The 72,089-nt window shown below is 43.8% G+C and overlaps 1 protein-coding gene across 1 annotated transcript; it reads right to left on the bottom strand.

Annotated features, from left to right (window-relative positions):
* Window positions 1-19,457: 19,457 nt before the first annotated feature.
* Window positions 19,458-55,217, bottom strand: C4H16orf78 (chromosome 4 C16orf78 homolog). Its single transcript, XM_033942893.1, has 5 exons — window positions 55,140-55,217; window positions 42,976-43,116; window positions 28,122-28,272; window positions 24,437-24,836; window positions 19,458-19,718 (listed from the first exon to the last, which is right to left on the bottom strand). The coding sequence occupies exons 1-5, from the start codon at window positions 55,215-55,217 to the stop codon at window positions 19,565-19,567; spliced, it is 924 nt and encodes a 307-aa protein (XP_033798784.1). The 3' UTR covers window positions 19,458-19,564.
* Window positions 55,218-72,089: the final 16,872 nt, after the last annotated feature.

Below are 72,089 nucleotides of genomic sequence, written 5' to 3'. Positions count from 1 at the left end.
GGCGGTCTGATGCCCCAGCAAATCTGTCTGGAAGCATAGGGCCTGCAAGCTATAATGATTTTTGAGATTCTGCCAATCAGGGAACCCACTCTGAATGGCCTGCTTCAACAGCAACCACCTATAATTTTGAGATTTTGAAATACCGAACGATTGTTGCCGTCATGAAAAATCAAGCAGTTTCCCATTAGATATGATATCATCTAATGTACAAATGCCTGCCTGCATCCAATGCTTCCAAAAGATCCCTATTTGAATCTTGGAGTATAGCCATAGGGATTGATAAGTAGATTTCTCTATTGGAACATCTGTTAATTTATTAATAAATTTCAAACTTTTCCAAGTAGTAAAATAGTAGAAATGCTTGTTTAATTTGTTTTTGTTTGGCCATTTTTGTATCATAAGAGCAAAGTCATTGAGTGCACACTCTTTTGAAAGAGTTAGGCACCAACCAGTGTCTAAGTCCAAAACAGGCGCCTACATGAAAGCCACACCCATGATCCACCCCTACCACAGAGTGATAGGTACCTACCACAAGTTATGTGCCTACCATTCCATTAAGTGCAATTTATGTCATTTACAAGATGCTAATTGTTAATTATCAGCACCAATTAAACCTTTTAATTATCAGCTAGGCTCCTAACTGAGCCATAATTGTTCTGCATAATATTCTCTAAAGTAGTAGGTAAATTCCTTGGCATGTAACTTCCTGATTGGCCCAGTAGATACCAGCATGGCAAACCAAGCTATGGTAAAGCGCCACATTTTACTGCAGCTTAGTAACTCTCCCCAAACAAAGTCACATACTAAAAACTAAGTAAGGCCACTACAGTATAATTTCAGTTAAAGGCAAGCTGAATAAATTAAGCCTTTGTCTTCTTTCCAAATGATAAAAGATCATTCTGTAATCTGAGGCTCGCCAGGAATTCCAGTGAACTGGACCTGCCATAGCAATAAAATGTCAGCATTATATTACTGTAAGCTGACTACGTCCAGAGTGCAAGCAAAGGATTCTGGGATATTTTATTAAATAAATCTGACCCTGGGAATGTCTGCAGATAGACTGAATGACCCCTGCCATTCAGACATTAGAATGACACTAAATGACTCCTAAAAGACCAGTACTTGAGATTAACAAAGAATCCTTTGTATAGTACTGAGGAGTATCCTGCACAACCCAGAACTTTCAAACAGATGTGATAAAGGCAGGCGTTTAGCTACCTGTTCTTAAAGACTGGTACTTCTTGTCAATTGAGAGCCATTGTTTCAAAGAAATACCAAATTATGACAGAAGAAGATACTGGAAGTTACTATTTCTAGAACAAACTCAAACCTGTAAAAACAGGCTAAAACCTTCCTCCTGCCTCTCAACCTTCTCTTTTCTCTGTCTTCCCCCTTCAGCATCACCACACCTCTCCTATTCATACAGACACACAGGACTTCCGTTCATACAAACTGTCTTTTCTCTCTCATTCACCAAAAGCAAAGAAGCAGTTCTGTAGCACATCTCTCTAAGCATTGTATCTTTGTAATATTAAACTTATTTCTATACAAAATACATGTTTTATGCATCACCTGGCTCTTGTCCAATTCCACTTTCCACTGCCTCTCTGTGGACTGAACCCAGGTCCTATAATTGCCTAGAACAGTGTTTTTCAACCTTTTTACACCTATGGACCAGCAGAAATAAAATAATTATTCTGTGGACTGGCATCGGTCTGTGGCCCGGCGGTTGAAGAACACTGGGCTAAGTTGTGGGCCAGACCCCGCCCAACTCTACCCAACCTCCACCCCAGACCCCGCCCCCATAATAGTACTAATTGTACCTTGCACGTCCCGTGCCTCATCTGGAAGCCTTCCCTCTGACGTTGCAACGTCAGAGAGATGGCTTCCGGTTCAGGCGCAGGATGCCCGTAGGAGCCACTGCCCGTGGCTTTGTGCACTGAAATCAGTTAGGAAGAGGGAGCTGGCTCGAAGATAACGCCGCATCGATCGCACCGTGGACCGGCGGTTGAAGAACACTGTTTTGGGCCTGATGCACGTGCTGGCCCTGTGGACTGGCAGGAAATTTCTGTGGACCGGCACTGGTCCACGGACTGGTGGTTGAAGAACACTGGCTTAGAACAGTGGTTCCCAACCCTGTCCTGGAGGACCACCAGGCCAATCGGGTTTCCAGGATAGCCCTAATGAATATACATGGCGTAGATTTGCATGCCTGATACTTCCATTGTACGCAAATCTCTCTCTTGCATATTCATTAGGGCTAGCCTGAAAACCTGATTGGCCTGGTGGTCCTCCAGGACAGGGTTGGGAATCATTGGCCTAGAAAATACAGAAATACAAAAGATTACACAGATCAGTTACATAGAGACAGTAAGTATCACAACCAACCCATTTCCAAATGATCCCAGGGGGTGCGAAGGCACAGATGGAAATAGAATAGATTTAATGGAGTTTGTGATAACAGAATGTAATGCTTTAAAAACCAGTACAGCTATTTTAAATATAAGCTACCAGTAAACTGGTAGCCAACGCAAGTCATGCAAACATTGTTATGTGACAAAATTCTAGCACCCAATATGCATCTGGGGCGAGGGATGGATTCTGTATTTACCTTTATCCTTTTAGAAATCTGTGGCAAAACTTAGCTATCAGTGAAATAAAACATTTTTAGAGATCTTTTTGTTTAGAAACTCAAGTCATTGTTACAAAGAAAAGGCAATATACAGTACATCAAACATAAGAAGCAAAATATACAGTATGTAAAACAAATAGATTTGATTTATGACATAAGTATTGAGCAGTAAACAATACTAGTCACAACTGGTACAACAATAAAGTGAACAATCAATAATAGTTATAACTAAAATTATTAAATTTTACTCGTATAACTAAGGGCTCCTTTTACTAAGGTGCTCTAGCGTTTCTAGCGCGTGCTACCTTGCCGAACGCTCTAACCCCGCGCTACGTGCCTAAAACTAACGGGAGGCGTTAGCGTCTACCATGCGCTAAGCGCACGCCAAAACCGCTAGCGCAGCTTATTAAAAGGAGCCCTAAAACTACTAACGCCCCCTTTTACAAAACTGTAGTGCAGTCTTTTAATGCCGGCTGTGGCGGAAACAGCTCCGACACTCATAGGAATTCTATGAGCATTGTAGCTGTTAACGCCATGGCTGGCGCTAAAAACCATGCTATGGTTTTGTAAAGGGGGGCCGGGGGTAAATTTCTCACTCTTAACAATGCAGATAGTGGATGCTGCAGATGGGCAGACTAGATGGACCATTTTTCCTATATCTGCCATCATGTTTCTATGTTTAAACATAAAGGCCTATCCTGTATAATAAAACCCTAGCCGCGCATGCGCACTCCTACTTGCTTGTTCCATTTTCCCTGATCTGTGAGATGTAGGTCCGTAGCCGCAGGAGTGCGCATGCGCGAGTCCCCAGCCTTACTGCTTCCCAGCACCTACCTACACTCGCCGGCAGGACTGGCCGCCAGCGCTGGACTCCCTGCTCTCCACAAGATCGCGGTGTCGGCTCCTCTCATGAGCCGCACTAGCGTCGGAGAAGGCTTCCGACGTTGGCGGGGATCGAGAGGAGCCGACGCGACACTTGCCTGGAGCAGGCCAGACCGCGGGGCAGGCAGGGAAGCGCCAACAAAAAAGACTCCTGCCACGAGCCGCTCAATGGGACCAGGCAGGCAACCACGTGAGGGAGGGCAACAGAATGAAAAAAAAGTAATGTGCAGGGAGAAGCTGGGCCTGCCTGCGGGGAACACAATAAGGGAAGGGGGGGGGCCCTTGGAGCAGGCTAGACTGCGGGAAGGGAAGGGTGAGGGGCCAAAAGGAGCTGGCCACATCGTGGTAAGAGTAGGGAAGGGGGGTGGGGGAAAATGCTGATACTGCTGCACAGGGACCTGGCGGGGGAGGGAACTGCTGTTGCAGCTGCACAGGGAAATGCAGGGAAAGAATGACAGACAGACAGCAGGAGGGAGGGAGACACAGGGGCAGGGAGAGGGACAGAAAGACAGAGAAAGGGGGCCAGGGAGAGAGAGAGACAGTGGGAGGGAGAGAGACAGAAAGACAGACAGACATATATTCTAGCACCCGTTAATGTAATGGGCTTAATGACTAGTATATATATAAACTCCCATGATCTCCTGAACCCCCTCCCCCCCAAATCCTCTCCCTCCCCCACTGGATTATGCAATAAAATAAATGTCCATTCCATATGCTCTTCCATTTTGCCAGGGTCTTATTATGCTGTGCCCAATTACCAAATACTATATATACTCATATGTGAAGAAAAGTCAGAATGTGGGAAAAGCCTCTTTTGAATTAGACTTATAGAAATATTGGCAATTAAAGATGAAAAAGGTGAAAAGCTCAAAACTGCTGAAGATTAAACTAGTCTGAGTTCAATACAAAATTATTCATAAACCACCATGAAATGATTGAAGTCTACAAAATCCTGAGTGGAGTAGAATAGGTACAAGTGGATTGATTTTTTGCTCCGTCAAAAATTACAAAGACTAGGGGATATTTGATGAAGTTACAGGGAAATACTTTTAAAATCAATAGGAGGAAATTTTTTTTCACTCAGAGAATAGTTAAGCTGTGGAACGCATTGCCAGAGGATGTGGTTTTAAGAAAGCTTTGGACAAGTTCCTGGAGGAAAAGTCCATAATCTGTTATTGAGAAAGACATGGGGGAAGCCACTGATTGCCCTAGATCAGTAGCATGGAATGTTGCTATTCCTTGAGTTTTGGCCAGGTACTAGTGACCTGGATTGGTCACCGTGAGAACAGGCTACTGGGCTTGATAGACCATTGGTCTGACCCAGTATGGCTATTCTTATGTTCTAATTTACTTAATGTTAATAATTGTCCCTTTGGGGAATTTCATGCAGATCTTCCAATATACTTGGCGGTTTATGGCAAATAGAGATGAGCAGGTCCATGTTCTTCTCCTATTATCTCTTACCTACAATAATCAGATGTTGGTCACAGTTTTGATATATTGATTTTGCTCATTCTTTCCTTCTGCATTGGCTATGCTTATTTACTAAATTCTAGACTCATGTTCTGACCTATGTTTCTAGAAAAGTTTAAGGCTTTCATTGTGTATTCATAGGTCTTTCCAGCATTTCTCATCTACCAGTGTTGGGTTTATTACAACTGTCTTATTTTTACATTAGCACACTTTGGAAAGAAGATCATTTTAGGCTGAGGCAGAGAGCAGTGCTTGTATCCCAAGGCTGCTATTCACATGCACACTGGTTGAAGATTTTGAACATGTCAACATTTGTTAAATCATAAATATTTTCTGATTTTATACCTAAATTAACCTTTGCTGTTTTTAAGCAGATAACTGTGCCTGAAAATTTGTGGCATGTACATGATGAATATTGTTAAGCAATATATTTGGCATCGTTTATAAAATAGACTTCATTTAAATGAGCAAGAAAAAATAAATATGACAGCTTTGAGAAATAATGTAGCTAATGGAAAATTTGATTTTTAAATCACAATCTTGAACTATAAAATGATTGTTTAAAATTTTCTCTTCAAAGTTGCCAAAAACCTGTAAATGTAATTTGATCCCATGTTAATAGATTTTTTTTGGTATTGTCTACAAAAGATCACTATACAGTATATTAGCTATATTAGAGTACCATCTGGTGGTAATATAGAGGAACTGCAGTAGTAGAAAAGTGAATACATTTACATCAGAACCTGAAGTGATGCCAATCTTTTTCTGGACATATTTCATATTAAAATGGTTGTGCCTGCTCGGTACATCATGTAATCCCATCCATTTTATACATAGGTTAGCTATTTAGCTGGAAGTGGTGAGCATATTTTTAGCTGTTGGCATTAGAATTGCCATAGTGGGACAAATCAAAGGTCCATCAAGCCAAGTATCTTGTTCCCAACATTGGCCAACCCAGGTCACATGTATCTGACAAGATTCAAAGGAGTAAAACAGATTTTATGCTGGGTATCCTAGGAATAAGTAGTGGATTCCCCAAGCCATTTCAATAATGTCATATGGACTTTTGTTTTAGGAAATTATTGAAACCTTTTTTAAACCCTGAATTCTCTGGCAATGAATTCAAGAGCTTAATTATATGTTGAGTGAAGAAATATTTTTCTGGTTTGTTATAAATCTACTACTTAGTAGCTTTATTACATGCCTCCTAGTCCTAGTATTTTGGGAAAGTGTAAACAAGTGATTCACATCTACCTTTTCCACTCAGTATTTTATATACCGAGCCGTCTCTTCTCCAAGCTGAAGAGCCATATCTGCTTTAGGCTTTCCTCATAGAGAAGTCATATCATTTTTGTTCCATCATTTTTATCGTTATCCCTGGATGTTCAATGCCAGACCATATTAAGTACTTAATCACCTGCATAAATATTGGACTCTGTTTACTGTGGTCCGACTTGGCTGCTTAACTTAGGTGGTTAAAGTGTTAACTATCGACGCTTAAAGAGAATGACACGGGGAAAGAATTTGTCCCCATCCCCGTGGTTAACCATTGGAAACCATCCCCGTGTCATTCTTTAAGGAGAGAGGGAAGAATCAGAGTCTGAATGGGCACAGCCACTGACCCGCAAGCCTTGCACAGTGTTACAGAGTAGTGCATAGGCAAATCTGTATGTGGGACTTAATTAGTATCGATTCATGTCAATAAATGATCCTTAATAACTTATTAACTAGTAAGTTTGCATGCAGACATGGGATCTGCACCCAAATTTGGGTGACCTTTATAGAATCCAGGGGTACATGTCTAGCTCAGATATATCATTTTATGCCAGATATAGAAACATAGAAACATGATGGCAGATAAAGGCCAAGTGGCCCATCCAGTCTGCCCATCTCCTCCTCTCCCTAAGAGATCCCTCATGCCTGTCCCATGGTATCTTGAATTCAGATTCAACCTTCATTTCCACCACTTCCATTGAGAGACTATTCCATGCATCTACCACCTTTCTGTAAAGAAGTATTTTCTTGCATTACTCTTGAACCTATGACCTTAACTTCCTCTTATGCCCTCTCCTTCTGGAGTGAAGAATGCTGATGTAGAAGGACTGAGGTTGAGACAGACATTAATGAATGACATGGGGATGGTTTCCCACGGTTCTCCGGGGGACAGGAACAAATTCTGTCCCCGTGTCATATACCACTTAAGTGCTGACTCTGCCCCCAGGTTGCCCATAAAATAACCGGCCTTCAGTTTTGTGGTCAGTGCTCGTATCCAGCATCATGAACTAGTCAAGTGCCACTGAATGTCATCAGATAGCCCTACTCAGGCGATTTATGAGTCCGGGATCCTCTCCTGGCTGATTAAATTGCTTTGAATATTGACCCCACAGTTTAGAAAAGACTCTGGGTCCAATATACAGTCAGTGGCGGGCAGCAGTCTTGCTGTCCACCACTGGAGTTAAGCCTGGATATTGAATGCTGGGCCATTTCTGGTGGCCGGCATTGAATATTCGTTTTTGTTTTTTTAAAAAATTTAAACCGCTAGAAGCTTAATTAGTTATGCCAATATTCAGCATTAAAAGTAGGCACCTGTTATTTAACAAGCACCATTCAAAACGGCAAGAAAATGCAATGTTAGCGCCTACCGGTACCTAAATAAAAGGTACCAGAAATGCACCTATGTAGGTGCTTTACGGTGACTAATGCCGCAATGAGCATGGCTAATGCCAGAAGTGTTGTTAGGCACAGTAAAGCGCCTACGTAGGTGCGATTCACTACAAGAGAGGTGCCAGAAATGTAGGCCTGGAAACCCCTGGCCTACATTTCTAGTGCCTGTCTTTTCTCAGAGGCATAATTCTCTATAGGGTGCTGTCATGTGATTGACAAGAAGTCAGCAACTGCATTGTAGGTGGCCGCCAATGTCGGCGCCCTATAGAGAATCTGGGCATAATGGGTTAACTTTTTAGTGGCTAAAGATTGGACAGCTACTTATGCAGTCGTATTTGACTCCTAAACTTATCCAGTTAGGCACTGAATATCAGCACCTAATCAAATAAGCCATGCAATATAGTTGGTTATGCACTAGGCAATATTCAGCAGAGATAATTAGTCATCTTCCACTGAATATTAGCAGTTAGACACCAATATGCTATTTAACCAATCAGCGGCTGTATCTGAGTGGTTAAAAAGCTTTGGAAATTAGGTGGTGGGGGTGGGGATGCTAAATACTTGATAAAGAGTGAATATCCTTATGCAAAACTGGGCCTTTTGTTTACCTAACAATGGGTGCTGAAAAGTTCTCAGTCCAACCAACTTCCTAAATTCTGAGCGTTAATTTACCGCTGTACTTGAAAAGAGTATTATTTTATTTTGTAAAGTGCCAGTTTGCACAATCATAGTGCTATGTTTTGACATTGCTTCAGATCATTAACTGAACCATGAAAAGTGTGGAATTTTCAAGTTCCTATTCCTACAGAAGAAAACTCCAAAGGAAATCCATGAATGTATGGATGGAAACATTGAGGCCTGGATTCTCTAAACGGTGCTGATATCAGCAGCCGCCAATCACGTGTCAATCATACGACAGTGCAGTTTGGAGAATCGCGCCTCCGGAAAAGATAGGCGCTGAAAATGTAGGCCAGAGTTTTCAAGGCCTACATGTACGGCGCCTATCTTTGCCATGAATCATGCCTACATAGGCGCTTTTTGATGCCTAACGCCACTTCTGTAATGGCATTAGGCGCTGGTAGGCACGATTCCGGCACCTTTTGTTTAGGCACCTGTAGGCGCTTTAAATTTAACATTGCTTGCCACTTCAATTGCGGTTTCCCAATTAACTAAATGTAGGTGCTGTTTATAGAATTCCCCTCTGAGGAACAAATGCCTATCATACTCCACAGTGAAGAAGTGTTGTGCATAATTTTCAGCATGGAGATTTCGAGACCGAAGATGCAGCAAGGTCTGGGAGGCCTCCTGAAATTGTTCACCTTATCTATGACCTGATTATAGCAGATCAGCGAAAACAATTGCTGAGACACTACAGATATCCAGGGAATGTGTTGGGTGCATAATCCACGAGCAGCTGGGCATGCAGAAGCTATCAGCCAAGTGGGCGCCCAAATGTTTGAATGCTGACAAGAAACAACATTGAGTGGTCAACATTTTCAGTGAGCTGGTGCTAACTTTTTGGAACGACTAGTTACTGTTGATGAAACATGGTCACATCACTATGATACTGAGAGAAAACAACAGTCCATGCAATGGTGACACTCAGGTTCTCCAAGGCCAAAGAAATTAAAGACCCAAAAGTCAGCAGGAAACGTCATGGCCACAGTGTTCCAAGGGGCCAAATAGTTAATTCAGAATACAACTGTAACTTGCTGTGCCAATTAAAGGAGGCATTGAAAGAAAAAAGAAACTGCGGAAAGTTCTCATTTTGCAAGACAAAGGACCTGCTCACAAGGCTGGCAAAATGTTGAATGTTTTGATGTAGTTGAGGTTTCTGTGCGTAGACCATCCACCCTACTCACCAGATTTTGCTCCATTGGACAATTTTCTGTTTCCAAAACTTAAAAAGAATTTGAAAGGGCAACAATTTTCGAGTGATTTGGAGGTGATTGCAGAAGTGGAGTAGTATTTCAGTGACCAGACATCCTGGAAAGGGATTGGTACTTGTATACTACAATTTTATAGTTTTACCACCACACTCAAAGCGTTTTCTCTGTGTATCCCAGTGAGCTCACAGTCTATCTAGTGGAGGATTAAGTGACTTGCCCAGGGTCATAAGGAGCAGCATCGAGTTTGAACCCTTAGTCTCAGGGTGCTGAAGCTGTAGCTCTAATCACTCGTCTTCAGCCATGATGTGCCAAGTTTATTGAACTTAGAGGTGATATGTAGAATAACTTCTAAGTTTCATGGCTCTACGTCATTCCCTTCATGGTTGGGCTGAGAACTTTTCAGTACCCCCTCGTAATGAGACTGATGATGGTCAGTGGTGGTGCTTTGAAGTAGTGTTTGGGTTTCTGGGGTATCTGTAATGAATATGTGTGTGGGAACATTCACTTACATTGATTTGAAGAGGAAGACCTACATACCATATTTTTCACACCATAAGATGTACCCTAGATTTAGACCATAAGATGCATCCTAAATTTAGAGGAGGAAAACAAGAAAAAAAACATTCTGAACCAAATTGTGTACTAATGTATTCCAGGCTCTGCACCCAGCCCCCCCCCCCTTACTCCTTGCCAGGCTCTGCACCCAACCCCACACTCCTTGCCAGGCTCTTCACCGTGTCCCCCCCCTCCCAGCTAGGCTCTGCACTATTCCCCCCTCACTACCAGGCTCTGCACCCAGCCTCCTTCCCTGCCAGGCTATGCAGCCAACCCCTCTCACTGCCAGGCTCTGCATCCTGTCTCACCTCCCTGCCCTGTACCCCCTGTGGTGGTCTAGTGGTAGGCCAGGACAGGGTACAGGGCAGGTCTAAGTGGTAGGCCAGGGGTCTCCAATATTCAGCCCTCCTTGAGGGCTGAATCCAGTTGAGTTTTTAGGATTTCCCTAATGAATATGCATGAGATCTACGTGCATGCACTGCTTTCAATGCATATTCATTGGGGAAATCCTGAAAACCCGACTGGATTCGGTCCTCAAGGAGGGACTTTGGAGACCCCTGTGGTAGGCAGTCCCAGCTCCCCACCCCCGGCAGTCCCAGCCTTCCCCCCAGCACCTTTAAATTCTGGTGGTTTAGCGGTGTATCGGCAGGAGTGAGCTTTCCATGCTCCTGCCCCTCCCTTGCTGGATGGCTGCCTCTTCATTATCTCGGGCCAGCAGCGCACAAGGCAGGAGCAAGCTTTTCGCCCTCCAGCCTGGGCCTGCACTGCTCCCTGAATGGCTGCCGTCAGTTCTCGTGGGACTCGCCATTCAGGAAGTGGTGTGGGGCCAGGCTGGAGCATGATAAGCTCGCTCCTACCTTGTGCACCACTGGCCCCGAGATAATGAGGAGCAAGAGCGCGGAAAGCTCACTCCTGCCGATACACCGCTAGACCACCAGAATTTAAAGGTGGGGGGGAGTAAAAAAAAAAATGTTATTTGCTCCATAAGACGCACAGATATTTCCACCCACTTTTTTTGGGGAAAAAGTGCATCTTATGGAGCGAAAAATATGGTATGTAAATCTGTCTCACTGCTTATCTTTTTGTTCTTGATCATTTGAGTTTCTCTCAGCTATAAGTAAGCAGTAAATATTGACTAGTAAGGAAACACTGCTACTTCCAAAGACTTCTGCTGAAGAGAGATACCATCATAGGAATCACGGTTACATAGCGCTCTTCATCTTAACTGGATTGAATGTAAACGTGGTGCGTTGTATATCAAAAGAGAATTTTGTTGACTCGATTGCTGCTGTCTTTGATAAAGTACATGATCACAGATTGATTAGACAGCTGTTCTCCTTATGGTGTAATTTTGTTTTATTGTGCTTTTTTTTTTTTTTTATAAACACAAGAATAAAAGAATTTGCAGCTGCTGTCCATTAGTGGAGCAGCATTTTCATCTGCTAACTTTAGTAGATGAGGAATTTCCACAATTATAGTCTAATTCTATGTACGGTGCTAAAAATTGTATGCAGAAATTTGGGGTGCGCCCAGTTTCTGTTTGCAGTTGAATTGGGGTTAATAATCAATTATCAGCACTAATTGACGTCAGTTAAAATTTATATGGACATTTTTAGGGGCAGGAACCCGTGCATACATTTTACAAGTACATCCGAAAGGGGTGTGTGGACATAGGGGCATGGTTAGATCAGGGGCCTTCCTGGAACAGAAATGTGGGATCTCTTAGGGAGAGGAGGAAATAGCGGATGTTGTGGATGGGCAGATTGGATGGGCCACTTGGCCTTTATCTGCCATCATGTTTCTAGGTCTGGTATAAAATTATATGTCTGAGCTAGACATGTACCCCTGGATTCTATAAAAGTCACCCAAATTTGGGTGCAGATCCCATGTCCGCATACAAACTAACTAGTTAATAAGTCATTAAGACTCATTTATTGACATTAATTGACACTAATTAAGTCCTACATGCAGATTTGCCTGTGCACTACTCTATAACACTCTGTGTCAAAATTGTCTTGCACTCAACTCAAAGTGGGCATGGCAAGGGGAGGAGCATGGGCAGGCCAAAGGCATTCCCAAAACTTAGGGCCAGTGTTACAGAATAGGGTAATTTATGTGTCCAACTGCCTTTAGTTGTGTGTAGGTTTACCAGCTTTTACTTATGTAAAATCTGGACCCATAGACCCCCCCCCCCATGCCCACCCAGTTGTACCCATACCTGCCCTGTTATGCCCATGTCACGCCCTAGCCTCGCCCCTAGCCCCATCCCCTCCACATGCTCATTGGTCAGGAGGGCATCCACGTATGTGCGGATGTGACGCAATGATGTAATTTGTGCACGCTCATGTATGTGACATCACCGCATGTATGTGACATGCACATGTATGTGACATCACTGCATTGTATCTTATTGCACTTGTTCGAAAGAGAAGAGGCCCAGTTTCTCTAATCTTTCGCTGTACGGCAGCTCCTCCAACCCCTTAACTATCTTAGTTGCTCTTCCCTGGACCCTTTCGAGGACACGGTACTACTCGAAAGGGTCCAGAGAAGAGCGACTAAGATGGTTAAGGGGCTGGAAGAGCTGCCGTACAGTGAAAAATTAGAAAAACTGGGCCTTTTCTCTCTCGAACAGAGGAGATTGAGAGGGGACATGATAGAAACATTCAAGGTACTGAAGGGGATAGACTTAGTAGATAAGGACAGGTTGTTCACCCTCTCCAAGGTAGGGAGAACGAGAGGACATTCTCTAAAGCTGAAAGAGGATAGATTCCGTACAAACGTAAGGAAGTTCTTCACCCAGAGAGTGGTAGAAAGCTGGAACGCTCTTCCAGAGGCTGTTATAGGGGAAAACACCCTCCAAGGATTCAAGACAAAGTTAGACAAGTTCCTGCTGAACAAGAACGTGCGCTGGTAGGGCTAATCTCAGTTAGGGTGCTGGTCTTAGACCAGAGGGCCGCCGCGTGAGCAGACTGCTGGGCATGATGGACCACCGGTCTGACTCAGCAGTGGCAATTCTTATGTTCTTAAGGAATTAACAAACGGATGGACAAAGGAGACCCCCATAGACATCATATATCTAGATTTCCCAAAAATCCTTTGACAAGGTGCCCCATGAACGCCTACTCCGGAAACTGAAGAACCATGGGGTGGAAGGAGACGTACATAGATGGATCAGAAACTAGTTGGCGGGTAGGAAACAGAGGGTAGGAGTGAAGAGCCACTACTCGGACTGGAGGAGGGTCACGAGTGGGGTCCCGCAGGGCTCGGTGCTTGGGCCGCTGCTATTTAATATATTCATAAATGATTTAGAAACAGAGACGAAGTGTGAGATAATAAAATTTGCGGACGACACCAAACTATTTAGTGGAGCTTGGACTAAAGAGGACTGCAAAGAATTGCAAAGGGACTTGAACAAACTAGGGGAATGGGTGACGAGATGGCAGATGAAGTTCAACGTTGAGAAATGTAAAGTATTACATGTGGGAAACAGAAACCCGAGGTACAACTACATGATGGGAGGGATGTTATTGAAGGAGAGTACCCAAGAAAGGGACTTGGGGGTAATGGTGGACACGACAATGAAGCTGACGGCACAGTGCGCAGCGGCCGCTAAGAGAGCGAATAGAATGCTAGGTATAATCAAGAAGGGTATTACAACCAGAATGAAAGAAGTTATCCTGCCGTTATATTGGGCGATGGTGTGTCCGCATCTGGAGTACTGCGTCCAATATTGTGACTCTTTTCCCTGGAGAAGAGGAGACTTAGAGGGGATATGATAGAGACTTACAAGATCATGAAGGGCATAGAGAGAGTAGAGAGGGACAGATTCTTCAAACTTTCGAAAAATAAAAGAACAAGAGGTCATTCGGAAAAGTTGAAAAGGGACAGATTCAAAACGAATGCTAGGAAGTTTTTCTTTACCCAACGTGTGGTGGACACCTGGAATGCCCTTCCAGAGGGCGTAATAGGGCAGAGTACGGCACTGGGGTTTAAGAAAGGATTGGACAATTTCCTGCTGGAAAAGGGGATAGAGGGGTATAGATAGAGGATTACTGCACAGGTCCTGGACCTGTTGGGCCGCCGCGTGAGCGGACTGCTGGGCACGATGGACCTCAGGTCTGACCCAGCAGAGGCATTGCTTATGTTCTTATGTATCTGCGCATGCGAGGATGCCCCTCCCGATGCAACCTGCTTTTCAAAACCCGGACAAATGGAAGATTAGATTAGATTAAATTGTGCACACAACTTGGGCATATGCCCAAATTTGCACTTACAATTTTCAGTGCTATATATAGAATTAGGGGGAATTTGTACTGCATCACTATACCAGTGACTTGAAACATTTCGATGAGAGATTTCCTGCTCAATGCTGGACTCTTTGTATTCATTATAATGAAGCTACACGTTTCCAGAAACCTAATTTAGAATCCCTGTAATGGAGAGTAATGTGTTCACTATCGTTCCCCCTTCTGTGTGTTTTGCCCATTTATCACCTGATTTTTCTCAGTGCTCAAAACATGACTCTGATGGCCTGCTAATAATGAACAGCTGCATGATTTCTGGCAATGAAGATCGCTCCACTTACATGTCCTGAGGTAGTCTGGCATTTTTGGTTAGAATTAACACTTTAAAAAGAGCTTGGTCATATTTGCATACTAGACTACTAGCTGTCACTTAGTGAACCTTTCTCCATTTGCCCTATGGCCTATTGACTTCCAGCCAGGTGAAGCTTCCTCTTAACCCTTGCTGTGCTGGAATCAGCAGAGTCTTCTCTTAATTATGTGCTCAGTAGGGCAGTAGGGATATTATATATATATATATATATTTATTTATTTAAAAAATATATATCTTTATTGACTTCTATTCTGCATTAACCCTTCAGTTCTAGGTGGATTACAATAAGAAATATCTGGCCATTTCCAGAGAATTACATTTTAATTCTACCGGTCATTGGATTAACATAGCTTGACATATTTCCTAAAAAGCTGTTAAAAAATAATAAATCTAATATATACATTTGTTAGTGGACATGCGCATGAGATCTTACAAAATGCCTCTTGTGCTCCTGATTAGAGAATGACACAGAGACAAATTTTTCCTCATCTGTGCAGGAACTCATCTTCCCGTCCAGGTGAGCTACCTCTCTGACCCTGCCCCATCCCTGCAGGAACTCATCTTCCCGTCCAGGTGAGCTACCTCCCTGTCACCGCCCAATCCCTGCAGGAACTCATCTTCCCATCCAGGTGAGCTACCTCCCTGCCCCTGCCCCATCCCTGCAGGAACTCATCTTCACGTCCAGGTGAGCTACCTCCCTGTCACCGCCCCATCCCTGCAGGAACTCATCTTCCCATCCAGGTGAGCTTCCTCCCTGTCCCTGCCCCATCCCTGCAGGAACTCATCTTCCCATCTAGGTGAGCTACCTCCCTGCCCCTGCCCCATCCCTGCAGGAACTCATCTTCCCGTCTAGGTGAACTACCTCTCTGTCCCTGCCCCATCCCTGCAGGAACTCATCTTCACGTCCAGGTGCCGGTTAGAGAATCTTGCCTAATCCCTTGCCATCAGCTGATCGCAGCAAGGAAATCCTCCTGTTGCGATCAGCTGAGCGGCTGCAGCAAGGAACCCCTCCCTGCGAAGTCCCCTGACATGAGGGATGCCTACTCCCTCCTGTCGGAACCGCTGACGCCCCCCGGCAATGTCCCCTGGCATGAGGGATGCCCACTCCCTCCTGTCGGAACCACTGACACTCCCCCCCCATGAAGTCCCCCGGCAGGAGGGATGCCTGCTCCCTCCAGTGTAGGCATCTTGCTTCAGGGTTGCTTGTGCGTCCCGATTGGTTGCTAGATGCTTATCGCTGCCTATCAGGGCCTGATTCTATAATTGTCACCTAAGTGGCCAGTGCCTAGAAAAATGGCGCCAGCTGCATGCCAATCACACTTAGGCGCAATTTACAGAATTGCTGCTAGCAGCACCTAAATAAAAACTTAGGTGCCTGAAAATATAGACCAGAGTTTTAAAAGCCTACGTTTCAGGCACCTAAGTTTTTGGAGAATCAAACTTAGCAGCACCTAAGTCACACTCTGCCCATAGAAATACCCACTTAGGCATTAGGCACTGGTAAACCCCATGAAACAGGCACCTATCTTTTATACAGTCAGATAGGCGCCGATCGCCCAATTAAATATTTTTTAAACCAATTATTGAGGTTATTAAGGGTATAATGCCAATTAAGAGGTCCTTTTATTATGATGCGCCAACTGCTAAGGCATCCATTATATTCTATGGGCGACAGCATTTAGCACGTACTAATCTTTAGCGCACGCTACATTGGTTAGCGCACCTTAATAAAAGGACCCCTAAGTTAGGTGTCTAAGAGGCGCCTAACTTTAGGCACCCTGTATAGAATCAGCCCCTTAGGGGGTCAATATTCTACAGGTGAAATTGTCCATTCGCTCCAGCCCAGGCAGACTCCATGATAAAAAAAATGGCTGCTGTGACCTGTAGTGGCATTTGGAGGACTACTACTTTACTGTAAGTCAGTTGCTAGGCCCAGGGAGTCCTGCTATGTGTGTGGAGCTGCTGGAGGAGACTTGTTCATGGGGGGGGGAGGGGAGAGAGAAGAAGGGAGGCACTGTTCCTTGGAAGGGGGGAAGGGAGGGGAGAGGCCAGGCAGCTTTGGGCTGGTACCTGAAAGTTATACATGTGCAGTGCTATATAGTAACTAAGGGCCTCTTTTACAAAGCCACAGTAGCGATGCTGCCGCAGTAAATCTAATCTAATCTAATCTTTGGTGTATATACAGGGTCATCTCCCAGTGGAGCTCAACTCGGTTCACATGAAATTAAGACTAGAGTACATAGCAGAAAACATAGGAGAAGGAAGAACTAATTAAAAACTAAAGTATATAATAAAAGCATAAGAAAAATAACTATAATATTATCATTTCGTTGAGGCTGTAGTTAAACCATTTAAAAATTGCGAGAACAACAAAGTTTTCAGGAATTTACGAAATAATTGCAGCTGGCCTAAAAGCCTAATGGAGTCAGGAAGTTCATTCCAGATCTCTACAAACTTGAAAACAAAAGATCGACTGAGCTTTCCAGTCGATTTAATTCCCTTAAAGGAAGGGAAAGCTCATTTGTATCTTTGTGTGTTTCTCAAATGGCAAAGTCTAAGGGTATTCCAACATAAGTGGACAAAAGGATCAAATATTCCATAGAGAAGCTTGAAGATTATGCATGCGCATTTAAACTGGATCCTAAAGCGAACTGGGAGCCAGTGAAGCTTTATCAACAAAGGGGAAACATGATCATGCTTTCGTTTCCCAAAAATGAGCTTAGCTGCAGTATAGGAATTAAACAGCCTTTGGGCATTTAGCGCGGCAGCATCGCTGTTGTAAAAGAAGCCCTAATTAAAAGTTTAAAGAAGTATAGGATAACATTTGTTACTATTACTGAATGAATAATTTCACCAATTTTCTATACTTTTACCTAGTTGCATCTGATGCTTTCAGTTAAAAGTATAAGCAGAAGGGAGATGTAAACGACAATTCCTCAGTAAACCGAATGTAACAGCAAAACTGGGAACGGGATTCGCTATTACAAAAACAGTGGATCGTCTCATCTTTAAATTTTGCGATTCGGTGGAATTGCTTGTGTTTGAACTGGTTACTTAGGGCTCCTTTTAGTAAGGTGCGCTAGCGTTTTTAGCGCACGCTGCCCCCCGCGCTATGTGTGAAAACTAACGCCGGCTCAATGGTTAGCATCTAGCGTGTGCGGCAATGCAGCGCACGCTAAAACCGCTAGCGCAGCTTAGTAAAAGGAGCCCTTGGTCTCCAGACAAACAGAACAGTGATGAGTTAGGCAAAAAAAAAATCCACATAGAACTTACACACTAAATGGTGAAACCTTGTCCAGGACCACGGTGGAACGTGATTTAGGAGTGATCATTAGCACTGATATGAAGGCTGCCAATCATGTGGAGAAGGCTTCGTCCAAGGCAAGACAAATGATGGGCTGCATCCGTAGGGATTTTGTCAGCAGAAAACCTGAAGTCATAATGCCACTGGTGAGACCTCATCTCGAGTATTGTGTTCAATTCTGGAGACCACACTACCGGAAAGATGTGTTGAGAGTTGAGTCGGTTCAGCGAATGGCTACCAGGATGGTCTTGGGGCTCAGGGATCTCACGTATGAAGAAAGGTTAAAAAAACTGCGGATGTACTCACTGGAGGAGTGAAGAGAGAGGGGGGACATGATTGAGACCTTTAAGTATATCACGGGGCGCATAGAGGTGAAAGATGATATCTTCAGTCTTACAGGGCCCTCGATAACCAGAGGACACTCGCTGAAAATCAGGGGAGGGAAATTTCAAGGTGATGCTAGAAAGAACTTCTTCACCGAAAGGGTGGTTGATCATTGGAACGAGCTGCCTCAGCAGGTGATTGAGGCCAACAGCGTGTCAGATTTTAAGAGAAAATGGGATATTCAGTGGGATCTATAGGGGAGTAAGAATCAGGGAGTGGGTCATTGGTATGGGCAGACTCGATGGGCTGTGGCCCTTTTCTGCCGTCAATTTCTATGTTTCTATGTTTAAAGCGGAGATGAAGCTGAAGCAGGTAGAGAATCTTGGCGAACAGACCTTGTAGTCATGGGACTTGTACTTTTATTCAAAAAGTATTATGGGGTCCTTTTACTAAAGCACTAACCGATTTAGCACCCGCTAAAGATTAGAACATGCTAAATGATAAGGCGCCCATTATATTCTATGAGCGCCTTAGCATTTAGCGCTTGCTCAATCGATTAGCGCGCCTTAGTAAAAGGACCCCTATATTAGGCAAAAACTTACTTTAACATAAGTACATTTCTAATGTGTTCTTTACCATACTTTTGACTTTTAGTTAAATATTAAAACATACATTTATTTTTACTTAAGTACTTTGATCTAATACTTTGAACAACACTGTGTGTGTGGAGGCTTTTATTTCAGTGCCAGCACCTGCATAGCTAACTCGCCAAAGTTAAGACTGTTATTTATCCTTTCCAACATATCTGGCTAGCTGTGATTATTGCCAGCACCCACATTAATCCTAACCTCTCTTCCACTCTGCTTCTGGAATGCCCAGTCTCTGCCCGGACTGCACATCCACAGCCTCCAGGAATATCCAGCAGCACTGCCCAGTTAAATGCCACTGAATATCTGCTGGTAGCTTAAATCACGTGGAATATCCACCCCTGTATTAACTCTTCATAAGTTTAAAGAAAGACTTGTAACCTCTAAAACAAAAGGCTTTTATTAGCTCACTCCTCATCCTACTGAAATTGATGTGTTTTATGTAACCCGTTTCCAAATTAAATGCCCTGTTTTTAAGGCTTAGGATGAGCAGACTGGCATGAAGGAAGTCCATAGGGAGACAGATGAAACTGATGATTCTAGGAATTACTTATTGGTAAGCAAGGTGAGCAAAGGAGAGCTACAGGGATATATTGGTATGGCTTGAAGGTGAAATAACTGTGTGGATGTCTATTTCAGACTCTTTCATGTGTGGATGAATGTCTACATGAACGCCAGACTCCTTACACAAATTCATCAAAGTTGAAATGTTGGTGTCTGATAAACGCAGGTACCTGTGTATGCATAAAAAACAAAACATGGAAATATATTAGGTAGATGCCATACTGTACATAAGTTATTCTAATATCTATGTATATATATCTCTACTAGTATTTTAGCCTGTTACATTAACGGGTGCTAGAATATATGTCTGTCTTTATTTCCGTCTCTCTCTCTCTCTCTCTGTCCTGCTGTCTTTCTTTCTGTCTGTCTCTCTCCCTGGCCCCCTTTGTCTGTCTGTCTTTCTGTGTCCCTCCCTGTCCCTGTGTCTTTCTTCTTTTCTTTCTGTCTCCCTTCCTCCTGCTGGTGGTAGAATATATGTCTGTCTTTCTTTCTGTCTCTCTCCTTCCCTGGCCCCCTTTGTCTGTCTGTCTGTCTTTCTGTCTCTCTCCCTGCCCCTGTCTCTGTGTCTTTCTTCCTATCTCCTTCCCTACTTCCCTGTCCAGCAGCCACAGCATTCCCTCTCCCTCCATTTACCGCGAGAGGAGCCTGCACGGACCTAACAGCCCGAGCCCTCAGCAGTGTAACTTCCCGGCGGCCCCTCTCACGATCGCCGCCTTCTCCGACGCAGGAGCGGCTCGTGAGAGGAGCCGCTGCAGCGTCTTTAAAGTTAAAAAAGAAACTTTGGCCCGGCTCCGTGCTCGGCCACCGCGGCCTGCAGCCACCGACAGCCACGGCCTACAGCCGCCGACAGCCGCCGCACCGACATCCACCTTGAAGAGAGAGATTTGTGCGCTTGCGCACTCCTACCTGCGGTGCCCTACAGCACATGGAAAACGGAACACGCGGTGGGAGTGCGCATGCGCAGCTAAGGCCTTTATTATATTAGACTAGCTGATGCCCCGGCGTTGCACGGGTATTTAATTATAGCAATAACACTGTAAATGGATTCAAATAAAGATACTTTATAGTGGTGAATGAAATTATTTTTTTACAGCTTTATAAAAAGTACAATATTCAAATTATAAAGTGAAATATTTGACAAAATGAATACAATACAACTAACACAAAACTTGATTATAAACAACATTTTTAGTTTCACCTCCAGGAGCAAGAACATATACATTCTTGGGTGAACCCATCTTTGAGCAAGCAACATAGAGTTGTCCATGGGAAAAACAGGGGGATCTTAAATCCACTCCACAGTATGTAATAGTCTGTCCTTGTGATTTGTTGATTGTGATAGAGAATGCAAGTCTCACTGGAATTTGCAATCTCTTAAACTGAAAAGGAAGATCTGTTGGAATAAGTGGTATCCGCGGGATAAATACGGTTTCACCTTGTCCCTTTCCGGTTAAGATAGTCACTTCAATTACATTGGCCAGTAACCTCTTTACACAAAGCTTTGTGCCATTGCAAAGTTTTGGTGGGTCAAGGTTGCTAAGTAAAATAACTGGAGATCCCACAGCTTTTTACATTTTTTCCATTGAATTGAATGGGTGAAATCTGATTTTCTGTTTATAGCTCCGCCCACGTGTGCAGGTGGGCCGCGAGACCCCCAGAACATATCACCCCAGGTAGTGAGGGATCTGCATACCAAGTTTCGTTCAAATCGGTCCCACAGCTTTTTACATTTTTTCCATTGACTTGAATGGGTGAAATTTGATTTTCTGTTTGTAGCTCCGCCCACGTGTGCAGGTGGGCCGCGAGACCCCCAGAACATATCACCCCAGGTAGTGAGGGAACTGCATACCAAGTTTCGTTCAAATCGGTCCCACAGCTTTTTACATTTTTTCCATTGACTTGAATGGGTGAAATCTGATTTTCTGTTTGTAGCTCCGCCCATGTGTGCAGGTGGGCCACGAGACCCCCAGAACATATCACCTCAGGTAGTGAGGGATCTGCATACCAAGTTTCGTTCAAATCGGTCCCACAGCTTTTTACATTTTTTCCATTGACTTGAATGGGTGAAATCTGATTTTCTGTTTGTAGCTCCGCCCACGTGTACAGGTGGGCCACGAGACCCCTAGAACATATCACCCCAGGTAGTGAGGGATCTGCATACCAAGTTTCGTTCAAATCGGTCCCACAGCTTTTTACATTTTTTCCATTGACTTGAATGGGTGAAATCTGATTTTCTGTTTGTAGCTCCGCCCACATGTGCAGGTGGGCCGCGAGACCCCCAGAACATATCACCCCAGGTAGTGAGGGATCTGCATACCAAGTTTCGTTCAAATCGGTCCCACAGCTTTTTACATTTTTTCCATTGACTTGAATGGGTGAAATCTGATTTTCTGTTTGTAGCTCCGCCTACGTGTGCAGGTGGGCTGCGATACCCCCAGAACATATCACCCCAGGTAGTGAGGGATCTGCATACCAAGTTTCGTTCAAATCGGTCAAGCCGTTTTTGCGTGATCGCGGCGCATACACACACACATACATACACACATACATACCTCCGATTTTATATATATAGATATCTATATCTATCTATCTATATATCTCATAACTGAATAAAAGTTTCAAGTGTTATTTAAAATTTGATTCAAACGCTTATATTTCTAAGCGATGTACATCAATAAAAAATGGGGGTCACATAAAACATACATGTCTGGACTCACTAAAAAACTACACTGAGTTGAAACATAGTGAGAAAAAGGGAGGAACTACTGTTTTTATAGGCCAGGAGACATTTAAGGGGAAAACAAAAGGAGGGTTCAATAAATTCATAGAAAAAGTGAAGTTAAGAAGGTGTAAAGTGGAAGGAGGCATCTAAATATTACTGGCACCCTAGTCATAGCTTTCTGAGGGATCCTTGAAGAGAAAACTTTTGAGAGAACCTTTAAATCTATGTAATACAGTCTCCTCCCTAAGGTAGAGATGGGTAAGGAGTTCCAAAGTTGGGGGACTGAGAAAATCGCGGTGCATCTCATGTTGATGTCCTTCAAGGAGGGAGTGGATAGAAGGTGTTGCTCGTTTGATACGAGACACAAATTGTTGACATAATAAAAATAAGCTCAATATCCAAAGCTAGTTATACTATACATTCACCAGCAATCATGAACATAGAACTGCTTATCCATGGAATTTCACACCTTAGATCAGTGGTTCCCAAACCTGTCCTGGAGGACCCCCAGGCCAGTCGGGTTTTCAAGATAGCCCTAATGAATATGCATGACAGAGATTTGCATATAATGGAGATGCCAGGAATGCAGATCTGCTCCATGCTAGGGCTGTCTTGAAAACCCAACTGGCCTGGGGGTCCTTCAGGACAGGTTTGGGAACCACTGCCCTAGATGGATAGCAACAGGCCCAGACTCTGAACAGCCCAACATTATTTCTGTAAGGAAGGGGCAGAGAGAGGGTGGAGCAAAGGTAGAATAACATTTGCTTAGTTTAGGCCCGCTAAATGGATAGTGCTGGCACAATGACCACGCTTAAACCGGGCACCATCCCAGTTCAAATTTTACCCCAATATAAGAAAAGAAATTGCTGGAAGCTGTTTTAATGCTCCTTTTGAAACAGAGCACACATAAATTGTTGGAAGCTTTGCAATTGGACATAGGGGCATAGTTATCAATGGGGATTATTGTTAAGACGTGGCATTTGGGACCAGACCCTGTAAATGGCACCCAAATGGGCACTGAAAAAAATTTATATACCACTTATAACCTAAGTGATTTACATTAAGGTACTCAAGCATTTTTTTCTTATCTGTCCTGGCAGGCTCACACTCTGCCTAATGCACCTGGGGCAATGGGGGATTAAGTGACTTTCCCAGGGTCACAAGGAGCAGCGTGGGATTTGAACCCACAACCTCAGGGTGCTGAGGCTGTGGCTCTAACCACTGCACCACACACTCCCACAAAATGGGCGCTAAGGGCCAGATTCTATAAATGGTGCCTAACCACGCCTAATTTTTAGGCCCCGGTCTATGTGTTTGTCAATCAACCGCTAGGTGCCACTTATAGGGATATATTTAAGGCCTGATTCTATAAATGGCGCCTAACTCAGTGGGCGCCTAGGAAAACAGCACCTACTACATGTCATTCAAAGATAAGCACCATTTGTAGAATCATGCCAAGCAGCACCTAAATCAAATTAGGTACCAGTAGGCATCTATAACTAGGCACCAGTACATTAGGTCAGGGTTTTCTTGGTTTACTACTGACACCTAGCGGCTTCTACCCAGAAACTAGGCATGGGTAGTGGGCAGAGTTTAGGCATGGATTGCCAGTATTGTAGACCAAGGGGTGGACTTGGGAGGGGGAGGGCAATGCATTCCTCTCTTCCCCTCCCCTCTCTTTTCCCTCCTGAAGTCCCTTTTCCCTTTGCTGTCAGGGATGCTCTGAGCATGTGGGAGATGTCCTGGCATACTGCTCAGGGCCAGAAACAAGCAGGGGGGTATGTGTGTGGCAGCAGTCTATTTGGCTGGTAGGTTCCCTTTATTTGTTTCATTGGCGCCATCTCTATAGGTGCTGTGGATTCCTCAGCAATCCCAATGTCAGCCAACTGATCTGCCTCTCATACCATCAGACCTCTATCCGCTCTCAGTTGTTATGGGTCCATGAGAATGTGATGAGAAAATCAGACAGTTGTGTGCAATTGGGAATCAGGAGCAACCCGTGCAACACACCCCTTGCTCTCCTGAGGCAGGAGAAGCAATGGATGGGGTGCAACATTGGCTCCCCCACCTTCCTTGGCTGCAACTCCTGCACTTAGATCGCTATGGTCATATCAGGAATGTTCAAGCCCCCGTGGAGTTATTGTTTCCCCATATAGTTTTCATTACCTGCATCTCAACATTTCTTCTGGTTTGATATTGGGGAGACTTTGGTCTTGCTTGGATTTGGTCTCTTCCTCCTGGGCTTTTATGAGCAGCTCTTTTATTCTTCTTTCAAAAGCTGGGAATTCAAATATGATGTCATATAACTGAGATTTATCACTGGAGAATTTATCTCCAACTGATGATAGCTTCTGCAAAGAAGGGAATATGGAAATAGCTTCTTGGATTGAAATATTGCCGGGATCTTGCATAACACTCCTTAGATTGTTTTTCCGGACAAAGCTTGAAGTTCTCTGAAGGACATAAGTGTTACTAAGTCTTGCGGCATCAGGAGGCTTAGGTGCAGTTGCACTCATGGATAAATCCACGCCACTGAAAGGCATAAAACTCTTAAGTTTCTTTTTATCTAGAAAAAAAAACCCAACCCAGATAATTAACCCACTTGTCATTCCATTTCTCAAAGATGCACACATTTTCCTCCAAATTCTGTATATGGTGCCTTAAATTGCGTACTCAAATTGGTACACACATCTGATCTGTGGGCACAACTTAATTGATTAATTGGCCTAATTAGTGCCACAATTAAGACCCAGTAATTGATGCAAATTGGCACTAGTTAAAAGTTACATATATAACTTGGAAAGTGCAGTTCTATAAAAAGTATGCACCAGTTCCAGTGCCAGAATTTGAAAAGGGTGCATGGCCAGAGAGAGGCAGGGGTGGATCCGGTGACGGGATAATCGCGCGCCAGACGCCAGCGCGCCGACAATTCGGCGGAAGACAGAAGCGCGCGGGGAAAAAAATAATTTTTAAAGAGCTCTGACTGGGGGTTTGGGGTGGCAACCCCCCCACTTTATTGGTTAGTTTTTGTGCTGCCGTTGCGGGGGAGTGTGGGGGGTGAAACCCCCCACATTATAAAGAAAATGGAACTTTTTCCAAAAAAAAATCAGAAAAGTTCCGTTTTTGCTATAATGGAGGTTTCCAACCCCCCAAACTCCCCTCCAACAGCAGCGCGAACACTAACCAATAAAGTGGGGGGGTTGCCACCCCAAACCCCCTGTCGGAGCTCTTTAAAAATTACTTTTTCCCCCGCGCGCTTCTGTCATGCGCCGAATTGTCGGCGCTAGATTGTCAGCACACTGACGTCTTGCGCTCCACTGTCTATGAACCGGTGGATCCTGGGCATTCCTAAAAGTTGTGTGCATTGTTATAGAATATGTCTGCTTTGTGCACAACTTGGTTGCAGGTATTTAGACCTGGTTTTAGCTGGCCTAAATGGGTGTGTCTAAGAGTTATTTGATGCACTGGCACTTAGCTGGAATGAGAAGGCATATGATGAAGTTAAGATATGATAGGCTCCGGAGTAATCTAAGGAAATACTTTTTTACAGAAAGGGTGATAGATGTGTGGAACAGTCTACTGGAGGAAGTAGTGGAGACAGAGATTGTGTCTGAATTCAAGAAGGCGTGGGATAGGCACGTGGGATATCGTAGAGGAAGAGATAATGGTTACTGCTGATGGGCAAATTGGATGGGCCATTTGGCCTCTCTCTGCCATCGTGTTTCTAAAATAAATAGAAGAGGGAATGATGTAGAAGGGGTTACTTCTTACAGTTTGTTTTGTTATGAAGATTATGTGAAATTTTCTATTTTTGTTTTATTGTAATCCGCCTAGGTTGTAGGTGGAAAATAAAGTTTTAAAATAAATACATAAATTCTTAGGATAAGCAACATAAAATATATTTTATTACTTGGGATCTAGCTAGGTACTTGGGACCTAAGTTGGCCACTGTTGGAAACAGGATATTGGACTTGATGGACCTCACCACTCCAACAAGTAAACCCCACCCACTCCAACAAGTAACTCCCCACCCCTATACCCCAATTGGAATACACCCCTATCCTGGTCTACCTGAACTCCCTGGTGGTCCAGCTAGGCTAAAGGGGTAGAATTGAACTCTGCTCAATCCTGGTCCTAGTGACTGCATTGTAAAAATGGCCAGTGCGACCTCTAGTGGTAGTCTCATGGTGCTAGTGGTAGCATTTTGAGACTACCACTAGAGGTCATGGCAGCAATTGTAAATATGGAGTCACTAGGAGCAGAAGCAAGTGAAGTTCACTCCTGTCCCTATTGCCCAGCTGGATCACCAGGGAGTTCAGGTAGGCCTGGGAGCTGGGGGCTATCCTGATTGGGAGAATGAAGGGATGTTTACTTGTCAGGAGTTGGCAGAAACAATCAGACTTTGCTGGAATGGGGTGGGGGGAGGACATCAAACCATGTGCCAGTCAGTACCAGAAAGTATGTGGGTGCTGGCTGATAGTGCTTGCACTGGGCAGCTCCTTAATTTTGCAGTGGCGTCTATACATGCCGACGCCATTATAGGCAGTAGTTCCCATAGTCTACATGGAGCACTAGTCCTAGAGAGGACGACTTTGTATTGACACGGGTAAAATTGAACTTTCTGTCAATCGGTTACTAGATGTTAAATGTAGTTAAAATATGTCTTGCTATAACTGATTTTCTTGATCTCCTGACGAAGCCAAGGGCAAAATGGGCCTCGTTGGGATCACGATTACATTGAAGTTTCATTGCTATTCAAAGCTAAGTGCCACATTTACAATATTTATAGAATATTTATGACATTTATTGTTTTAATATGATAATACAATGAATTAAGTTGGAGGTGGTGATCGACCCATTATTGAAAACAAAATCCCCTGAATGGATCAGCTTAGGCTGCTGTATAATGAGTTGGGGTATGAATTTCTGAGGTCTCACCACAAGTGATAAAAGAAGTCTCATATTTTGAGTAAAGGCTCAGTCTTACTATTCCTCCAGTATTTAATAAATAATGGTTTGTGATTTTTGATATTAATATTTCACCCCACATTTTTGTAGTTTATCATTTTTGATTTTCTAATGGGGATTGTATCGTTTTTGATTTTGTGGTTGATAGTGCTAGCACCCATATAGCTAACCTGGCAAAACTAGGACTGCTTTTTATGTGACCCCCCCCATGCCCTTTTAGCTTTGCTGGTGCTGGCACTGAATATTGCCAGCATCACATAACTCCAGCTCCTTCTCAGTAATTCCCCTGACCTACTAGGAATGTTGCAATATCAGTGGCCAGGCAGGCACAAGTGATTTCAGCAGGCTCTCCTGCCTGTTTAAATCACTTTGAATGACAACCCTATTAATTTCAATGCTATGTCAGTGCTTAAATAATCACAGATATACATGTATGTACATACAGAGACAGTAGACTCATAGTAGATAATAGAACTGTACACGAGAGAAGGAAATACGTTTCTTGCAGACACATCAAAACCAGTACTAGGGATATAGCATACAACATTTCTAAGTATAATAAAGGTATCTAAAGATTTGATTCAACAGTGCCTTTACCACAGATACTGGATGGGAGAAAAGCCATAGTGAATGAAGCTCCAATTACCCCTCCAATTATCCCTTGGCTTTGAGAATGATCTCCCAATCCAGTGGCTACAAAATAGTGTTAGTCTTGTCATTTAGATTCACGATGTTATAGCAATGGCGCCTGGAGGGAATTCTGCTCTCGACAGAATCAGAATGGCACTAATTATAGTAATAAGGAAAATGGATAACCCATTTAAGAAACCAGCACGTAAATCAAATCTCATAAAAATGTCATTTATGTTGACGTATCACCTACCACAATTGATTCTTTTTGTTGGTTGCCGCAGAAAGCTTGAAAACTTGGGCAGATGGTCGGAGAACTGGCTCCCTGCAGTTTCAGCAGAGTCTTTTGCCGAGCTGTGTAATGCTTGCTCGCATGTCTTCTGCACTGAAATGGGGCTGAATGGCTTGTTAGAAAGAAAATAAATTACATTAGGTTTGTATTGCCTAGATTCGTTTGCAAAGATGAACACAGGTTTCATTATCCAATTCAACACAATACACTGTCTAAAAGGAAAAAAAAAAAACCACCCCCCAAACATTCTACTTAAAAAAGAATTGAGGGAACAACCAATTTTTTTATTTTTTTTTTTTACATTGCTGCTAGAAAAAAAAGCCAAAAAACCTGTGGCATTGTTTTGTAAATAGGCCAGTTCTCAGTGGGGTTAAAAAAAAAATCTTATTCTAGGCCTGTGGAAAATTCCCTAGGAATCTATTTATTAAGCTGTGCTATGCACTTAACATGGAAATTAGAGGGGGAAAGGGATTGGGAGGGACTTGTATATTGCCTTTTTGTAGTTACACAACCACACTCAAAGCGGTTTACATATTTTGTACTTGGGGCAATGGAGGACTAAGTGACTTGCCCGGGGTCACAAAGATCAGCCCTGGGATTTGATCCCACAATCTCTGGGTGCAGAGGCAGCAGCTCTACCAATAGGCCAGTCCTCATCTCAGAGCACACTAGATCATTAGCTCCCCCCACCCTCAGTTCTATAAATGCACATTGTTCTGCCATGCATATGCAACTCAATTGGCTAACTAGCTAATTAACATCAATAATTGGGCGCTAACAATTATTATTAGCGTTCATCAGCAACATTTTTGGATTGTACATTCATCTTGCTAAGTGCTACTCTAAAGGGGGCAGGGCCAAAGGAGGGCCATGGGCGGATCAAAGGCATTTACTAACATAGAAACATGACGACAGATAAAGGCCAATCTGCAGCATCACTATCTCCTCCTCTCCCTATTGGCATTGTGATGTCATAGAACTCTAGATGCCCTCTCATTGTAGAGTTTCCTTTCAAATGAAGGAGACTCGACTCGTGCGCATTTACATCACGTAGGTATTTAAACGTCTCTATCATATATCCCCTCTCCCGCCTTTCCTCCAAAGTATACAGATTGCGATATGCTAGTATTACTGAATACCAGGGGATCCATGCTTAACTTATGCACAGCTCCTAATTTTATGCTCAATATTTCTCTTAAGCTTCTAAATGTTGGAGCCTAAAAAGCGGTTCATAGACAAAATTTTACGAGACAACGGCGCGCAGACAACTGAGCGCAACGTTGACGGCGCGCCGAAGAAAAGCACTATTTTAAAGGGTTCCGATGGGGGGGTGTTGGTGGGGAACCCCCCTATTTTACTTAACAGACATCGCGCTGGCGTTGTGGGGGGTTTGGGGGGTTGTAACCCCCCTCATTATACTTAAAACCAAACTTTTTGCCTGTTTTTTAGGGAAAAAGTTCAGTTTTAAGTATAATTTGTGGGGTTACAACCCCCCAAACCCCCCCACAACGCCAGCGCAATGTCTGTTAAGTAAAGTGGGGGGGAGTTCCCCCCCACACACCCCCGTCGGAGCCCTTTAAAATAGTGCTTTTCTTTGGCGCGCCGTCAACCTTGCGCTCAGTTGTCGGCGCGCCGTTGTCTCACGCGATTTAGTCCCGTCACCCTAAAAAGCAGGCGAAATCAGGGGAAGATTTAAGGTAGGGGAAAAAGTTAAGAGCTTAGCATTGATTACTCTTGAATCCAGGGACAGCAGAATGCCTTTTTGTTTCGGGGTGCCCAAGCTTTGCCCCAGACCCCGCTCCCATAACAATAGTAATAATTGTAATGTCTTACATTTGTATTTCATATACACACAATATAATCTTATTAACAATATATGATGGTAACCACAAAATTAAACTACACAAAGCACACTGACTGGGGTTATCAGACGTCCGGAGCTCCCTGGACGTTTCCTCCTTTTGGAGGACATGTCGGGGGGTCCGGACTGCTTTTTAAAACCTGGCACTTTGGGTTTTGAAAAGCTTCCAGCTAGCAGCGTCACACCAGCGCATGTGCAGATGTCCCCCGACAAGCGAACAGGTTGAGGGGTGTGTGGCTGGGGGCATGGCTGGGAGCAGAACAGAGTATGACTAGGGCCGAACAGGATGGGGCTGGGTAGAACTGGGCGGGCCTGGGTCCGGATTTTCGTTACGGAAAATCTGGTAACCCTAATACTGACACATCTGCATCCCTTAATGCAATGTTCTGAAAAGGGGTTTTCCCTCTCTCTCTCTCTCTCTCATTCTTAAAGCAGCTAATACAGGAAAGCTAATCTAGCCCAGTATCCCGTCTCCAAAGAGGCCAATCCAGGTCACAAATACCTGGTAAAAAACCCAAACCCGGCTCAGGGTTGAAATGCCCACAAAAAGAACAGGCGTCGGGAGTTCTTTATTATATCAACGTTAACGGTGGCAGATTCCACCTTATAACAAGCTATGTGTTGCCTTCCTTTCTTTCAAATATTAGCTTTTTTGCACATAATTTATTTATATTTAAGAGATTTTTTAGGCATATGTACGTCTTAGGCACATGGACTTTAGTTTATCACATACATTCACACCCATATATTTCTCTTTATATTCTCCCTGGAAAAGCGGAGACTTAGAGGAGACATGATAGAAACCTTCAAAATCATGAAGGGCATAGAGAAGGTAGATAAGGACAAATTCTTCAGGCTGTGGGGAGCCACAAGCACAAGGGGGCACTCGGAGAAATTGAAAAAGGACAGGTTTAGAACAAATGCTAGGAAGTTCTTTTTCACTCAGAGGGTGGTGGACACATCAGTGGCGTACCTAGGGTATGTGGCACCCGGGGCCCATCATTTTTTGACACCCCCCCCATGTAAAAAAATATTTTTTGTAATGACCATGAAACGGAATAAATGGTCAGAATAGAAACAGGCAGTGAAAATTTTCTTATATTCCAAACATAACATAACATAAATTATGTCTGAATTGTCCTGACATCAGAAGTACATATGGAGTAGTTGCAGGTGATGCTTGGGACAGTTCTGATTGTGTTAGTTCGGTTTTATGTGTTTTTTGAATAGAAGGGTTTTTATTTCTTTTTGAAGGTTTTGCAGTCTGTGGTCGATGTTAATTGGTTGTAGAGTTGGGGGTCGAGTGTTGCAGCTTGAATGGCTAGGAGGTTGTCGAACAGTTTTTTCTTTTGACGTTTTTGGTTGGAGGATGTGTGAATGGTGCGTGAGTTCTCCTATGTCTGTTTGAAGTGGATTGAATTATTTAGCTGAAGAAATTAGTTACCCCCTCATCCCACACACATTAATTCTCTTCCATTTTTGTTCACATTATAAAAAACACTGATAAGTTCCCAGAAAAAAAATACATTAAAATAAGAAGTGAAAACAAAGGCCCCTACAGATGAGAACATAACATAAGAATAGCCTAACTGGGTCAGACCAATGGTCCATCATGCCCAGTAGCCCATTCTCATGGTAGCCAATCCAGGACACTAATACCTGGTCAAAACCCAAAGAGTAGCAACATTCCATGCTACCGATCCAGGGCAAGCAGACACTTCCCCCATGTCTTAATAACAAATTATGGACTTTTCCTCCAGGAATTTGTCCAAATCTTTCTTAAAACCAGCTACACTATCTGCTTTTACCATAACTTCTGGTCACTTCATTTTTAAGTTTAGATCTTTCATTTCAAACAGAGACCTTGCTAGATGTCAAATACAGCACAAGGTAACTTCACATGGACTTAGCTGTGCAGGAAATGTGAATCTCCTCATACACCTACCATATAGTGCAAAAATGTGCAAAGGTCTGTTTTTTTCTTTCGATCACTACATAGCCTAATGCCACACAAGCAGCGCTGTTACAAACATATTCTGTAGGTCAATGCTAAGGATAACAAAGTTTCCTTCCTTGGACCAGAAGGAGATACTGATAAACCACGGGAAGAGATCCCAAAACAACACCCAAAGACCCACTCAGTGTGTGAACCAGTTGAGTGGAGTGGACTAACTGGGGGGTGGAAATGGGCCCGGAGTTTGCTCAGCAGAATTTCCCAGACCACCTCTTCCTCTCAACACATTGACACGCTGCCACCACCACCACTAGAAACACCTCACTGGGTAGGCCAGCTATGCTATAAACTTTATAAAACACATTATTATATTTTCTTATAAAGCACATATTTTAACTGAACTCTCTGACATCCTCAGCCTTTCCATTCACAAAAATAGAAGGAAGAAAAGTTCCCATTTCCTGCTGTCTCATGTCCCCGGCCTATACAATATTTTTTTTCTGCAGACCCTTCAAAAGTCTGACCAAATCCTCGTTTCACTTGCATTATAAAGTACTGAGGATGCCATCTCTCCTCAATCCCAGGTCCTAAAGTCTAAGACAGTAGCGCAAACTAATGCTGCCAGATTCAGGAAAAAAAATTTCGATTCGATTCAGCCTATTGAATTGGTTTTTCAATTCGATTTTCCTGCCCAGTTGGGTGATTTTTTTCAAAACTCCTGGTGGGTTTTATAGTTTTTTCACCCCTTTTGGCTTCTCCTAACCATACTGGCGCTGTGGTGTAAATAAAATAAAGAAACAAAAAGGACTTTTCCTCTCTCTGTTAAATCCTAGCTCACGTTTGCAGTCCAACACCAGCTCTGGAAGGATACACATTTCAAATCTGACATATTATAATCACAAAACAGAAAATAAAATTAATTTTTCTACCTTTTGTTGTATGGTTATATTTCAAATCTTGTTGGTCCAAGGCTCTGGTTTTCTTCTGATAACTTACTTGCCAGGGTCTCCTTCTTTCTTCTTTCTGCGTGCTAACCATCCATCTGCCAACTCTGTCCTCCCTTTCTATTTCCCTTCCCTCCCCAGGAAGTCTGGTATCTTTCCTTTTTTTCATCTCCCTCCACAGATCCACCTTTTCTTAACTACCCTTTCATCCGGCATCTCTCCCTCCTTCCCCACCACCCCAGAGTCCACCATCTCTCCCTTTCTTTTCCCAATTACCCTCCTATCCAGTATCTCTATCCCTCCTCCACACCATCCCTTGTGTCCAATTTCTCTCCCTTTCTGTTCCTTCCCTCCCTAAATCCCATGGTCCATCATCTCTCTCCCTCTCCTCTATTTTCAGACCCATTATTTATTCCTCCTCCCCCCAAAGTTTGGCATATGCACGTCTCTTTGAACACCCCCTTCCCTCCATGGTACTTATAAACCAGGGTCCCCCCCAAAGCCTGTCCTCCCCTTAAAGTTCTGCCTGTCCCCCCTTGAAGGCCTGCACCCCCCTTGAAGGCCTGTCCCATCCCCTTGTAGGCCTGTCCCCCCTTGAAGGCCTGTCCCTCCCCCTTGTAGGCCTGTCCCCCCCTTGAAGGCCTGCTTGCCTGTCCCCCCCTTGAAGGCCTGTCCCCCCCTTGAAGGCCTGCCTGCCTGTCCCCCCCCCTTGAAGGCCTGTCCCCCCTCTTGAAAGTCTGCACCCCCCCGAAGGCCTGTCCCCCCCTTGAAGGCCTGTCCCACCCCCTTGTAGGCCTGCCTGCCTGTCCCCCCTTGAAGGCCTGTCCCCCCTTGAAGGCCTGCACTCCCTTGAAGGTCTGCACCCCCCCTGAAGGCCTGTACCCTCCCCGAAGGCCTGCACCCCCCTTGAAGGCCTGTCCCACCCCCTTGTAGGCCTGCCTGCCTGTCCCCCCTTGAAGGCCTGTCCCCCCTTGAAGGCCTGCACTCCCTTGAAGGTCTGCACCCCCCCCTGAAGGCCTGCACCCCCCCGAAGGCCTGCACCCCCCTTGAAGGCCTGTCACACCCCCTTGTAGGCCTGTCCCCCCCTTGTAGGCCTGTCCCCCCCTTGAAGGGCTGCCTGCCTGTCCCCCCATTGAAGGCCTGTCCCCCCCTTGAAGGCCTGCACCCCCTTGAAGGTCTGCACCCCCCCCGAAGTCCTGCACCCCCCGAAGGCCTGCACCCCCCCAAAGGCCTGTCCCCCCTTGAAGGCCTGTCCCACCCCCTTGTAGGCCTGTCCCACCCCCTTGTAGGCCTGCCTGCCCCCCCTTGAAGGCCTGCCTGCCCCCCCTTGAAGGCCTGTCCCTCCCCCTTGAAGGTCTGAACACCCCCCCGAAGGCCTTTCCCCCCCCTTGAAGGCCTGCCTCCCCCCTTGAAGGCTTGCCTGCCCCCCCCTGAAGGCCTGTCCCCCCCCTTGAAGGCCTGCCTGCCTGCCCGCCCGCCCCACCCCGAAGGACCGCTCGCCCCCCTAGCCTCCCCGCACCACCTATGAAGCAGCACTACCTATGCTCCTGGCCTTGCCATTCAGTTCCCCCACCACCACCCCCGAAGGACCTCTCACCCCACTGACCTTCCTGCACCACCTATGAAGTAGCCGCAGCAGGATCGCGACGTCAGCTATCCCTGCGCTGCTTAGGCGCTGCTTCCTGCGCCGTGGTCCCGCCCCTCCTCTGATGTCAGAGGAGGGGCGGAACCGCGGCGCAGGAAGCAGCGCCCAAGCAGCTCAGGGATCGCTGACGTCGCAATCCTGCTGCGGGCTGCTTCACAGGTGGTACAGGAAGGTCAGTGGGGCGAGCGGTCCTTCGGGGTGGGGGGGACTGAACGGCAAGGCCGGGATCACCCCCTAAGGGCTGGCACCCGGGGCGGACCGCCCCTCCCGCCCCCCCCTTGGTACGCCACTGGGACACATGGAACGCGCTCCTGGAGGCTGTGATAAGCCAGAGCACGCTACAGGGGTTCAAGGAGGGTCTAGATAGGTTCCTAAAAGAAAAGGGGATTGAGGGGTACAGATAGAAGCAGAGGTAGGTTATAGGATTAGTCAGAAACCACTTCACAGGTCATGGACCTGATGGGCCACCGCGGGAGTGGACCGCTGGGCGCGATGGTCCTCTGGTCTGACTCAGTGGAGGCAACTTCTTATGTTCTTATCAATTGAGTCTTTTATACCTTAAGGTTAAGAAATGCCTTCACCAGATCAGACCGAGGTCCATCAAGTCCGGTGATCCGCTCACGCGGCGGCCCAATTAGGTTCTCCTTTTTGGAGACCTGAAATTACCGTATCCCCCAATATGATTTGCAAGAAGGTGTATATCCAACTTGCGCTTGAAACCCAGAAGAGTAGTCTCTGCCACAACATCCTCCGGAAGAGAATTCCAAGCGTCCACCACTCGTTGTGTGAAACAAAACTTCCTGACATTTATCCTGAACCTGCTGCCACCCAGTTTCAGGCTGTGACCTCTTGTCCGTGTCACATATGAAAATGTTAGTAATGCTGCTTCTTGGTCTATTTTATCAAATCCTTTTAATATTCTAAAAGTCTCTATCAAATCGCCTCTCAGTCTTCTCCTCTCGAGTGTAAATAGTCCCAGTTTCCTGAGGCGTTCTTCGTAGCTAAAATTCTCCATTCCTTTGACTAGTTTCGTGGCTCGCCTTTGCACCCTCCGTTTTTTAGGCACATCCACTTTAGAAAGCTTTCCAATGCTATAAATTTATCAAATTTTAATATAATATGAATTTATCACATTAAGATGAATTATTAGTTTAAGCTTTTTCAACAAACCGGTTTATTTATTTATTTCTTTAAAAAGTACATCTAATATAATAAAATGCTAGGCCGCGCATGCGCACTAAAAAAAACGTGTTCCCTGATCCGTCCCGAAAACACGAGTGCGCATGCGCACGTTTTATGTCATCACCTACTCTCCACCTCGCGCCACCGATCACTGTCACCACCTGCTCTCCAGCTCGCGCCACCGATCACTGTTCCTCCTGCACCATGCCACGCCAGGCATGTCCGCCGCCGACCTCAAACTCCTGGGGGCCGCCGGTGCTGTGCTGAGGTCCCGCCTCCCGCTTCCGCCCTACACGGCGCCGCCAGACCAGGCCCTACACTGAGATCCGCGATCAGGGTTGCCATGGAAACCCTGCCGCAGCCTCGCGGCTAAGTAGGGGGACAACAATCGCGCTTATGTTCAAGCCGCCGCCACGACTCCTCTCTCGAACCGCACCAGGATCGAGAGAGGAGCTGCGGCGGGGACTTGAGCATAAGCGCCATTGTTGTCCCCTACCTGCCCAACATAGCTGCAACCAGTGTACTCCAGCAAAGCACAGCCGCCATGACATCACACTCTCCCATACCGTCACGGCCAACCCGGACTGCTGCAGCATCACAAAACCCCTACCGTGTCACTAATGGCAGCACTCCACTCCAAAACACAACCCCCCCCAAATCCAAAGACAGGGAAGAAGGGAGGGAACGGAGTAACCAACTGCACTCCCGAAAGACGGGGAGGGTGAAAAATCAACTTCCAAACATGACCGTGCGCGACTAAGGCCGAAACAACCATAGCGAGGCTGCGGCGGCCTTCCTCACCCGGCTCACATTTAATCCAAATAAACAACCGGGGCTGCCTAAAGAAACAAACTTTCACGGTGCTTGGCCCGCAAAACAATTCCTGCCGTTCCCGAAATTTACCCCACCGTTCCTTCCCTTCCTCCATCAGGTACAGTTCATCTCCGCCTATGTTAAAAGGAGCTGCTTTGAAATTGGAGCCCTGCCGCCACCGTAACACGTTCCCTCTGCCGCGGTCCCATATGTCAGAGAATGGGCGGGACCAAGGCAGAGGGGAACGTGCTACGGCAGTGGCAGGCCTCCGATTTCGACGCGGCTCCTTTTAACATTGGTGGATTCACTGCACCTGATGGAGGGAGGGAAGGAAAGGTGGTTGGACGCTGTTGAGCCCCTCTTTAGCCTCAGACCCTCTCCTAACTGCTCCCTCCTGTCTCAGACCACTGGAGCACCTGATGGAGGGAGGGAAGGAAAGGTGGTTGAGTGCTGTTGAGCCCCTCTTTGCCCTCAGACCCTCTCCTAACTGCTCCCTCCTGTCTCAGACCACTGGGGGGAGGTGCCTGTCTTCAGCTGCAGGGATGGAGGGAGGGAAGAAGAAAGAAGGGGCCCTGGCAAGCCAGTTATCAAAAGCCAACCATAGCCTGGGACCCCTACATGATATGAATAATGACCAGACAACAAAAGGTAAGAAAAATAATTTTATTTTCTGTTTTGTGATTACAATATGTCAGATTTTAAATGTGTCTTGAGGGAGGCTGCCGCTGCGGCTTTGCACAGAGGGGCACCATTTTCGTGGGAGCCGGCCTTCGGAGAGGCATGGGACGCGGGGACGGATTGCGGAGGGGCTGCCGCTGCGAAGGGCTTTGGAGGGGGAGCCAGCCAGACCGCGAGTGTGGGGACGTTGTAAGCGCGGATTGGTCAAGGAGCCGCCGCTGCCGAGGCTTTGAAATTGCTCTCCCACTGTCACTCCCTCCCGCCCCATCTCTGCCTCTGCCCCTGCCCAGGTTCAAAAGCAGGAGACATCTAGCACCCGTTAAACTAACGGGCTTAAACACTAGTATTATAATAATAAAGTTACTCACAATAATAATAATAGTTAATTAAAATTAGTGATAACAATAATTTCAGGGAATAAAACTAAGGGCTCCTTTTATCAAGCCACGCTTGCGGTGTTAGCGCGTCGGACATTTCATCACGCGCTAACCCCTGCGGCCGGCTAAAAAACTAACGCCTGCTCAATGCAAGCGTTGGCGGCTAGTGCGGCAGATGTTTAACGCGCAGTATTACGCGCGTTAAACCCCTACCGCAGCTTGATAAAAGGACCCCTAAGTAGATTACTGTATTTTCACGCATATAATGCGCGCGTTATACACGATTTTACAAACCGAGTATAACCATGCACGTTATATTCGTGAGCACGTTGTACAAATTTTTTTTTACATAGTTTCCCCCCCCCCCCGACATCCGATTCACCCCACAGGACCGCTTGCAGCCCCAGCCCGAAGGACCGCTCGCACTCGCACCCACACCCCCACCCTGACGGACCGCCCACACCCCCATAGCCTCCCACCCCCCCCATCATGGAGAAGTTGCCTACCGTTGTCCTGCTGCTTCCTCTGCCGGCGGTCCTGCCCCTTCTCTGAGCCCTGCGTCTGCGCTGCTTCTTCTTCTGGCGGTCCCGCCCTTTCTCTGACGTCAGAGGAGGCTGTGGGGGTGCGCGCGGTCCTTCATGGTGGGGGTGCGGGTGCAAGTGCGAGTGCGAGTGCGAGTGGTCCTTCGGGGTTGGGGTGCGAGCGGTCTTGTGGGGGGGTGAATCGGACGTCGGGGGGGCATCAGGCTTTCAGGGTGGGGACAGGACTTCAAGGGGGGACAGGACTTCAAGGGGGATAGGAGAGTCGGGGCGGGCGAAAGGAGAGTCGGGGCGGCGAGAGGAGAGTCGGGGCGGCCAGAGGAGAGTTGGGGCGGTTGAAAGGAGAGTTGGGCGGCAACGGGAGAGTCGGGGCGGCATGCGTGGTATACGGGTGTGCACGCTATATAACAATTTATTTACATAAATTACAGTTTCCCGTGCGCTATACCCGTGTGCGCGTTTTACACGGGTGCGTGGTATATGAGTGAAAATACGGTAATATTTTTTTGGTAGGGGGTGGTGGACATAGATGATTATAACAATATACAAGACAGGAACTTGCAATGGTATATATCATAAGAGGTTCCAAAGACTGAAGTCTGTATAATTTATGATATGTCCACCACTGTTTTCTTTAAATACTCAATAGGGATTGTGATTTAATATTACTATTTTTACGAATATATTTTTAGAATTAATTGATCTAAATTTGATTTGCTAGATGCTATCATGGCCTCGATGTAGCTATGAACATTGCTAGAGTTGATTGTTCAACCACTCCATTTATTCATTGAATTATCTTCCCTCTTATCTCTTTTTGTTAACAATTACTTGATCTATAGGGTTGATACATACTTAAGGCCTTACTATATAAAAACCCAAATAGTAGCAGCATTCCATGCTACCAATCCAGGGCACACAGTAGCTTCCCCATGTCTGTCTCAACAGCATACTACGGACTTTTCCTCTAGGAACTTGTCCAAACCTTTCTTAAACCCAGTTACTGTAACTGAACAAGGGAGATCTGAGCCTAATTTAGGCACAAGGATTTGCACTCTGTTTTAGTTTGTGCAAATAGTTGCACCCCCCAACCAGGCCTGCCCAGTTCCATGCATCCCCACCCCGCTACACCCATGCCACGCCCTGGTCTTGCCCCTAACCCCACCCCTAGCACCGTCCCCCTGAGCCTGCTCTTCTTGGTTGGAAGGTCATCCGTGCATGTGCAGATGCGATGTGATGACATCATGTACATGTGCGTGTGACATCACTATGTTGCACCTGCTTTTCTCCTTGATCTGCTTTTCAAAACCCCGACAAAGTGCCGGGTTTTGAAAAACCATCCGGATGCCTGGACATGCCCTCTATAAAGAGGACATGTCCGGGTAAATCCGGATGTCTGCTAACCCTACTCAGGGGAGATGTGATAGAGGTCTATAAAATACTGAGGGGAGTGGAATGAGTAGGTGTCAATCACTTGTTTACTTTTTTTCAAAAATACTAGGACTTGGGGCATGCAATGAGATTGCTAAGTACACTTCTTCCTCCGTATTCACGGTTTCAGCAATCGTGGTTTTGATTATTTGCGGTTTTTAGCTTGCTGGCTCCCCCACAAATACCGAAAACTTGCATACAGGAATCGCTGATTCCAAGCGTTTACAGAGAAAATCGTCGATTCCCAGCACTTTCTTCACTGTTTTGCCTCTCCTTCAGAAACAGGCCAGGTCTCCCACCATGTTATTCGCGGTTTCACCATATCCATGATGGTTTTTAATAGAAAACAGCGAATAACATATGAAAAAATTATTTGTGGTTTTTCTGTATTCGCGGATCTGTTAATTCTCCTATCACAGCGAATACGGAGGGAGAAGTGTAGTAGATTTAAAACAAACTGGAGAAAATATTTCTTCACTCGATTGGTGGTTAAGCTCTGGAATTCATTGCAGGAGAATGTAGCAAAAAGGGTTAGCTTAGCAAGTTTTAAAAAAGGTTTGGATAATTTCCTAAAAGAGAAATCCATAAGCCTTTATTTAAGTTCAAATTTATTTATTGTTTTCAACAAATCATAACATAAAAAAACATTAGAAAAACAAAAGATATCATGAACAGTATCGTATCAGCGAAGGCGAGGAGCACCAAAAATACATATAATGAGACATGAGCAATATAATAATAACGTCAAGGTGTCCAGCCCACCGGACACGGACATGTAAGTAACCTGGGGAGAAGATGAAAAATCAAGAAGAGAAGAGAGAAATGGACATTTAGTTGCTCAAAAGATGAAAGAAAGAAGATTATCACCAGTAGTCAGGGGGGGAAAAAGGAAAAACCTCGGAGCGGGGCGATCGACCCAAACCCAGTATAATGATGATGAAATATAATAATATGGGGTAAAACCAAATGATTAAGTAAGAAGGAATGTCAGCGGCTAAAAAGAGAAAGATCTAATAGGGTCCCAGATTTTGGAAATAGTAGATTTTCTACCAGAGCGTTCAGCTGCTTTCGATTCATACGAATGGATTAAAAGCACAGTATTCCACCAAAAGGTGAGATTGAGTGAGTCGGCAGATTTCCAGTTATGTAGAATCGTTTGTATAGTAAGAGCAATCAGGATATTCAACAGTGTTTGTTGATGTAGGGAGAGGATATCTTCCAGCGGATTGATAAGATGCGTTGTATAACACGCCATACAAGTGACCAAAAATTGGAAATAAGGGGGCATGCGAAAATCATGTGGTGTAGGTCTCCAATATCAGACAGACAATGCCAACAAAGGTTCGATTCACGAAGACCTGCACGAAACATTTTGTTCGGGGTCCAAAAGGTCTTATAAGATAGGAAGTACAATGACTGGGATAAACTTGAAGAAGCAGTGGGTCGAAGAATTTTTGTAAAATAATGATCCCAGTCCTTATCCGAGTGAATCTGCTCATTCCTAGGATAGGTGGATAGGGATTGGAACTTGTATACTGCCTTTTTCTAGTTTTACAACCATACTCAAGCAACATAAAATCTTTTTTATCTCCTTGGGGATCTTGCCAGGCATTTGTGACCTGGGTTAGCCACTGTTAGAAACAGGATACTGGGATTGATGAACTTTATGTCCTTATGCTCTTGCATTATGTCTTCATATAGCAATTAAATTAATAGGACAGAAATAAATTATACCATAAAAAGGTTCAACAGGAAGGAAGGGTGTGCAGAAAATATACAGCAAAACTGTGAAACAAAGGTGACTACAGCAAGATAGCTAGAGGGAGAGCAATGAATTCTAAGCTTGATCTCCACGTTGGACCTATTGCTCCCCTAGATTTGCTAGAAATGTAGTAACAGCTTCACAGATGCCCTATAAGCTGTGTGAGAGTCTCCCAGCCATATTACTGCCAGTGGGGGGAGGTGTTTCAATATTGTATTTTCAATCACTAGGGGCAGACAGATCCTCTGGAGTTCTGCAGAACTTGGCTGACCTTCGCTATTGAAATAACACCACCACTGGCAAGAATGTAGATGGAGAATTCCAACGGAGCTTAAAGGGATCACTGGTTGTGGTCATTGCTTTAAGGATGATATCTAGTGTCTGGATTGTAGGATTTTACAAGGAGCAGTGATGAATGTTCCCTGGCCAAGGACTGTCACTGCAGTAGGAAGGAGGTTGATGGAATATAGGGAACCAATACAAAATAGGGGGGAAAACCACTGAGTAGTTAGTAATAAAGGCTGATAGTACTAAATCCCAGGAAGAAAACTGCTGTGTCACAGACACTTTCTCCTTACCTTTGCATTTATAGCACTGATGCATGCTTCCATTGTTCATTATGTTGTTGCTGAGTGGTCACTTCATTACTGTTGGCAGAGACTGCCGACTAGTCACTCAAGCATCTCTGGTCTCTATCTTTTTCTCTTTCTCTCTGGTCTCTTCCAGTCACTACTGGTCACTTGGGGCTTTTCCGGTCACTGCTGGTCACTTCTGGTCATTTGGATCTCTTCTGGTTGCCACCTGTCTTTTCTGGTCGCTCAGGTCTCTTCTGGTCACCACCAGGTCTCTCAGTATCTTGGTCCCTGTGGACCCACTGGTCACTGGTTAATTCAAGTCTCACAGTACCTTGGGCTCCTTGGACCCTCTGGTCACCAGTCAATTTGGCTCTCCTGGTACCTTGGTCATTGATCTATTGGTTTGATCTTACTGGGGGTTAGGCAGGTGCCAGCATGCATACCCCCAGAAGACGCTCTTAGAAGTTCCTGTTGCCAGGAACTTTCCTTTATATGTCTTTCTGAGCTCTGGGTCTTGTCTGCAAGCTCCTGTTTCTCTCAGGGTGAGATCTATTCCAACTTGACTCAAATGAGCTTGCTTCGTTTGGCTTGCTGGAAAGAGTCTGTCTATACCCAGCAGGTTTTAGCATAGGGCTTCTTCATGTAGCTTTTTCTCAGCAGTGACTGGGGTGATAGCGACTCTACCCCATCACAGTAGCATTACATAATATGCTGCAATGTGTCATACAATTTATTTATAGTAATTAGAAGCTATTTTAAACTTCAGTGTATCACAGTAACCCTTCCACTGAGTATCTTGTTCAGTTCAATCCATGCCGATACCCTGAGACTCTTTACTGTATCTTTAGGGAGGTGTGGACAGCTGGATGCAAACTTAGAGCATTTAAATAATTGCAGACTCCACACCAAGGCCACATAAAAAAGCCAAACAGAATATGCAGGAGAATGTGTAGCATATGACACAGTACATGAGATACATCAAATTAGTAAGAGGCCTTTTTTGGTTCTGGAGCAGCTAGATCTGTTACCCTTCAGAGAGAAAAGACTTCCATACCTTGTATATGTTCTTATAGGATCCATAAAGGGAGGTGTCTGCAAGTTTAGCTAGATTTTTCTTAACCTTATTTTCTTCCTGTTTCAGCAGCGAGTCATTCAGGTTCTTCAAGTTATCTATGGAACGTCTAAGCTTTCTCAGCTAGTAAAAGAAAAAACATGCACATTTATGAATGCACCATGCATATACAGTAAGGTCTGTTATGCATGTGATCTAGGCTGGAGTCATTAGAGAATGTGCCTACTATTCACAAGCTAAGGTTGTCCCAAGGATTATCCCTAACCACACCCTCTCCAAGGGACATCGCATGACGTGATACTCACCGGGGGAACCTTCTCTGGAGTAGCCTCTGGAATGCACTTTCTAAAAGGCTCTGCTTAACACAAGACTATCTCTACTTCAGGAAGCAGGTGAAAGCTTGGCTCTTCACCAAGGGCTTTAATTGAAGAAGTAACTAATTGCTAGTCACACACACTAGGAATCACACTCGGCTGCACATACTATAGCAGGACATGTTTATCCGCTCCTACCCTAGATGAGACCATTTCCAAGCATCAGTCTAACTTAGTATGCAATTTTCTTCAAATTAGTTCCTCAGGGCCAGATTCTACAATAGCCACTGAAAGTTAGATGGCGGTAGCTACCCTACCACTGTCTAACTTAATTGGTTTAATTGCCTTTAATTGACATGATAATTGATTGCGTCATTTAAAAGTAATTAAACTGTCTTTAAAGAAGAAGAAGGTGCTTTCACAAATGGCACCCGAATCGTGACTTCAGAGGTGCCTACCAGTGCCTAAGGTAAAACAGACATGGTTAATGCTGGAAGTACCCTTAGGCATCAGTAGGCACTTCCATAGTCATGATTCTTCTCACAGATAGGCGCCAGAAATGTAGGCCTTGAAAACCCTGGCCTATATTTCTGGCATCTATCTGTGACATGGCCATGATTCTAAAAATGGTGCCATTGCATGACTGACACTTTTGTGGGCAGCTGCTGATCCCGGCATTATTTATAGAATTGGGGCCTTATTTTCAAACCTCTGTTACTCTATCTCTTCTATCTCTTCTATCTATATACTCCTTCTTTGCTTACACCCTATGCTGTCTATTAAAATGTTTTATTGCACATTGTGTTGACATTATAATATTGTTTAGTGCACACTAAATACTAAGGCACCCAGAGGAGATTGAGAGGGGACATGATTGAAACATTCAAGGTACTGAAGGGAATAGACTTAGTAGATAAGGACAGGTTGTCCAGCCTCTCCAAGGCAGGGAGAACGAGAGGACACTCTCTAAAATTGAAAGGGGATAGATTCTGTACTAATGTAAGGAAGTTCTTCTTCACCCAGAGAGTGGTAGAAAACTGGAACGCTCTTCCAGAGTCTGTTATAGGGGAAAACACCCTCCAGGGATTCAAGACAAAGTTAGACAAGTTCCTGCTGAACCAGAATGTACGCAGGTAGGGCTAGTCTCAGGGCGCTGGTCTATGACCAGAGGGCCGCCGCATGGGCGGCAATTCTTATGTTCTTAGCATTTAGCGCGCTCTAAATTGGTTAGCTCACCTTAGTAAAAGGACCCCAAAATCTAACAGTAACTAATCACAAAACTAATCACAAAACAAGCAAGGAATGCTTTTGTAAATAAATGGGCCTTCAACATTTTCCTACAATATTTCTTATCTAGTTCAGCATGCACTTCTGCCAGTAAACTGTTCCACTATCTGGGCTCAGCTATAAAAAAAACCCCACTAGCGTGGTTTTTAACTAACTTACCCCCCCTTTTACAAAATCATGAAAGCGTTTTTTAGCGCTGGCCGGTGCGCTGAATGCTCCATGCTGCTCCTGACACTCATAGGAACTCTATGAGTGCTGGGAGCAGCGCAGAGCATTCAGCGTGCCAGCTGGCGCAAAAAAACGCTTTTGTGGTTTTGAAAAAAGGGGGGTTTAACAACTCTTAGTGATAGGATTTCAAGCAAATGAGAATTCTGTGACCACTATGAATGAGTTGGAATATGCTACTTAAGCAGGCCCTTTAGGTATTCTGGGGATCTCCAACCGTCTCTCATCGTTTTCAAAGTATCCAACAAATCTTGAATTTTGTATATTATTCTATAGGCAGCTAATCAATAAAAAAGTAATATACTCCTGCAATTGACAACCTGTTAATAGGTGGGCAGCATCATGATGAACTACTTGAAGTGAACAAAAAATATACCACAAGTAAACCAAGGTAGATACTATAAACTTTAACAGATGTGGTATAAAGAAAACAATTTGAAATACAATCCTAGTCTTAACAATATCTAGGAACATAAGAATTGCCATACTGGGACAGACCGAAGGTTTATCAATCCCAGTATCCTGTTCCCAACAGTGGCCAAACCAGGTCCCAAGTACCTGGCAGAAACCCAAAGAGTAGCATCATTCCAGAGCTGAGATTGTGATGTCATAATGCCTCATTCCACCAATGTCTATGAGTCAAACTCATCAGTGATGTCACAATGGCTTGATTGTCCTATACTTAGCTCACATAGGAACAAAGAGTTGCCATACTGAGACAGAACGAAGATCCATCAAGCCCAGTGTCCTCTATCCAACAGTGGCCAACCCAGGTCCCAAGAACCTAGCTAGATCCCAGGTAGTAAAACAGATTTTATGCTGCTTATTCTCTGTGAGAAATTCCCTAACCCCTATTTGTCTCATGTTGTCTGTTTTGATTAGATTGTAAGTTCTATCGAGGAGGAATTGCCTCTTACATGTTTAATGTACAGCACTGTGTACGTCTGGCAGTGCTATTGAAATCATAAGTAGTAGTAGTAGTAGTAACAAATCATTTATTAGAACACTCAGTTCAAGATTGTTCACAGAGAATATAATATTTAGGTTATTGTTCCTTAGAGGGTGATCTCAGGTTTTGGTAATTTAGAACATAAGAACATAAGAATTTGCCGCTGCTGGGTCTGACCAGTGGTCCATCGTGCCCAGCAATCCGCTCCCGCGGTGGCCCCCAGGTCAAGACCAGTGCCCTGAGACCAGCCCTACCGGTCTTGAATCCCTAGAGGGTGTTTTCCCCTATAACAGCCTCCGGAAGAGCATTCCAGTTTTCCATCACTTTCTGGGTGAAGAAGAACTTCCTTACGTTTGTACGGAATCTATCCCCTTTCAACTTTAGAGAGTGCCCTCTCATTCTCTCTACCTTGGAGAGGGTAAACAACCTTGCTGCTAGTTTATTGATCCCCATCTAATCCACAATTGTCAAATAATAACTAGCTCCTCCTCATGTCCCCTTACAGAATACTAGCTAATTGAAAAGTATGTTCCATGACATGATGGTGTATATTTTGCCAGAGGACATGTACAGGGGGTGACGTTTGGGAGAAGCATGGAAAATGCACAGAAGCACATGTGTGGCACAGATATTTACATCTGCCTTAAGGCTGGTGTAAATGTCCACACCTGCAACTTACATTAATATTTAATAAAGAAAAGTAGGCTTTTTGAATGAGTAACCGTCTCAATTTAGAAAGACAAAAAAAGTTAGGGCACTTCAGCTTGGAAAAGAGACGGCTGAGGGGAGATATGATTGAAGTCTACAAAATCCTGAGTGGAGTAGAACGGGAACAAGTGGATTGATTTTTCACTCCGTCAAAAATTACAATGAAGTTACAAGGAAATACTTTTAAAACCAATAGGAGGAAATATTTTTTCACTCAGAGAATAGTTAAGCCCTGGAATGCATTGCAGATAGCGTAGCTGGTTTTAAGAAAGGTTTGGAAAATTTCCTGGAGGAAAAATCCATAGTCTGTTGTTGAAAAAGACATGGGGCAAGCCACTGCTTACCCTGGATCGGTAGCATAGAATATTGCTACACCTTGGTTTTTGGCCAGGTACTAGTGACCTGGATTGGCCACCGTAAGAACGGGCTACTGGGCTTGATGGATCCTACCTTTACGAAAACATTTCCGCAAAGGCCATTTCCTCCCTTACCAGGCTTATAAATTTTGCTTTACTATCGGGCCTGTTCTCCACAGAAATGGGACACATGCCTTGTCCCCTCTTCTGAAAAAAGACGATCTCGACCCTTCCTTACCATCTAACTACCGCCCCATAGCAAATATCCCTCTCCTAACTAAACTGCAAGCTCTAGGCCATAGTCGCCACCCAGCTCTCTTCTTACCTAGAGAGATTCTCCATCCTCCATCCCTACCAATATGGCTTCAGACCCAGCTTCAGCACCGAATCCCTCCTAGTTTCCTTAATTTCTTAGGTGCAACAATTACATTCTCGTAACAAATTCGCTGTCCTATTACAATTCGATCTCTCTGCAGCTTTCGATGTTGTCCACCACAACATACTACTTTATCAACTTTCCGAGATAGGAATTGAATCCACCGTCCTAAAGTGGTTCTCAAACTTCCTACGCTCTCGCTCCTACACTGTCAACACAAATGGCACCATGTCTGTTCCTTGGACACCATCTTGCGGTGTCCCTCAGGGATCACCCCTATCCCCTATTCTCTTTAATATCTATATGTCCTCCCTGAAACTCCTCCAATTATCCCCCCTTGAAACAATCTACACATATGCTGATGACACCCTTGTCCTCCTTGAGACAGACCAGAACCTCACCAACCTCCACGAGAACATTACAGCTTGCATAATGAGACTCCATTCCTGGTCCTTCTCGGTACAGATGAAATTGAATGAATCGAAAACAAAATTGCTCTGGCTCGGCCCAAAATTAGAACACCTGCCCACCCTCTTCGCACTAACCTCAGACGCTGCACTGCAGCTTGAGTTCTCAAGCAAAGTCCTTGGCATCATTATCGATTCTTCTCTCTCCCTCAATGACCACCTCAACTCCTTGGCTAAATCATGCTTTTTCAGCCTCCACATGCTGAGGAAAGTAAGATCCTATTTTCGCCAACAACATTTCGCCGTCCTTGTCCAATCCATCATCCTCTCCAAATTAAACTACTGCAATGCCATCTACTTAAGCCTATCAAAAAAAAGTCTTCAAAGGCTCCAGCTAATCCAGAATACTGCAGCCAAGTTGATCTTTACAAAATGCAAGTCTGACCATGTCTCCCCACTCCTAGCCAAACTTCACTGGCTCCCAGTGATTTCCAGAATCCATTTCAAATGCTCCTGCCTGGCTTTTAAGATCATTCACGGCATCCTTCCTCCCTTAATCCCACTATCTTATAACTCTTCGAGTCCTGACTCTACCAGACCCACCCAAAGGTATAAATTATCCTTCCCCTCTCTACACGGTATTCGCTATGCAGGCAAACTGGGAAAATCCCTTCTCTTCAGAATCACAGGTCTTTGGAATGACTTTACTACCCCGCTGCGGAACCTGGGCTCCCTCCAATTATTCTGCAAGCAACTGAAAACCTGGCTTTTCACTAAAATGTAATTCTATCCCCCCTTACTCTTCTCTTCTATATATAAGTTCATGTAAACTTTTTTTTCCTTCTCTTCCTATATTTTAAGTTCTTGTAAACCGTGCCGAGCTCTACAACATCTGTGGAGATGATGCGGTATATAAACTTAAGGTTTAGTTTAGTTTAGTTTGGTCTGACCCAATAAGACTAGTCTTAAGTTCCCTTAACATCGCCGCTAGAAAAAAATAGCAATTAGTGGTATTCCTTAAACCGCGATTACATTAGGCTTGGAGTATAGAACCACAACTAGCATAATAATAATAATAATCAGTTTATATACTGCATGGCCGTAAACTTCTATGTGGTTACAATAGTTAAAAAAATTACAATAAAAAAGTTGAATAGAATTAAAAAGTAAGAAGCCAATAATTAGAGACACTATAATGATCAAAATAGTGCATAATAAAATTTGTACGAATTAGCTGCCTAAATACATCGAAACAGATATGTTTTAGATGTCTCCTAAATTTCCCATAAGGGTCAGTAAGCAAAAGCAATTGTTCTAAATCCTTACCCCATAACGCTGCTTGATATGAAAAAATATTTTGATGATGTTTTTTAAGTTTACATCCTCTAACAGACGGAAAAACAAAATTCAGAGAAAAGCTCAATTTTATATTTGGGAGCTAAACTAAACAAAACCTTAAAGCAGAAGCAACCAAACTTAAATTTCACTCGTACCTCCATTGGCAGCCAATGCAGTACTCGATAGGAGGGTGTTACGTGATCATATTTCTTCAACCTAAAAATCAATCTGACCGCCGCATTTTGTACTATTCGCAATCGCTGCATATTCTTCTGGGAATTTGACAATTAGGCAATATTGCAGTAATCAAGCTGGCTTAGTACCAAAACTCTAAATGATGAAACATCAAAATACGCCCTAATGGACCGAAGCTTCCAAAGAGTAAAGAAACCCTTTCTGACCAAAGAGTCCACCTGGTTCTTCATAGTCAAGCCCTGTCCAGTATTATTCCCCAAACCTTAATGGTAGATTGAATAGGATAGCTGAATTTATTTATACGCAATGATGTCTTAGTATCAAATGGGCATGGTGAAGCTACAAAAAATTTCATTTTTTCTGAGTTAAGCTTCAGTCTAACACTGCCAACCACAACTATATTTAGGGACAACCAATGAAATGCTAATGTAAGTCCCTGCATGCAAATTAGGTGTGAATCCCTCTAATTTTATAAAAGCGTGAATAAATTGTAGGATCATCCTTGCTCCGCCCATGACCTTCCCATGGCCATGCCGCTTTTCAGATCTACATACCTCTATAGAATAAGTCTAAAAAGATGCGCGTAAATTCTATTTGGCAGCTAATTAGTGCTGACAATTGCTTGTTATTGTCCAATTATAGGTGCTAATTGACTCATTATTCAATATATACACTGCTTAAAGTACTCACTTATAGAATTACCCCCTGTATATTCCCAGGATGAAGCGCGATAATTTTCTAAAACAAAAGTCCTTAAGCCATTATTAAGATAGCTTGGGAAAATCGACTGCTTATTCCTAGGATAAGCAGCATACAATCTGTTGTACGCTTTATGATCTTGCCAGGTACTTGTGACCTGGGTTGGCCACTGTTGTAAACAAGATACTGGGCTTGATTGACCTTCGGCCTATCCCAGTATGGCAATTCTTATGAACTAATACTTATTCATGTTGTATAAAATGTACACCAATTTCTATCAGCACTTTATGAACAATATTACTCTTGCCTTGGTATGCTCCCTTACTTGACAGTCTGATCCCCTAGTGGTAGAACTATGTAACTACTAGGGACCTGAGATGGCCATTTAGAATCAGGGACAGGAACACCCAGGGATTGCTCCTTTTCCCCCTTTATCCATTTGTGAGACCCTCCAGTAGGTACTGGGATAGATTTTAGGGAATGATGTGATTGAGGGGAGGCTATTTTTGAAAGGGAATGGGGGGGGGGGAAGTTGAGTGTTTAAAGGGATAGCATTGAGAGGGGATAAGGAGTTTGAGGTTCAGGGGCAATGGTTACAGGGCTTGGAGGGTATTTTGATAGAGGATCAGGCGGTTGTGGGAGATTATCTAACTATCTATATTATTTTTAAAGCACTACTAGCCTTTTTACATAGCCTGATGCACCCAGGGAGGAAAGATAACAGCACTTCCTGAGGTAGTGTTATTTTTCCACAAATAGAGCTTTTTTCTTCTCTTTTTTACTTTCCTATCCAAATAATGTAGTTTTTCCCCTATTTCCCTTATGTTTCTGTTTTTGTCTCTGTTTTGATTTGTATTTCATGATTAACTATAATTTGTTTGTTTGCTTATTTTTATATTTTTATGTATTCCCCTTTGTTTTAATTATGTAAATCACCTTGAAGCCTGATTGGGCGGGATATCAAACTTTTAATAAGCTTGAAACTTGCTTACAAAGTTTAATGCAAGCTGTGTTATTCATATCACAAAATCACGACTGTTTTGCATGCAGAGCATCTCAATATTTAATATGCACTTTAGTATTAAAAAATTCCCATGTGAAGCTGCATTATTGGCAAATAAGACACCATGTTGTCATAATGAGCTTAGTAAACAGGGCCTTAATTTTGCACCCGAGGTAAGAGAAAGTCACTTGCCCGAGGGGCCTCAGTTCGATTTTTAAATTCTGATTCTCAGGGCTCCTTTAACTATGCTGCGTGAGGGCATTAACGCGCGGAATAGCACGCGCTACAAATGCCGCACGCTAGACGCTAACACCACCATTGAGCTGGCGTTAGTTCTAGCCACGTAGCGTGGGGTTAGCGCGCGCTAATCTGCTGCGTGCGCTAAAAACGCTAGCGTACCTTAGTAAAAGGAGCCCTCAGTCTGTTGCTCCAACGATAGGACTATTCGGCATATCACCAAGCTACCTCAACCCTCACTTCAATTTAAATTACAACAACAAGAACTCCCGCAGAATTCACTTGTTCGCCTTCCCCTCTCTAAAATCATGTCACTTCAAAAGGTTCCTTGACAAAACTTTCTCCTTCCAGGCAGCCAAACTTAACCCTTGGCTAGCTCAAATTATACTCGAGGCCCCCATCTACCTCAGAAAACAACTCAAAACACACCTATTCCATGAACAGAACCCTTAACACCTCCCTCCACCCCCCCACCTACTGGAATCCCTTTAAACTAGATAAGTCGGGGGAGGGTACAGGCACAAACAACATACCTGGCGAACTAAACTGCCAATACTTTTTTGAGGCTGAGGTAAGTAGTCACCGAAATTCTAGGTCTGGATCATGGGTGAGTGCACACACTTTCGAGTCGGGAGTAGGGTCACATCATATTTATGGGTCACATTGTAATTCCGGGTCTAGGGGGAGTACACACTGTAATTCTGGGTATATGGGGAGTACACATTGTAGTTCTGGGTCTATGGAGAGCACAAATAATGCAAATAATGCTAAAGGTGTCCAAGTAGCTCAAGCAGTAATATCCCCATCGAGACGTAACAAAAATACAACATTGAGGGCTATGTACGTCAACGCACACAGTTTAGGAAACAAGATCCTGGAATTGGAAACAGAAATAAGGAATGCTGACCTGGATGTGGTGGCGATATCCGAGACCTGGCTCACAGACTCCCACGGGTGGGACATGGTCATACCGGGTTACAACTAGCTTCGCCGGTACAGGGAGGGCAGAATGGGAGGAGGTGTAGCATTATATACTAAAGATGACATTAAGGTCACGAGAATCTCAGATGTCCAGTATACTGGGGAATCCCTTTGGGTTAATTTGGCCAGAGGGAAGGACAAATGCTTGTATCTTGGCGTAATTTACAGACCCCCAAGACAACAGGATGACCTGGATATGGAAATAATCGGAGATATAGAAAATATCATCTTGCGTGGGGACACAGTATTGCTAGGTGACTTCAACATGCCTGATGTGGATTGGGATACACTTACCTCTGCTTCCGGCAGCAGCAGGAGGCTATTAAACTCTATGAAGGGAGCAAGACTCAGGCAACTGGTGTTGGAACGAACAAGGGATCAGGCAATACTGGACCTGATACTTACCAATGGAGAAAGTGTCACAGAGGTCTTGGTGGGCGACACATTGGCCTCCAGTGACCACAACATGGTATGGTTCAATATCAGGAAAGGTTTCACTAAATCTACCACACTGACCAAGGTCCTCAAATTCAAGGACACAAACTTCAAAGAAATGGGAGACTTCGTTCACCAGGCGCTACAAAGCCAAGCAGAAACCGATAACGTGGAAGAAATGTGGTCGACTTTGAAAGCCACCATACATGAAGCAACAAACCGTTATGTTAAATCAGTAAGTAAACGGCGAAGGAACAATAAGCCACAGTGGTTTACTGTGGAGATCTCAGACCTCATCAAGGAGAAGAAAAAAACATTCATTTCTTACAAACAATCGGGGAAGCAGGACTCTAGAGCAGACTACCTGACCAAATCAAAAGCCGTCAAAACAGCAGTTAGGGAGGCTAAATTCCACAGGGAGGAGTCTCTGGCAAAGAACATCCAGAAGGGAGATAAATCCTTCTTCAGGTATATCAGTGACAGAAGAAAAAACTCAGGCGGGATTGTATGTCTTAGGAATCCAGACGGAGACTATGTGGAAAAGGATTCGGAAAAAGCCCAACTATTAAATGAATACTTCTGCTCAGTCTTCACCCGAGAAGCGCCGGGGCTTGGCCCTCAGCTACAGACAAGGGTTGGCTCAGTTGACCCGTTTAGTAACTTTGAGTTTACGCCCAGCAGTGTCTATGGTGAGCTGTCAAAGTTCAAGGTCAACAAAGTAATGGGGCCGGACAACCTACACCCCAGGGTGCTTAGGGAGCTGAGTGATGTCTTGGCGGAGCCACTGTCCGCGCTCTTCAACCTCTCACTTAGTACTGCCAGCGTCCCGTTGGACTGGAGGACGGCTAACGTCATTCCACTCCACAAGAAAGGCTCAAAGATGGAGACAGCAAACTACAGACCAGTGAGTCTAACATCAATAGTGAGCAAACTAATGGAAACTCTAATCAAACACCAATTGGATAAGATCCTGGATGAGGAGAATCTACGGGATCCCCAACAACATGGATTTACTAAGGGGAGATCTTGCCAATCCAACCTGATCAGCTTCTTCGACTGGGTGACGGGGAAGCTGGATATTGGGGAGTCCCTGGACATCGTGTACCTGGACTTTAGCAAAGCATTCGATAGCGTACCACACCGCAGGTTGCTGAGCAAGATGAGTTCTATAGGATTAAGTGACACATTGACGAAATGGGTTGGGAACTGGCTTGGAGGTAGGCTTCAAAGGGTGGTGGTGAACGGCACCCCCTCCGAAATGACGGAGGTGATCGGTGGAGTGCTACAGGGCTCAGTCTTGGGCCCAATCCTATTCAACATCTTTATAAGGGACTTGGCAGAAGGGCTTTGAGGTAAAATAACATTATTCGCCGATGACGCCAAACTAAGTAATGTAGTGGGCAAATGCACAACGGACGAAGATTCAATGCCCGACAACATGATGCACGACCTACTCCTACTGGAGCGCTGGTCTAGGACCTGGCAACTCAACTTCAATGACAAAAAATGCTAAGTTATGCACCTGGGCAGCCAAAATCCATGCAAGTCTTATACCCTTAATGGCGAGATCCTAGCAAAAACGGTAGCAGAACGAGACTTGGGGGTAATCGTCAGTGAGGACATGAAGTCTGCCAATCAAGTGGAGCAGGCTTCGTCCAAGGCAAGACAAATCATGGGTTGCATACGAAGGGGTTTCGTCAGCCGTAAGGCGGAAGTCATTATGCCATTGTATAGATCTATGGTGAGGCCCCATCTGGAATACTGTGTGCAGTTCTGGAGGCCGCATTATCACAAGGATGTGCTGAGACTGGAGTCGGTGCAGAGAATGGCCACCCGGATGGTCTCGGGACTCAAGGATCTTCCATACGAAGAACGGCTTGACAAATTGCAGCTATACTCGCTCAAGGAGCGCAGAGAGAGGGGGGACATGATCGAGACGTTCAAGTATCTTACGGGCCGCATCGAGGCAGAGGAAGATATCTTCTTTTTCAAGGGTCCCACGACAACAAGAGGGCATCCGTGGAAAATCAGGGGCGGGAAACTACGAGGTGACACCAGGAAATTCTTTTTCACTGAAAGGGTGGTTGATCGCTGGAATAGTCTTCCACTACAGGTGATTGAGGACAGCAGCATGCCTGATTTTAAGGCCAAATGGGATCGGCACATGGGATCTATTCACAGGGCAAAGGTAGGGGAGAGACATTAGGGTGGGCAGACTAGATGGGCCGTGGCCCTTATCTGCCGTCTATTTCTATGTTTCTGTTTCTACCTACTCCTTCTTACTGTACTCTTCGAACTCCAATGACTTCATTGTTTGTAACTTCTGTTTAACTGACTTCCGGTCAGCTAACTCTGTTTAACTGACTTCCTAACTTCCACGACTTCTTCATTTGTAACTTTGTTTAACTGTTGTGAACCGCCTAGAACTCTCTGGGTATGGCGGTATACAAAATAAAAGTTATTATTATTAAAGTTATTATTATTCCTCAACTCCTAAGCAGAGGCTCAGATGTGAACTTAGGCTGCAGAAGGAAAATGAAATATCATGTATCTATGATGTGTAACAGCAATAAAAACAGAACATTTTGTACATATCGACAAGGAGTGAAAAATAAAATGAATCATCGTATACATACTTGAAGTGATTCTCTGTCATTTGAGATTCTTAGTGTTCTGGCTCGCTTGCTGTCTATCCAGTCTGTGCTAGAGCTCATCTTCCAACTAAAATTGTCACTGGTTTCAAAATGGTTTCTAGTCGAGTTTCTAAATCCGTGAACACTTAAAGTGCTCAGCACATGGTCACATCAATAATGGTATCATCATCAGTGCTGTGACTTCTAATGGATGCATTTCATGGAATATATAGCCTATGACATCTAAGAAGCATGAGGTAATAATATCAGTATTCTTGTCTCATCCAGTGATGTCCTAACAACCAGAATGTAAACATGAATTCTCTAAAGCGGACTGTGACATCGTTGAAAGAATGTTGGATGCAGAATCTTCATATGAGGAATAGGTTTGCCAGCAAACACTTGTAGTCAAAATTGATTCTCTTCAGCACCCCCACTACCCCTTCAAATACTGAGCCAATGTCTTCACTGTGTTTGGGAGGAGTAATTTGGGTTGAATTTAGCACCCCTGATTATTTGGAAAAGCTGACTCTGATGTCTAGCGCTTCTGCTTTTCCAGTCCAGTTGCTATTATAGGGTTTTGAAACACTGGGAACACACACATTGAAGCTCTTATTTAAAATTACAAAATTAAAGCAAGTTTTATAAACAAATGATGCTAATTATTCATTTTTAAAATACCTAGGGATCCTTTTATTAAAGCTTAGTATGTGTTAATGGGTGTTAACATTTGCTAAATGATGCGCCACCTATGGGCCACATAGCAGTTGCGCAGGCTAAGCTTTAGTAAAAGGGACCTATAGTTAAGCATTCATTGTTAATCCTGTCGATTGTACAACATCCCCCAAGGATAGTTTAAACATTAACAGACAATGATTCACATTGGGTCCCTTTTCCAAGCCGCGGTAAAAGAATTGAAAGGGCTTTGGTGCATTTACTATGACAGCATCGCTATCGCAGCTTTGTAAAAGGGGCACTTCCCCCTCTTTTACTAAGGCGCACTAACCAATTAGCGCATGCTAAATGCTAACATGTCCATAGACAAACATGCACGCGTTAGCATATAGCGCACGCTAATTGGTTAGTGCACCTTAGTAAAAGAGGGCCTTTGTGCTGCAAGGGATAATACAAAATATAATTGTTGGAAATTACTTTCCAGCCTTCCAATCTGCTGAATTTCTTTTTTTAATTCTTTATTGATTTTTAAATAATCTGCTGAATTTCTGATGTAGTTTACATTCTTTCTACCTGCTCAACTAATCCAAAAGACATTTTTTAATGGCAGTCAGTAAACACTGAGTTGTCAGTAAAACAAAACAAAAAAAACCTTTGACTGTCAGCAAAATTGATTCTTGGTAATGGCTATTCTGCTTTATCTTTAAAAAAAAAAAAAAAAAAGAAAAAGATTTAGAGGGGCATAATCGAAAGGGATATCTAAGTCCTTTTGCGTCCAACTTGCAAGTCGCCCAAAGTAAAAAACAGCCTAAGACACATTTTCGAAAAATACGTTCAAAATTTTTTTTGTTTCGAAAATCATCTAATTATACGTCCTGCCGATCTGATCATCCAAGCCGCTAAATCGTCCATCTTTATACCACATTTCCGTCCAACTTTTCGTCCAAGTCAAAAACGCCTAGAAGAAGCCCTATTGGACGTGGGAGGGGTCTGCAAAGTGATGGACTGAACACCCAGACATGGCACCTAAATAGTGGGGTACCTTACAGGGCACTGCTGTGAACTTCACAAAAAGAGTGCCATATCTTCTCCTCACTACAGCTCCCTTATAGGTGACGGTGAGCCCCCCCAAACCACCTCCAGAATCCCCTAGACCCACTTATCTACTACCCCAATAGCCCTTATGGCTGCAGGAGCCACTTATATGCCAGTAAAAAAGGGTTTTGGGGGTGTATAGGGGAGTGCACATGTTTAAATATCAATGCAGTGATTACAGGGGCTTATGGGCATGGGTCCTCCTCTGCATGAGTTCCTAACCCACCCCCAAGATGACTTAAGCCATCTCTGTGCTGGACGACTAGGCTTTCCTATGCCAGGCTGCCAGGTGATGATGGTCTGGAGGCTGAATTTTAAAGGTGTGATTAATATTTTTATGGGGAGGGGGGGGTCGGTGATCACTGGGGTAGTGTGTGGGGCTTTGTTTTATGTGTTTGCAGCGTGCAAGAATTTAAGAGCAAATGGGATGTCCATGTGGGATCCCTTAGAGGGTTAAGCCAAGGGAACCTGTCACCAGGAGTGGGATCCCTAGGATAGTAGACTTGGGGGTGGGTCAGTAGAGTGGGCAGACCTGATGGGCTATGGCCCTTATCTGCCGTCATCCTCTATGTTTCTATGTTTACTTATCTGGTGACTTTGGGTGAGTTTTTGTAACTTAGACCATGTTTTACATGGTCTAAGTCACAAAGTCCAAATTCTGTCGATTTTGGGCTGTATAACTTTCGGTTATACATGCTGTATGACTAAGTCTAAGCCAGTCCACGTCCCGCCCAACTCCCGCCCTCAACACTTCTCCCGAAACACTCCGTTTAGCTTTGGTTATTCAGCGGCACTATATAGGCCTAGGTCATTTAGAAATATGTCCAAAACCTATTTTTAGTATCGGCACTTGGATGTATTTGGGAAATGTTCGTCCAAGTGTCGACTTAAGTCGGTTTTTTGATGTATTTCTCTTTTGATTATGAGCCCCTTAACCTTTTCCAAAAAGATGCTGGTATGGTTGTCAAAACACAAACTAATAGAACCTTATTTAAGTCTTTATTATATTATGATAGTTTAATTCCATTTGTGTTATGCCAAATAATTGCTTATAATTTATCATTATAACATGGAAAAGAATCTTGTCAACTAATTAGATTCTCATTGGATAGGCAGTACCTAGATCTTCACTAATACTCATTAGATAATCAGTTTAGATCTTCTCGTTCAGGCTTATCAGGCTCGCACTACTTAATTTAGCTGTCACAGTCCATCATCATTAATTATGCTTCTTTATGATGGTAGAGCATGAGACAGCAGCAAAAACAAAAAACAAAAAAACCCACCCATGGTGATTATATGAAAGCAATTTTCAAAACCATTTACCTGGACAAATGATTTATTTGGGCAAACTTGTTATCTGAAAACTGCCTTCTCTCAATCTGGATTAGGGAAGGCATTTCTGGGGATGTGTTTTGAATGGATTCCAAAAACAGGCACACACTGAAGATTCAGATCTACAGTACATGCATTAGTTTCCAACAAAAGTTTGCCCACACTGGTTTTGGCCAGGTACTAGTGACCTGGGCTGGCCACAGTGAAAATGGGCTACTGGGTTTGATGGACCTTTGATCTGACCAAGTAAGGCTATTCTTATGTTCATATACACCTCACCTATAGAGCTGTTTTGCAAAATCTGGGAGTCATGTATATTTCTCATTTTAAGTCCTTTCTATTGATGTTTATATACTACTAGTCATTAAGCCCGTTACATTAACGGGTGCTAGAATACTGTTCACCCTCTATGTTGCCCCTTCCATTCACTGCCTTCTCTTCTCTTTTCATCCAGTGTGCGCCCCCTCTCTCTCTGTCCCTTATGGCCTCTCTCCATCTCCTCTTTCCTTTTCCCTTGGTCTGGCATACCTTCCTCCTTCCCTCCATGCCCTGCCATCTGTTCTTCCCTCCAAGCCACTCTCCCCTGTGCTCACTTTTCTCCTTCAACTACTTCATCGAGCAACAGCAGCATTCACAATTCATTGCTGTTGCTGGCTTCAGGTATTCCTCTCTGGCGGGTCCTGTGTTCATGAAGTAGGCAGGAACCGCCAGAGAGGAAGGCCTGAAGCCGCAACAGCAGCGAATTGTAAACGCTGCTGCTGCCTGAAGCACCCGAGGCAGATGGTTCTCTCCCCTCCCAGCCCAACCCCCGCTGACTTTGCGACCCTCCCGGCGAGATGACTTTAATAGCAAACCTCCCTCCAGCGTTGGCAGCCGCAGCACGCTAAACAGGCTGGTTCGCGGCTTTCTTCTGCCGTTGAGTCTATCTGTCGCGTCATTGATGACATCATTAGTGACGCGGCAGAGGGACTCAACTGCAGGAGAAAGTCGCGAAGCAGCTTGTTTAACGTGCTGTGACTGCCAACGCTGGAGGGAGGTTTGTGTAGAAGCGATATGTGTCTATGTGTCTTCTATGTGTCTCTTCCCCTGCAGTACCTTTGCAGCACTTTTGCTGCGGCGCATCCTCCCATCCTGAGTCTGTTTCTCCCGCTTTGTGTAGCCGCCGCATACGCACTCTGGCCACGGACCTACGGATCAGGGATTACAGATCACGCAGGTCTGAGTGCGCATGCGCGGCTAGCGTTTTATTATATAGGATTATTATATACTATTATTATTATTATTAAATGTTTTTATAGATCCTTGATGCAGGTGTATCTCACATAGTGGTTTAGAGCTACAACCTTAGCACCCTGAAGTTGTGGATTCAAACACTGTGCTACTCCCTGTGACCCTGGGCAAGTCACTTAATCCTACACTGTGCTAGATACATTAGATAGTTTGTCAGCCCACCAGGACAGATAGGAAAAATGCTTGCAGTATTTGTATGTAAACTACTTTAAATGTGGTTGTATAACTACAAAAAAGATGAAATACAAGTGCTGTAGCGTGATCTGCAAATACCACGTTATACTATCCACCACACTCCGTACTCAGAGTGGTCTCTCTTTGTGCTGCCTGCCACACTCTGTACACCAAGTAGTCTCTCTTTTTCCATTCCCCCTCTTTTCCTTTCTTTCAAGGTTTAATAAGTATTTTGTATATAGTAATTGCATCCTTAGTAGACTGTGTGTTTTTATTCCCAATTATTATATGTAGTGTTGGAGATAAATCATTTAAGTGCTTGAAATTATGGACTTAAAAGTAAAAATGATTTCTAACTGAAACTGAAGAACTAACTGGATTCTGAAAGGACTGAGCCATTTTGCCTTCAGACAGTGTTAAATAAAAGGACAATGGCCAGACATAGGCAGTTAAGGCGAATACACAAAAGCATGGATCAGTGCCTGCCCACTGTCTGCAAGAAAATCACATCATGACATCACCAAAATAAAGACTGCCCTGCTCTGTGATGCACTACTGTATGGTTGGATGTGAGAGAGAGATAGCCGCTGCGTTTTGATGCATCCTGGGAATCCTCCCCACATCCGCCCTCTTTCCTCTCTCTTGCCCTCTTCCTTCCGACCAGTGCTGGACCAAGCTGCAGCCCCTGCAAACATGTGCTTGGCCTTCTAAGGACATTTCAACCACCAGTATGGACAAACTGCCTGACCACCCTCATCTCATCTGCCCCATCCTACTCATCCTTCAGGAAATCTCTCAAATTTTTCCTCTACGACAAATTTCTTGAACCCCCCCCCCTCATCACCAAATAATCAAATACTTCCATCCTTGTAATTGATACTGGTTGTCTTCTTGACACTCACCACCCTGCATTGGTTTTGTACACTGCTTTGTTCTTTATAAGCCTCTCGCACTGCCTCTCCACTATATATATATCTCTGCTGTATATGTACAGTCTCCTGCATGGTAAATCTACATTGTTCTTCGCTGTATAAACACCTTTACTGAATATGTACAGTCCTCATTGTATCTTCGCTGTAAATGTACAGTCTCTTACACTGTAAACCGCTTTGAACTGTTTGTGGTACTGCGGTATATAAAATAAAGTTGTTATTATTATTATTAATCTTAAAGAAACTTTTTCTATGTATGTCTGTTAATTCTTGCTTAAAGATCCCATTTGTAAACTGTTTCTACTGGCTTGGTTGCAATTTTATACCTGCTCTAAAAAGAATTACATTTTCAGTTTATATGTAAATGTTCTGGGTTTTGGTCCTTGATTCATATATATTTAATTACAGAGCTGAATGTTAATCAAGTGAGCTAACTCCCCCCCCCCCAATTAATATTTCTTTATAATATATATCTCTCTAAGCCAGAGAGGGATATATATTATTGGTGGAGAATAATAATAAGTATTGGGATATATTTTAATATAGAGAACGTGGACAGTAATTAGTAACATAATAGTGCCAATCCCTTTCCCCTAAAACATGATCCATGTTGGGTCCCACAATAAAACTCCTTTGATTATCCCTAATTCTGAAGGCCCTTGGTGGTGGTTTTCTTTTGTTTGGCATGTTTGGTGCACTTGAACCCTCTCCTTCATTTTTACATGATTGAGTCAACAGTGCTATTTATTTAATCAAAACGTCAATTTGTCTTTTCTGCTTCTTTTGATCTTATTCTTACTATAGAAATCCTTTTTTATTTTCCTAACTATAATTTGTTGGTATAATTAAAATGAAACATATACATCATTTATGTGTTTCTATTCTCAAAACCCATTGCAGGGGGCAGTGTTCAGTGCCATTGCTCAATGAAGATACCTACATGCCAGGGAATCTGTGGCTTCTATTCAAAGGTTGTCACTGCAACAGCCTTGCTAGGTGTGGGATGCATTTTATCATAACAGGAGGAAAAAATCTCTGGTATTTGTGAATAAACTTTCAGATAGCTCAGAAGAGACCAACTCTGATTGACCTGCAAGCGCAAAGGAACAGGAGGAATCTGTAAGGCCATAAAGGAAAAAAAACCAAAACAAACCCAACCCTCTGAGCTGTTTGTTTGTGCTCTTTTCATAACTTCTATTTATCAGGGTGCACAAGAGCAGATTTCTGACATTTAACAGTATATCGTCCTTATTTACTTTGATTGTTAGAAGCCCAGCTGACTAAATACCGTCCCTCAATCCTTGGAAGTACTCTGGGACTCATACAAGATAAAATATACAAGTGAACACAACAATCCAAGGTAATAATTAATGCATAATAAAAAGCCAGAAGTTAACATAATTAAAAGAGCATAAACAATATAAAAAGTTAAAATTATTAGCACCATCTGTGAAGTCCATGGAAAAATCTAAACAATAAAACTGAATAATACAAGAGTTGTGGCAAAACAAATTAGTTGGTTAGATCAATGGCTCCCAATCTTATCCTGAGGAATACCCTGCACAGTGAAAGTCTATCCTATAATCTAATCTAATCTATTACACAATTTATTAATCGTACTATACCAAAAAGGTTCAAGGCAATTTACATTCAAAGAGGCTGTAAAATCTATGTGAAAATACAAAAGTAATTAATAATTAAAATATCATCATAATATGAATATTACAACAAGTTATATAAAAAAGTTTTCAAATTTTTACGAAACCTTAACTGATTGATATCAGTTCTAATATAAACAGGTAGATTATTACAAATTGTAATGGCAACGTAAGCAAAAGAGGAGTTGAGCGGTTGTTTATACCGTATTCCTCTAATATGTGGATAATGTAGTAATAAAATACCACATAATCTGGTGGAAGAATAATGCAAATAAAAAAAGCAAAATCAGATTATCTGAAGAGCCAGTCTATAATATATGATGAATTATGCAAGCAGATTTAAACTTAATTTGCTTTTCAACTGGTAACCAATGAATATTCTTATATGCTAATGTAACACTTTCATATCTTTTTAGACCCAAAATTAATCTAACCGCAGTATTCTGGAGCAACTGCAATTTTTTTTAAAATCAGTTTTGATGTTAATTTCAAATATAAAGAATTACAGTAATCAAGTTGAAATAACCCTAACATCTGAACCAACAGTGCAAAATGATGTTCAAAAAAGCACGTCTTCACTAACCTAAGGAGCTCCTTTTATGAAGCCACGTTAGCGGTTTAACACGCGTAATAGCGCACGCTAATTTGCCAGCCGCAATAGCCACTACCGCCTCCTCCTGAGCAGGCGGTAGTTTTTCGGCTAGCACGGGGGTCAGCGCGCGCTAAAAAGTTGCGTGCGATAAAGCCGCTAACGCGACTTCGTAAAAGGAACCCTAAGTTTCCTCATATAGTAAAATATAAATGATTTCATTATAGAATAGGGTCATATTCACAACATTTGGACACCTAAAAGGAAATGCCTTCTAATAATAATAATAATACCCCAAAAGTTCTAGTTGGTTCACAACAGTTAATTGTAATACAAACAATGCAAATCATTGAGAATCAACAAGTTATGTGCATACAATACAGGAAAAATATATACCGTATTTGCCGGCGTATAAGACGACTTTTTAGTACCTTAAAATCATCCCCAAAGTCGGGGGTCGTCTTATACGCCGGGTACAGTTTACATGCCCTTACTTGCGGGGCTGGATGTACTCAGTCGCGCGGCTCTTCTTCTCCCTACCTTCTCTGCTTGCAGCACAGAGCCGAACGGAAGTCTTCCCAACGTCAGCGCTGACGTCGGGAAGACTTCCGTTCGGCTCTGTGCTGCAGGCAGGGCAGATAAGGAGAAGGAGAGTAGCCTCGCGGTTCGAGGGGCGGCCGCCCCCGCCCCGGTTGCAGCACAGCCGGCCAGGTTCCCTTACTTTTGTGGCATTTCCCCGACCGACTGATAACAGCCCGGGTCCGACAATCCTCCCTGCCCTGTAGCCGCGAATCTAAATACCTTCTTACAGCAGCTGTAAGAAGGTAATTTAGATTCGCGGTTAAGGGCAGGGAGGTTTGTCGGACCGGGGCTGTTGTCGGTCGGTCGGGGAAGTGCCACAAAAGTAAGGGAACCTGGCCGGCTGTGCTGCACCCGGGGCGGTAGAGAAGGTGTGCGGAAGAAGGGGTCGTCTTATACGGCGAGTATAACACAAAACTCTATTTTTTAACTGAAAGTTGGGGGGTCGTCTTATACGCCCAGTCGTCCTATACGCCGGCAAATACGGTACATGCCATATGAAAAGGGTACAACAATCTTAAAGAATAAAAAAGTTATAATGATAAAATATGTTAAGAACCCAACCTGTTAAATAATTGAGTTTATTATCTGCTTTCTAAAATCAAGATAAGAAAAGGCATCCAGCACAGTTTTGGCGAGCCATGAATTCAGTTTGGCTGTCTGAAAAGAAAAGGTTCTTTCAAAGAACCTTTTATAATGACATAATTTTAATGAGGGAAAAGCAAACAAGTGTATTCTTCGAGAGCTCTTATTGTTATAACTCAAAGTAAAGCGGTGGTTGAGATAACCCGATAACATACCAAATACTGTTTTGTAGCAGATGCATGAGAACTTGAACAGAACTCTGGATTCCAATGGCAACCAGTGTAGCTTTTGATAGAAGAGGGTAACATGTTCCCATTTCTTCGAGCCAAAAATGAGACAGACGGCCGTATTCTGAACCATCCTCAATTTCCTGATAATTTTCTTAAAGGTGCCAAGATATATGATGTTGCAATAATCAAGAATACTCAGAATGGAAGATTGTACTAACATACGAAAGGAGGCATCGTCAAAGTACTTTTTTATGGTGCGGAGTTTCCAAAGCACTGAGATACTCTTCTTAAATACTAAATCAGAATGTTTCTCCAATGTAAGAGGTTTATCCAAAATTACTCCTAATATTTTTAAGGATTGTTCAATATAATAATCCATCCCATTCACATGTATCATAGTTTCCTTGATTAAATTTGGTTGCACCAGTTTCAAAGTACTGTTTGGTATGGCTCCTAATTACTTGTCTCTGTGTTTTGAAAGATATTAACCTAAAAGAATAACTCGAGGGCAATACTTATTTGTTTTCCCGATTATTAAGCCTTGTCGTTACAAGAGATTCTTTGATAAATTGCTTGGTTTTCAGGCAGGTATAATGGACTCATGGCTAAGTTCTATTATTTCTCAGGCCCATTCATACATGTCCTTTAGGAAACTATTGAAAACTGATTTATTTGAAAAGTTTGTAAATTGATGTTTCAGAATATGGATTGGAAATTTGAATATTGATTTTACAGTTGTATTTTTTAAGGAATATCAATCTATTTTTGCGAATGTATTTTATTCAATTATTGTATAATTTTAGTTGTTTTTAGATTTTGTACTTTAATTCACTGTTTGCATATTTTTAGTACTGTATGTGAACCGCCTAGAACTATGAGGTAGGGCGGTATATAAAAATAAAAATTATTATTATTATTATCATTATCATTAGGAGCTGCTAAGAAAAATTTAGTTTTTTCTTATAGGTTTGCCACCATAGTGGGTACTGCTCCTCTGAGGCCCCTTGAAAGTTTTCCCACCCATTTCTCTTAGGGCCTATCAGCTCAATATTTAGCACTATTTAACTGTCCAGGAATGGCTCTTGGCCAGTAAATTAGCACTTAGCCAGCTTAGCGCTAATATTCAGCGCAAAATGGCTGCTGAATATTCATGGTTAGTGGCTAGCCCTGTCATTGGCTATGTCATGCAACATTGGCTGACCAGCTAAGTATAGCGGCCAGATAGACTCACATATATAGTAGGCCTATCTTTGGCTGCTCTTAGCCAGTGAACTGATAAATATCAGCTTAACCAGCTATGTTGAAAACTGCTAATCCTCCTCCCCACCCCCACTCCCCAACATTCAATGTCAGTTGCTGGATATAGTCTAGCATTGAATTTCTAAGATAGCTACCAACTGCCAGTCAGTTTGGCTAACTCCTGCAATCTGAATATCAGGCCCTATGGGCCTGATTCTATAAGAATCATACCTAGTGGCACCTGGGAGTGCTTAGCTGTCGTTAGGCATCCTTGTGGTAGGTGCCGGCATATTAGATCAGGGTTTTCCTGGTCTAGTTTACCAGGACCTGACTACAATGCCTAGGGATGTCTAAGTCAACCACGCATAGTCTCTGCCCCTAACCATTCCTACTTTCAGTTAGGTGTCGTTAGTCATCAGAAGGTGCCTCGACTTAGGTGTCACGAGGCGCTGCATGAATATCCACGTGAAACCTAAGTTAATTAATTTTTAATATATTTTTAATCAGCTTCTAGTGGCGTGCTCAATTACCATGCCATTAAAACCAATTTAGATCCACGCAGAACTAAGGGCCCCTTTTATCAAGCTGCCCCTTGTATCAAGCAGCGCCGTAAATGCTCTGACTCTCATAGAATTCCTATTAGCGTTACAGCACTTACCTTGCTAGCCCGCGCAAAAAACCTCTAGCGCAGCTTGATGAAAGTGGGGTAAGTTAGGCACACCTTATAGAATCAGTCCTTTATCTATAATAGTCTGGATATTTTTTTAAAGCCTTATATGTTTAACAGTGCTACGTGTGTCAGTGCTTTTTGTATTTAACTTCTAAGTAAAATCCTTTGCCTTCCCTACTACAACATGAATAAAGAAGACTTCAAATCCAATTAGATTTGATCTATTGCTTCTAAGTACTATATTGAATGCCGGTAATAACATGACTTCCTAATGAGTGAAATTAATTTTATATTTCCATGTGCATTGATTCTTGCAAGATGCATCAGAATTTTGACATTCACCAAGCAGACTCTATCAAATTCAGAAAAAGAGGGGTTATGATTGTTTGTTTTTCGAGGCTTAAGCTCGTTTCAGATACACTAGATACTTCCTTTTCTCCAGAGGGTTTATAATATAAGCTTGTAACTGTGACATTGGAGGGTGCAGTAACTTGCCCAGTGTGCGTTAGTGAGAGAATGGGATTTGCACCCAGGTCTCCCTGCTTCTCGGCCCACTGTTTCAACCACTAGGCTATACCTCTGCAATATAGAGCAGCTCCACAAAAGCAGCATAACAAACACAGGCCAAATGTGATTTTTGTGAACAGATGCCCGAGCAGAGCTGGTAGTTAATTAAAAGTACTGTGTACTTAATGATTAACTAATCACAGCATGATGGCAGTCTGCACTGATGCAAGAAACTTCTCTGCTGGATGTAACAGAACAGCTACTGATGTCTGCCTTCTGGGCCTTCACAGCAGTTTGCTCCTGCATTACCAGCAACACAATCAGTCTCACTGAATAAGCCTAGTGAGTGCACATCTTGAAAATCATATTCTCAGTCTGCAGATCCAAGGGATTCTTTCCATATGCTAATACTCTTACAACATGGCAGTCTTCTATCCTAGTGTAATTATACATATGGGTAATATTCACTAGCTTAGGTTATTTCAAAGGTACACAAATATTTTTGCCCATGTACATTGCAATAACTTTTTGAAGGAAGAGAGCTATTTCTCTTTCAGCCTTAGAATGAAATTATTATTTATTAGGGCTTGTGAGAGATTCAGGGGTTTTCCCTCACTGGGACTTCAGTTATGCCATTGGGCAGCAGGGGGCGCTAAGCAAACGAGGGAAAACTACATGTCTCAGAATGCCTTGAGCTTTGCAGTTCAGTGCTGAGATCCATTAGGGAAGTAATACATACAGCCCTGCTGGCTCAGAGGTAGGGTTACCAGATTTTCCCGAAGAAAAATCTGGACCCACGGCCAAACTGATATCATAAGAAGTGAGAATTATGTTGAAACCCCTGAGTCTGTGAAGAATGGACTTAGGAGCTGTGAAAAATAAAGCTTTTGTTGTACCTTCGAACTGTATCTGCCTGGGTGTTTGTGTGTGAGTGTGCATAGGGTCCACAAAAACCCGGAATGGACTCTGCCACGAATTAATAATGCAATTAATCCATGAACATTTTAACATTTTTAATTCATGTTAATGGCTGCTTCCCTGTCCACTCCCCAATGATCCAGCATGGCCATTCTCTCCCACTCACCAACATCATCCTGCATGGCTACATTTGTCTCCCTTTCCTCCCCACTCCTTCTGGTTCACTCACATGGCGAGGCTGCTGTTTTTCCTGCTCTGTATGGTGGCAAGACGGCAGCAACAATAGATGGCAAGTAGACATGGGGACATTTCTTATTCATGCTGCCACTGGCTCTGCTGGCCCCAGAAAAAGGAAACAGTATAAGAGCTTATTGTTATTTCTTGTTTCGTGGGCTGGCAGAGCCAGTAGCCTTCTGTTGCAGCTGCCTTCTCACTGATGAGCAGACCATAGGAAGCAGCAGCTTGGTCATGTGAGTGAACAAGGAGTGATCAGGAGGAAAGGGAAACAGATTCTGGATGATGGTGGTGTTGGGGAAGAGATGGGCCTATGCTGGATAGTGGTGGTAGGGAGAGAGGGACAGAAGGAGCTATACAGGTGAGAGACAAGGCCTTGTTGAATGATGGGGAAAACATGAGCAATGCTGGATGGTACTGGTGATGAAAGGAAGAGAGATAGAAACAGAGATGGGGGTGATACAGGTTGATGACCATGATTAAGGGGTAGAGTTAGGGAATACAGGATTTGTGTGTGGGGGGGGGGAGAAAGAAGGGTGAAGCTGGATGAAATTAATTGTGTGACTAAAAATTGTAATTAACGTGCAACCCTATTATTTAACTGTGTAAATAATAAAATCATTGTGGTATGTGATCTTGACCAATCCATGAAAGTCAGCAATTTGCATATCTTGCCCCCATGAAGTCTGAATACAGATGTTGCCTGGTTAACCACTAATAGATCATGTTATGTTGTAGGAATTTGTAGCTTCTGCCCTTCTCTGCTTGAACCTCATCCCAGCTAAATATCTCAGAGAAGAAATACCTTTGGAGCAAGCCAGTAGTCTGGTTGCTTTTTCCCTGAGTAGCCAGTCTTTTGTAAAAAGGAGCTCGAGATGGAGGACCATGTCTCAGGGGGGGTCTGGAAACAGAGAGTCCTTGACCTGAAGAGGAAGGCTCTGGCTTCAAAAGCTAGTCAAAAAATGTATTAAGTTAATCCAATATAAAAGATATTACCTTATCTTCTTTTTTTGTTTTATTTCTATTTATTACTTTTAAAATGGACTAACATGGCAACTGCACCATTGTAGGACATAGAGGACCTAACAGAAGATCTGTCTGATGTGCTTCTGACTGACGATTTAAGCTGTTCTTTTCCAGTCGGAGAAGAAACGAAAGGATATATATACACAGGAGACCAAAGGATTCCAGAGGAAGAACAGAGAATATGAGTTTCTCAAAAAAATAAAAAAGTGTTACTGGGGATTAGATACCCACAAAGCTTCTTGAGGACCAGGGAGCCCAGTAAAAGGAAATTCAACAGTTCAGAGGCAGGGCTAGGGAATGGCCCACAGGTCAGGAAAAGTAAGAAGAGTGAGCGTAAACCCCCATTCTAATCTAATCCATAATTTATGAGTCACTCTTTACCTAACTAGGTTCAAGGCGACGTACAGTTCAAGAAGTTATACAATATGCGTTGATCTCTTCACAGAGAAAGGTAGGGGAGGGTTATTGGGGAGGGCAGACTTGATGGGCCGTGGCCCTTATCTGCTGTCTGTTTCTATGTTTCTATGAATGCAGTTGTTAAGCTTGTCTGTGCATGGGTACTGCACACTGCATTTGGAACTTATGCATTGCATTTTGCTTGGAAGAGTTTATTTGGTAAAAGTGTGTGCTTTTGGCACACCACTCTTGTGTCTCTGTCTGCTTAGCTATACAGCTATGTCAGTGAGTATTGGCACTGCCAAACACCTGAGTATTCGGTATCTCCTTTAACTGGAGTTATTATGCCTTAGCACTTGGAGTGGATTCATCCTTCTCCACCAGAGAATCTACACCAAGTTTTCTTGACAGCCCAAAGGGACAGGGACATGGAACTCTGTGAATTTCTATCTACACTACAGGGAGTTCCCAGAAGAGGGGTTACACAAATGACACCATCCCTACAAGTCTTACTGGCCCATGTAAATTTTAGTGGTGATGCCATTGCCAGCCAACACCGATCAGAAGTGGTACAACTTGCTAAGCACTTACAAACAGATGGCTTCCAGGATAGCAACTTAAAGAATGTGAAAGTCATAAAAATCTAGATGTGAATGAGAATTGTGGCTGTTACAAAAGTAATACCTTCAAAATTCAGGCTCCTTAAAAAGAGCTTATAATGAGCCAGAAAGTGTCTCTTCAGTGACGGAAGTTGCTGTATAACAATGAGCCCTCTGGATTTCCTATGCAGAGCTACAGCACTTTGCAGCTTTGGGCTTCTGTCTCCTCAATTCAGTTCACTTTTCAAAACTCAGTTTCTGCACAAAGAAATTAAATTACAGAGCTCAGGCTACTTTCTGAATATGATGCTGGCAGACAAGTAGCCAATGTAATTAGACAGTGATTAGCTCTTGCCTTCTGGCACACATCATTCTTTTCATATTCTGTTCTAACTGAGCAGTAACTGAATATTTAGGAAGGTGAGTTTTGCCAGTTAACTGAGTTAAAGTCACCTGGCAGCCTCATAATGCAATCTGAAGGTTTCAGGTTTTACCCTTGCTTTGCATTTATCGTCACAGAAAGACTTCAGCTGACAACTCTAAACATTGTAGACAATTCAGAGTAAACCATCACTATGCGTAATAGAAAAGTAGAGACAATAATCTCTGCAGTTTCTTGCCTTGGCTTGCATTTTGATCTCGGTAGAGTGACTACAGCAGAAATGCGGGCTATGCAAGCTTAAATTTGTTTCAGAGGAAGCTTTAAATCGCCCCTCCAAATTCCTAGCTCCTGGACACAAAAGGTCATTTGATATGGTCTTTACATTTGTAATAATTTACTATTATAAATAAATATACATGGGTAACTGTGTCAGGGCCAGTAGGAGTTTCAGGTTGACCTGTAAGAAGGCTATTCTCCCAACCCTTAAGCTTCTTCACAAGAGGGGTGTGCCCGCTTGTTACTGCTTCTGTTTCTTGTCAGATTAGCCTTGGCTAGGCCCAGAGAGCAAGAGTTTATATGCCACATTTTGGGGCTAAACCAGCACTTGGTCAGTACCCATTAATTGATACCTGTGATTTTCTGTGATACCTGCAAGGCTTAATTTGCAGATTAAAAGGAAGTGGAACTGTGGAGCTGGGAGAGGCTTGAGTGGGCCAGGACAGGAGCAACAGGAGAAGAGAAACTGGATTGGGGAATGGTAACTGTTCCCTGCCTTCTTCAGGCTCACTACCTCCCTTCTTCTTCACCGCAGGCTGCTGGGATGGAAAGAGAGAGATCAGAATGTCCTTTGCTGCACTGGAGTCTGAAAATAAGTGGTAGAATTGCATTCCAGGCTCTTCCCCCACAAATTAATCCCTGGGTATCTGTATTCCTTTGTCTTTATCCATCTGCTGAGTTTCTATCTGGCTGTGATAGTGCTGCCCGATTTCAGATTTAAATCGATTCACTGATTCACTTTGGGTGAATCGATTTGAATCGATTTGTTTAAAAAAAAAAATCGGCCTCCCGATTCGGTGACTGACCCATCCCCTCACCCCCTAAAGCAGGAGCGGCTAGCTGGCTGCTACCGCTCCTGCTTTAGGGGGCGAGGGGAGAGGGTCAGTTGGGAAGTGCTGCAGTGACCTCCGGCTTCCCCCCTGACCTCCCGCTCTTACATTTAGAACATCTGGATCTCCCGCAGTTCTTCCTGTACGTCTTGGAGGGCCGGCCGAATTTCAGCTGTTTGCAGTCCCCGCTAACTCGCTTTCACCGGTTCCCCCAGCCCAATCTCCTTCTGTCTTGAGGGGGAGGGAGCTAATTGCTGCAAGAAGGTAGGGGTGGAGCGTTCAGGAGCTCTCCAAGAAAGAAAATAAAAGATAAATGGCTTTTCATCCAACCAGAGGAAACCTCGGTTGAAGGACAGAAGAAAGCCACCAATTACTGCTCAGGTTCTCTGCCGTCCTACTATTTGCAACCAATGGTAAGGGGACAGAGTAGGGCTACTACTGCTCCTTGTTCCAGGATTTTTGTTTGTTTGTTTACCTAATTACAGCAGCGGAGCAACCTGTAGAGAGGATCGCCGATAATGTAGCGATTCTTGCAAGTCTACCATTAGCCTATGGAGCTGTTGTTCCCTCTGCTGCGATCCTGCCCCTGACGTCAGAGGGCGGGACCACAGCAGAGGGAACGACAGCTTCAGAGGCCGGTGGTTGCCTGCAAGGATTGCTACAGTACCGGCAATCCTCTCTGCAGGATGCTTCACTACTGTAATTAAGTTAAAGTTTGACTGGGAGGCCAGAGG

This window comes from Geotrypetes seraphini, chromosome 4, assembly GCF_902459505.1.
Source record: "Geotrypetes seraphini chromosome 4, aGeoSer1.1, whole genome shotgun sequence".
Taxonomy (NCBI): domain Eukaryota; kingdom Metazoa; phylum Chordata; class Amphibia; order Gymnophiona; family Dermophiidae; genus Geotrypetes; species Geotrypetes seraphini.
The sequence above is the reverse complement of the archived record's forward strand: the minus strand, read 5'-3'. Positions and strand labels throughout refer to the sequence as shown.

Bases quoted from the DNA above. Each gene is read 5' to 3' on its own strand.
- C4H16orf78 (XM_033942893.1), bottom strand. From the start codon at position 55,217: ATGAGCTCTAGCACAGACTGGATAGACAGCAAGCGAGCCAGAACACTA. The intron at 43,117-55,139 runs GTATGTATACGA...TTCTTTTACTAG, and splicing joins ATGACAGAGAATCACTTCAA to CTGAGAAAGCTTAGACGTTC. The intron at 24,837-28,121 runs GTAGGTGATACG...TTTTTTTTCTAG, and splicing joins AACAAAAAGAATCAATTGTG to ATAAAAAGAAACTTAAGAGT.